Source organism: Harpia harpyja, chromosome 8 (assembly GCF_026419915.1).
Source record: "Harpia harpyja isolate bHarHar1 chromosome 8, bHarHar1 primary haplotype, whole genome shotgun sequence".
Lineage (NCBI taxonomy): Eukaryota > Metazoa > Chordata > Aves > Accipitriformes > Accipitridae > Harpia > Harpia harpyja.
The window spans coordinates 46,033,944-46,102,947 of NC_068947.1; the positions used below are offsets into that span (position 1 = coordinate 46,033,944).

Below are 69,004 nucleotides of genomic sequence, written 5' to 3' on the forward strand. Positions count from 1 at the left end.
TATGGGAGATTAAAAATGTGATCTGATCACCACATGCAAATATCTGCACAGGGGAAAAATGCAGGTGGTAAAGGACTTTTTCACTCAGTGAAAATGGTGCAACACCCACCAAGCTACAGCCAGTCAAATTCAAACTGTAAATCAGGCATGTATTTTTAACAGTGAGCATGACTAAGCATTGGAACAAACTACTGTAGGAAGTGATGATTCCCATGCCTTGTTTCCTTCAGGTAAAGACTAGCTGCTGCCTTAGAAAAAGCGCTCTACTGGAGCCTGGGTTATCTCACCACAGAGAATGAGTACTAGTAGTACCTCTACTGAGATGAAGAACAGGATACACATGAAATTTGAAACATCCTTTATTCATACCTATTCACTTCTCCCAGGATCAATCTTAAACACCTTAGTGAACTGTATAGCATTGATGAACCTCATCTGTAGGTGATTAAGGGAGGTTATGGGTTGTCAGCTTTAGGCTTTTACTCTGCACTACTCTTGATTTTTCCAGTGAAAGAAAGGTCAGCCATAAATTTCGGAGGTTTGGAAATATTCCATATTATTGAGGTAACTTCTGTGCTGCAATATGATCAACTCCTGTGCCACTAACTTTCAGAAAAAAGACAGAATTTATATTTAATAGAGGAAAATCCTGATCCAGTTGAAAAATATTTAGCATTTGAGGAGTCCCCCACAATGGGATTTTTCCTTAGATTTATGTGGCAAGGTTTGGTAGTGGGGTAGTGAACCCACTGTAGACACAGCTGAGCCCATCAGCAAAGCTGGTGCTGCCACTGTGAAAATATGTTTAAGAAAGGGCAGAGAACACCACAGAGGGAACAAAAAGAATGAGAGACAGCAGAGGAAACACCAAGGTCAGAAGAGGAAGAGGAGGGGTGTTGCATGGTGCCAGAGCAGGTATTTCACTACAGCCCATGGAGAACCTGCGTGGAGCAGAGAAAAGGTGTGAGGAGGAAGAAGTATCAGAGAGAAACTGCTTTGTACTGACTGTAACCCTGCCACCCCCCTGTGCCTCTAGGGAGCTGGGAATGAAGTTAAGCATAGAAAAGGGAAGAGGAAATTGTTTTAATGTTGTCTTCTTGTTTCCCACTACCCAAATCACTAATTAAATGCTTATTTTAATTGGCAATAAATTAATTTTCCCCAAGTCAAGTCTGCTTTGCCCAAGAGGGCAATAGATAAGCAATCTCCTTGTTTTCATCTTGACCCATGAGTTTTCTCATTCCTAGTCTTCCTATTTTCTCCTTCTCTGCTGCTGAGGGTGTGGGTGGTAAGTGAGCGGCTGGGTGTGCATTTGGTTGCTAGCCAAGTCTAGTCCATAACAGCTGTGTTAGGCATCAAATAGTTCAGTTATAAGTGGTTTAATTATGATGTGCAGAATCCAAAAGAATCTCTAGTATAGAGATTCTAGTATAGGTCAGAGAACTGACCACCAGAAAGGTCAGTTTATTCATGAAGCCTTGATTTTTCCTGATAGTCTCAATGTTTTTAATGTGTAGGATGGGATTTCCTTATTTCATGGTGCTGTTCTTGCCACTTTCTGAGGAAGGCAGGAGACTTGATCTGGGGGATTCAGGATAGGCCAGAGGTAAATATCTCTCTTCCTGTTTTGCTACTGGCTCATTCTGTCACCTTCACTTTTTATAAGTGAATTGCAAAAACTGCTTCTGTCACAGAGAAGCTCAACTCCAAGGCTACATATATTATATACATACAATGCTTATGTTATGATGGGGATGCATGTATTGGAAACTGAGAACAAATGGGCTTCTCCCATGTAAGCAGACTTACTAACCTAAACAGTTCATTTTTTCTGATACTAATATATGACTAGGAATCAACCCTGCTTGCTACACCAGAACAAACAAGGCCTATCTGGCACAGGGAAATGCCAGCCTACAGTTGTTAGCAATGTACGACTAAGAACAGCACGGGAGTGGTATGGCATCTATATGATCTGGAAAATAGAGCCTTGCCAGCCCTGAAGATTGAAAAATCATTTCTCAAGTTGCTGGCCACAAATCATATTACTGCAGAAAAAAAAAAACATTTGCTTGGGTGGTTTCACTCTGTAACAATGATGGCTAAAATATGAGATCTCAGAACCATATGACTGCAGCTGGGGCAGAAGAACTCTAAATATCACTTAATTTAGGAACTTGTCAATACTGAGAACATTTCAGGTGAAGAAAAGAACATAATGGTAAATTTCTGGTAGTTACAGAATTACAGAATCAATATATTTGACTTTTTATGTTTTAATCAGGTCAGAATTTCTAAACTAAGTATTGGTGAATGCAAGTGATGACATTTGAAATTTGCATCTCTCCAGTGCTTGGCAAGCTTGTCTGAACAGTAATAAGAAAGAGGCAGTGAATCAGAAGCTCAAAAATCGTAATTTGGGAACTAGCAATGACGTGTTGTCTCACACTGCTCTGTTCTTTCTTTAGAAACTGCTGTAGCTGCTCTTTGGGATGAAAATGCTGAAAGTAGAATGAAACAGCACTAAAATCCAGGAAATACTGCAACTTGAATTTTGATAAGACAAAAGGGTGGTATTGAGCAGAGCATTCTAATCTTCCCACTTTGGGATGGCTTTCTGAACCTTGTGCCCTTTGATTATGATGGCAACTTACAACTAGAGCTCTGTAAAGAGCAACTGTTTACTGTGATAAGCTATGAATACCAACAGCAGCTTACTAATGAGTTTGGCACTGTTGTCAGTGAGTGTGCAGCAGGAGTACGGCAGCTTTTCTTCTCCCAAAGTCACTTTGTCAATAGATTGTTGCGATCCAAATAACTGCCTAAACTGAGTACAGCTTCAAATTAAATCTTTTGTGATTAAATATTCTGCTTGCTTTCAAGGTAGGTTGGGATACATATATTGTTTATGTCATTATCTAGACCAGCTGAAGTTTCCCAACTTTTCTCTGCCAAGACTTGGTTCAGTAATACCATCTAGAAGATAGCATGACTGTATATGAAATGGCATAGACAGTTAATGCCTTGAAATCACAGAGGCTTTTTGGCACATATTAATGTTTGATTTCTGTGAGAATCAAAAAACTAAATCTAAGTCCAGAAGGATGAGAACAAACAGAAAAGGCAATGGAGAACACTTTGCAATGTGGAGTTCAGCGCAGGCTCTGCGGCCTACAGATACCCCAAATCTTTTCACAGATACGGTCTTGATGAGTAAAAATGATCTGAGAACTCAAATCATGACCTTAAAAATAACTGTCCTTCAGACAGCTGAAGTAACTAAGATTTCTTGCATTGCTATCCACATTCAGCATGGACTTTCTACCTGATAAAGTTGGCCACCCATACCATCTGTGAGAAATATTCGGCAAAGTTACTAGCCGCCTTTTCTCCCTGGTTGGGATTCTCTGCTGATAAATGTGTCACGAGGTCCTGTTTCACCAGAAATACTGAAAGACCAGAAATGACTTTAGAAGGAACGTGTCATCTATGTTGTGTGGTTCTCCCATTGTATCTACTTACATTCCACCCTACTTTTCAGCTATTCTAGCAGTAGGATCTAAGAGATGGGTGTTGTATTTCTTCTAGAGAAGAAAACTGTCCCTTTTTCTCCATTCAATCCCATGGGTTTTGCTAGAATTCACAGTGAACTGAAATGTTTTTTAATCTCTTTCCCAGCTGTTTCAAAACATGGTGTCTGATAGTCATTATTTTTCTCATTGTCCAGTGCATAAGACTAGGCAGTTGGGATAATATGCATTTGACTTGTGGGTGACTTCAGCAGATTAAAAAAACCCACTCTAGTTGCCCTTTCATCTCCACCTTGTGGTCAAAGCAGATGCTGCTACCCTCTTTCAGAAACACATTTTAGGATGGAATTAAATGCTTTATTCAACCCCAACCAAAAGATTTTATTTGTTCGAAGGAGTGGGATTTGGGGGGAGGGTTAAAGTATTTTTGAAGGTCTACTTTCTGTGAAACTTTAGGAGAAAGCACGTATGATTTTTACCTAATGTAATTGCTTGAATAGGTATGGCATAATGATTGGTCACCACTGTATGTAGGTTCATTTTAAAATACTTAAATCAAAAAGTTTTATTAAATTTTTTTATCCATCCTGACATTCACCTGCATTTAGACTCCTTGGAAGATTCATCTTTGTCTAAGAAAGGTAAATTCATTCTTCTGTACATTTGAGAATGAGAAAAATGAGAAAAAAAAATTTAATGAGATTTTCTCATTAAACCTAAAGATTTAAGAATATAAGCATCATAAGTGTTGCTGCTTGAACTCCATGGCATAAAACCTGAAATAAGCAGAACTGAATTTGCTGTGAGGAACATTGCCTCTGAGGTACTTGATAGCTGTGATTTAACTCATTGTTTTCAAATATAAGATTGAGTTTGTAGTTGCCTCTCAATGCAGTGTATATGAATGGGCCAATTCTACAGAATACAGGCATAGTTTTTACTGTGACATAGTACAAATAGGAAGGAGTTCCACAATTAAATATTTTTCCTGGTGGAATGGGCTACCCGCCAGCAAAAGCTGAGACTCACTGGTTTAGAAGGTTGTTTGTGCTTACCCTGTCTCATAACATGTTGTGTTTTGATGACACTATCAGGCAACATATGAAATGAATAAACTCTATTTGATGCAATGTAAGATTAACATCCTGATGTATACATGTTAAGCAAATTACTTAATAGGAAAAAGTTCATATGCGTGAGGGGGAATACCACATGCAGTAAAAATAAACAAGGGCCAACCAGTCTACTGATGGAAAGACAGATAGCAATAAGTGAAGATTAGGCAGGCATTACTTATTTTTGCATAGTTACGCTAGCTACATTGGGAGCATTTGCAATCTTATCCTGAAGATTTGGTGCTGGACAGTCCCCCATCACTGAGATCATCCCAGCTAGGAGATCCTTTTGCACTGTTGCTCAGACTAGAACTTGCAGATTTTGAATTCCTTTTGCACAGAGACAAGTAGGGCTCCCTCCAGGCTGATTATTATCCAAGGAATGAACAAACCAAAGCAAGAAACAATTTTGGTTGTGAATAAAAGTCTGGATGCTGACAAACCCTGTATGAAGCCCTAGCACTGTATTCAGTTTGAGCACAGCCCTCTGGACCAAGGCTTTGCTGCTCAGTGGTAGCTATGAGTGACACACAGCCTGTTTTACAATCCTGCAAGAAGCAATCCATTTTGTGGCTGCTACACTGATGCAGGACTCACAGTAGCTAGTCTCTCCCCTGTTCCTGTAGCTGTATCTACATTACAGTCCTCAAGAGTGACTGCACTCTGTGTAACTCTAGATGCAGCAGCAAAGGCCTTAGTAACCAGCAACTGAAACCCATTTCTGAGTAGACTTATAAATCTTATCCCTGTGGATCTAGTTTGCCCTTTATAGGGGTTAGGTTCCTACTGTCAGGGTGCACTAACAAGCCTTAATGGCCCTGACTGGCCTCACCTGGGCCTCCACCCAAGCTCTCTGCCCATAGACACAGGAGCGCCATTTAAGCCCAGGTGTGGGTCCCTGCTTCTTGCTTGAGCTGCCTTGCAGGAGTGTTGATCTCTGAGTTGGCCAAGGCCTATGCCTTGCTCTGGACTGATTTCACAGCTTGACCCCTGGCATGTCTTGTGTCTGTGAAGATGCTTGATGATTGCTGGCCTGTGTCTGACCCTGGTTACCTCCACTAGACCTGACCTTGACTTGTGGATTGACTTCCCAGCATGATCTTGGACAGCCTTGTCATTGCACCTGACACATGGGTATTCCTCAGCCCCAGACTACTGCCATTCTATCTATGGCCAGCGTGGAGTTTCTAACTTGTGCTAGATGAAAGATCAATAGGGCAGAGCTGTTGCTTTAGTTCAGCTTAAGTCTTAGACTGGCATAGGTGGGGGAGGATGATTTTTTTTTTTATTGGAATGTTATTAGCTATGTAAATGTCATCCTGAATTATGCTGGCAAGAATACTTAATTTGTTATTAACTCCTTGTTATTGCACATATTCCTGTAGTAGAAACTCTGCCCTTTTACTCTGTTGTAAGTAGGAATGAACTCTGCCGCCAGTAATGTTACTAGGTTTGCAATCTCACTACTGAGAGAAACCTGGATGAAGGCGTGTCTGCAAACCCTCATAGATATCTCATAGCCTTATGTCTATCTTGCTAAGCTGGGCACTATAAAAAATCTTTTTTAATGGTGCTAAAATAATCACTGATGATGGGATAAGAGTGATCTCAACTGCATTCTTGTGTCATGAGTTCTTTAGCATATCTTTTTAAATCTAAAAAAAAGTATCTAAATCACTGATAATAATAGGAGAAAAGTTTCCATCAGCACTTAGAATTACATGTCTGAATGAGATGTTAAAGCTCCCATACAACAGTGCTGTGAACAGAAACCATCAATGAGTGGTGACATTATTTGCCTTTAAATACCATGTTCAGAAAAACTTGTAATATTTTCAGCACTGAGCAGAAGAGACATTACAAAGGGATGCAGTCACTAGAACTACTTTTTAAGCACTTACAGAAAACCTGTGTGTATACACTGGGTCCTCAATGATATTTATTTGGCATTTAGTTTTCATAAGTTTAATATTTATTTCATAAGATAGGTTGTAAGTTTTGTAAGTTTGATACTTAGGTCTCATAAGGTTTTTTTCTTGTCCCTAAAGTCTTTTGTCCTAGTACCAGCGTGAGGATGGTTAAATTCCAGAGGACCTGGGTCTCTGGCCAGCTCTTTCTGTTGTATCATCTAATTATCCTGGAGAATGTTTATCTTTGGAAGAATGGTTCTGCATTGTGACTGCTACTGATGCATTGGGTTAATGCAGCACTTACTCCCTGGTCAGTTGGGATAGACATTTGGCCTACGTGGCATTTCAGGGAGCAGTGTAACCCTTCCTCAATTGGCCTCCACAAATTCAGCTTCCCATACCTCCTTTGAACACCTGGAATTCTGACCTGGTCTCTGATGTGATCTCAGTGTCTGGCTAGGACCGTGACAAAGTTAGAAAGAAACAGCCTGGGCACAGAGCTCTGGCCCTGGTGTGTAACAGTGCTGTGTTCCAAAGAACAGTCTGACTCGCCTATTGCACTTGTCTCCTCCTCACAAAAGGCACAAGCAGTTTTTGCACTCAATATTCAAGCCTGCTCTTGTCTCTGTCTCAGATGGGTCTTCCGTACAGTCTGGTTTGTGCCAGATTCCTGTTGTGCCAGTACATCTTCAGCAACCAGAGTCATTGCTCTCTTCGCTACTGTGCTGTGACTCCCCATTATTCTGGTGGATTGGGTCCTTGAAGCTGGAGAGCTTCCAGCCCCTGCCTTTTTGCAGAGCTGGGCTTCCTGTACCTTCTTTGCCTTGCCTCTCCTCACAGGGCTGATTTGTGGCTGATAAACCCCACAGCACAGCTCAAATGGGTAGGAGTCTCTTCTTGTCTGTGTTTCATATCAGAGAGAGTTTTCTTATTCTGAGCTAGTGGAAGAAACATATTCTTTCTTTAGCACTGAAAATTTTAAAATTACACAGTCCCTCCCCAACCCTTCTGCAAAGTGATAACAATATCTGTCTTTTTACATTTGTGGTGTTGATGCTTTTTCCAGTGAAGAGGTGCTCAGGCATTAGCAGGAGTAGAGTTCTGAGCCCATGTCCAAAGAGGCCTTCCAGGTACTTGGAGAGAACATGAGGAATGAGGCAGAGATGATGGACACCTGGTACATTCTTCTCAGGCTTGGGAACTAGTACCAATCCTGTTCCATATGCCTGTTCTAGTGCATACTGTCTATCTCTGGAAAATTTAGCATCACCAGAAGCAAAACCACATAGCCTAGGGGAGCTTTGAGCATGTATCAGACCTATTTGTCCATTGGATCCTTGCCTACATGAGAAGTTGTGCTGGGAAGAACCATGTACTTTTTAAGTTGCTACTGTCCCTTCTGTGACCTGGCAATTATTCCCAGGCTTCACAGGATATCTTATGCTTTTGTCCTTTGCTCCCCATCTCTGAAATACTAATGATATCACCTGCTTGACTCAGTGGTAGAGGGTGAGTTGCTTAGATACCAGATTAAACACAACTTCTGACTTATAAAGGCCCTGATCAGCAGAAAGTTTGCCTCTCTGAGGGCATTGTGCACATTAAGATGATGTGGGTGGGCTTCTGTGTAATCCTCCGGGACAGACTGGCAAGTAATAATGAATTAGAGTAGTAATAATGCATTGGAGTTTGCAGTCAGACTAGAACTGTTTGTGTTCACTTCAGTCTTGAAGCTTGTTGACTGGACACTTCTGGTAGGGGAAAACCGAAGGCAATTTCTGGACCTCTAGGGAAAAGTCTGCTATTTTTCCCTTACAGTTTGTCTAGACAGCATCTAACCAATTTGGAGAAAACTGTAAATAGTGAACAGAATAAATATAAAAGATAAAACAAGGCTACTTGTTTGTATTTGATACTGAAATCAAATACAGCAGGTACTCAGTGGATGTTGTTGGCAAAGTATTTCTCTGATAGTATCAGAAACCATGATAAGGCCCACGGTCTCATGAATCAGGACACTGAAGAATGATATCCACAAAATCTACAGTATACCCTTTGCCCAGAGTACTCTTGGCCAGTAAGTTCTTGGAGAGGCCTAAGTAGTTCTTGAAGTATAAACTTCTCTTGTGACCAGGGAATGGATTCTCTTGTGTGTGGGCAATGCAAGGTATAGAATAATTTAGGTTGGAAAGGACCTTCAAGATCATTGAGTCCAACCATCATCCATGCCCACTAAACCATGTTATGGAGTACCTTGTTTATGCACTTTTTGAATACCTCAATGGATGGTGACTCAACCACTTCCCTGGGCAGCCTATTCCAATGTCTGACAGCCCTCTCAGTAAAGAAATTTTTTCCTAATATCCAACCTAAATCTCCCTTGCTGCAACTTGAGGCCATTTCCTCTTGTCCTATCTCCAGCCACCTGACAGAAGAGACCAACACCCTCCTCACTACAACCCCCTTTCAGGTAGTTGTAGAGAGCGATAAGGTCTCCCCTCAGCCTCCTCTTCTCCAGACTAAACAGCCCCAGCTCTGTCAGCTGCTCCTCATAAGACTTATGCTCCAGGCCCCTCACCAACTTGGTTGCCCTTCTCTGGATGCTCCAGCAAGTCAATGTCTTTCCTGTAGTGAGGGGCCCAAAACTGAACACAGTACTCAAGGTGTGCATCCTCCGTGTGACTGCATGTGAACTCACAGGTTGTTCTGCTGCTGCAAAAAAGGATTTATAATAACCAAGTACCTTTCAGCTGCAGCAGGACCACTTTCACTGTGTGAACTTGAACTTCATATTAATTTAAAATACATATTCAGGCCAGTGTAGCTTTCTGCTGCTGAATTCTTTGTGGCTTTCAGTCATGCAGTTACATTACCACAAAGAACTAACAGCAACCCCAATTTAGTCCTGTGAAGTGCTTATTGCTTTGTACGGTTTCGACTGCTTAGAAAATGTACTGCCTACACAAGCACACACGTAAACCTGTATGGCTAGGTGGTACCTCAGTAGGTTTAACTTTTCTTCAAAATATTTCATAAAACATGGATGTGGCTGTGCAGAAACCTCTTTTAACTAACAGTCAAAATACTGACTGTATCGGGTGAGAATCTGGCTCATGCCTGTGTTCTCCAGCTATACTGCTGACGAGAGTGGCTGTGAGGGAAAGAATATGAGAAATGTTGGGGGGACAGGGAATATCAAGACCTTCAAAATCAGACTGTAACAGGTTTGTCTCTGCCTCTTGCTGTATCTAGTCATCCATGTGGTCATTCTCCTGCTCAGAAGAGCTCGGTGTGTCAGGGCATGTGACCATGCTGGGCAAAAAGAACAAAACAAAGAGGTTTTTATCCAACACAGCCATACTATAGCTTCTGTGGAAATTCCCAACACTGGTTGCAACTTCATGTGTCTTAGTGATACAGGACAGAATAAAAATGGAAAGAAACCTATACATAGCACCTGCTTGTTCCCAAAGAATAGTTTGATTTATTTATGTCGCAGAAGAAAGAATCCCTTCTGGAGGGGCTCAGTGTCTGGGACGCCTCAAACCTGTCAACGACTAAGGGAGATACTAAATACTTAATAAAATGGAGCCTTTTCTACTTTGGACACAGGTAATTGCAGTACTGAACCTGTGCAGCATTCTTCATCAATGGCTAGCTCTGTGCTGACAGGCTAGGATATGGGGCTAGCTAGAAGTAGTTGCCACTGGTAATGGTGTTGACACAGCTAGGGCCAAAAAGCAGGAAGGCTGGTGCATGACTTTCTGCTTCAGTTATAGGCTCTGCTGGTTTTGGCCCATTTTCTGAGGAAAGTGTCTCTACATGGATTACTTCTGTAAATGAAACCCAAGGATCTTGGTGCCACAGACCCCCAGGACAACAACTGACCCACACTGGGCAACCAAAAGTTAGACTTTGTTTTTCTAGTGCTTCACCCTTGTGATCTTTCTGGTACACAGTCTTATCTTTCAGGGTAACGTGACATACAAAGAAACAGTCTTTTCAGGCAAGCTGCTAAAGCAAGTTCTTTCTACTACACAGCATGGGGCATAAAGACTAAAATGGGAATACCTTTTGTCACTCTTCCTCGGTTTCCTTGCTGCTCTTCAGCAGTATTTGGATTGATGGTCATGGTTATAGGTTTCTTTAGATCACTTCTCTTCTGCTGGACTTTTCCTCTGAACCCTAGAGGCACATTGTGTTTTTCTGTCATGGCAAATCTATCAATCCTAAATTCCACTGCCTTAGGAAGTGGAACAAGTGTTCTTTTCTGTCCAGCTATACAAAGGGCTGTGTCGCTCTCATTCCATTTCCCTTTTCTGAAACAGCAGGCCTAGCCGTTTGTTTTTATATTTTTCCTACTTATAGGCTTAGAATTGGTTTGAACTTGAATTTATACAGATACCTTCCTGTCTGTAGAAAGCCTTGTTTCAAAATTATATAATTGCTCTTGCAAAGACTCTTAGGGTCTGGGTCTACACTCACATTTCTGCATATGAAGTCTTATAGCAACACTGGATTATACCTGTGCTTTCATTCGCTGGAACTCATGCGTGTTCCTTTGGGAAGAAAGATTCAGTAAGTAGTGCAGTGCATATATGAATTGTACATTTACAAAGTCTTGTCCCTTGATTAATTTTGGCCAGGCCTTTATGGGACTCAGCACAGCATATCACTAACAGAAAGGCAAACACTGCCAAACATTAACCACCTGATCTAAGATATGTCGCTACTACAGGTTTTCAAATGAAAGATTGTCCACACTTTCTGATATGAGTAAAATGTTATTGAATTATTGACCTAAGCTAATATGTAAAGGAAAAAAAATCAAATATCGGCTGAGGCAGACATCTACCACAGATAATTCCAGCCCAAACTCATTTGGCAATATTATAAACTGTAGAGAACAGACTCTTATAATGGAAACTGTTGCACACTCTGAAGAGCTGACTGTATCAGTCCCACCTACAAGCACCCACCCATGCTTCTGCACAGTAGTTGCATAAAGCCTACTTGTGAAAAAACAGAGTACAGTTTGGCCAGAGTAAAAGGCTTTTCTTCCTACTCATGTTTCAGGGAGTTCCTTTCTAGGTTAAAGCTTTCTTGCCTCTCTTTTTATCTAATCCCTTTCCAAAGTGACAAATTCCACTTAGCAGAAGGTCCTGAAGTCACTCCTATGACTTCCATTAGTCATACTGCATGAAAGAAAAGGTCTATGGATTAAGGTCCCACGCAGTCTGTAGCATAACTTCAACCTTATTCCAGATTTCAGACTTCCTGTTTGCTGTTGAGCAGGTAATTGCATGTAGTTTTCTCACTATAATCACATGTATATTAAAAGTGCTACTGTGTGACTAAACATACTGGAGATTAAGAGGTGCTTACCTAGCAAGGTATTGCTAGCTTGAGATAGGTAGAACGGAGGTCGTGGGGGAGCTCACATGCTGAGAGGATGTGGGTGGATTTTTCATAATCCTCTGATGGACAGGTACACTGAGTAAAAAATAAAGAACCTGTGGTCACAGATTTGCTGTCTTGCAAGTAAGCGTGTGTGGTAGGGGAAGACTTGAAACTTGCTGATCTTGGTTTGTTTTGGTAATGGAAAGTTAGAACTAGTGGCTGGCTTTCTCACAAGAAGCTCCACCTACTTCTTGCTCACTTTGCACTACTAGTGTAAATGTATTACATCAAGAAGATGATAGGGAAAAAAAAACCCAAAGAAAATAATATGTTAAATGCACATTATTAAAGGCTTGAAAGTGAAGCAGTCAGAAGAATTAAGGAAAGGCCCAAACATTGCATAGCATGTGTGCATTATTTTACAGTCTAATTAGTGACAATGTGACAGTGTGCACACACCACAGGGAAAGACTATCCAGAAAGAATTAATGAGGGGCTTTGTTATTTTGCCCAGCTGTGGCTGGGCATTTGCTGGAATGGCCTGCAGCTGAGGCAAACTGGATCTGTAGGAGAAATGAAACTGCAGGGGAAACAGCTTTGTTAGAAGTATGGATGATAGCTTACTAGGGTTGTTTTTCACTTGTTTGACACAGACACCGCAGTGGAACTCAGAGTAGTGTCTTCTGCTGGTTCTGCTCTCTTTCCTCCTCCAAGGGAGCTCAGGAATGGATTATCTGCAAATTGTGGAGAAGCTCCAGTTTGCCTGTGATCCTGCGGTGTCCAGAGTGTGATGCTGAGCCTTGTTGTCACCAAGAGAAGTGAAACCTGTGGCTGGGTATGTAGAAAGGCATTGTTAAAGATACCCACTCTTTCTTTTCTCTAATGCTCTGGCTGGATACCTCCAACTGTGCAATATGGTTACTGCTTCAATCTATGCCTGACAGGCACTAGTGGGGAATAACCAGTGCAACTTTTCTGTGGCACTTGTGAAATTTTGACCCAGCCTATTGGTGGCACCTGGCTGTAGCATGTTTCTTGGACTCAAAGTTGAATGAAATGTAAGTATGCTTGTTGGTGAGCTGTGTCCTGATAAGTGTGTGCAAAACTCTACTGATTCAAATCAGTTGAGTGCCTTCCATTGTGATAGGTTTGTTTTACTGTAGAAACTCACTCACCAGCGTATGAATGTGAGCTGGGCCAGTTTGGTTTGCTGTGCCTAGACTCGTGGCTTTCAATAATACAGACTGCTTATTGTATTGTTTTTTTGTGGTCAGAGTTTGGTAGCAGGGGGACTACAGGGGTGGCTTCTGTGAGAAGCTGCTGGAAACTTTCCATATGTCTGACAGCCAATGCCAGCTGGCTCCAAGACTGACCTGCCACTGGCCAAGGCCGAGCCCATCAGTGACAGTGGCAGTGCCTCTGGAATAACAGATTTAAGAAGTGGGGGGGAGAACCTGTGCAATTGCAGCTGGAGAGAGGAGTGAGAATATGTGAGAAAAAAAACTCTGCAGACACCAAGGTCAGTGAAGAAGGAGGGGAGGAGGTGCTCCAGGCGCCACAGCAGAGATTCCCCTGCAGCCCCTGGTGAAGACCATGGTGAGGCAGGCTGTCCCCCTGCAGCCCATGGCGGTCCATGGTGGAGCAGATATCCACCTGCAGACCGTGGAGGACCCCACGCCAGAGATGGGTGCCCGAAGGAGGCTGTGACCCTGTGGGAAGCCCGCACTGGAGCAGGCTCCTGGCAGGACCTGTGGCCCTGTGGAGAGAGGAGCCCAGGCTGGAGCAGGTTTGCTGGCAGGACTTGTGACCTTGTGGGGGACCCACACTGGAGCAGTCTGTTCCTGAGGGACTGCACCCAGTGAAAGGGACCCATGCTGGAGAAGTTTGTGAAGAACTGCAGCCCATGGAAAGGACTTGTGTTGGAGAAGTTCATGGAGCACTGTCTCCCGTTGGGGGAACCCCATGCTGGAGCAGTGGAAGAGTATGAGGAGTTCTCCCCCTGAGGAGGAAGGAGCAGCAGAAACAATGTGTGATGAACTGACTGCAATCCCCATTCCCCGTCCCCCTGTGCCACTCAGGGGTGGGGACGAGGTAGAGAAATCAGGACTAAAGTTAAGTCTGGGAAGAAGGGAGGGGTGGGGGGAAGGTGTTTTAAGAATTAGTTTTTATTTCTCCTTATCCTACACCGATTTGATTGGTGATAAATTAAATTTGTTTTGCCCGTGATTGTAATTGGTGAGTGATCTCCCTGTCCTTTTCTTGACCCATGAGCCTTTCATTATTTTTTCTCTCCCCTGTCCAGTTGAGGGAGTGATAGAGCAGCTTTGGTGGGCGCCTGGCATCCAGCCAGTGTCAATCCACCAACTTACAAAGCAATAACAGCAACCATAAAAGAGGAATTTGAAATTAAGTCCTTTCTCATGCCTATGATTTATTTGTGTATCATCCCTGCTCTGTAGGATTGAAATGACAAGGTGACTCCAACTAACTGTGTGCAAATATCATTGCACAGAAATCCATGCTTGTAGTCAGTCTTAAGTTGTATGAGTTTAACAAGATATTTTCTGGTGGTATATACAGCAAGCTTTTGTGGACACCGATAGATTTATGGGACATAGAACTTTTCTTTCCCTGATGACTGCTTTCAGCTCAACCCATCTCAGAAACTGAGCCACTTGTAGACAAATTTTCTGCTGGTGTGAATGAGAATGTGTTCACCCTAATGGAACAGTGACTTGTTAGAAAAACTTTGGTCCAGAAACCTTGAAGATCCATTTATGAATAAAAAGGTTTGTGTCTTCTCCAGTCTTCTAGGGAACAGAAGTTTGCCTCCCCACTTCATTGTGGCTGTGCACTAGTTCATTTCCTTAGATCTGTTGAAAAACTCTTGTTTGAAAACTAGTTCTTTTGACAAATAAATAACCTACCAAAGCCACCCAAGCAGAAACACCAGACGTTAAAGATCCTGTCTTCTCTGTGAAAGGTATACTGCCCATTAATGGCTGGAAGGCATAGCCAAACAAATTTGAACAGGAAAGCAGGCACACATTTGTTTTTCTCTCTAATTCTACAGTAAGGCTAAAGCTAGTTCTAGTATTAGTGTTTTCTAACAGTCGTGCTCTGATGGTGAGGACTGTTCCCATAGAATCACTGAAGAGGACAGGTTTGGTCTCTTCTGTCATGAAAGAAAATACCTACTATCCCTACTCCAGGAGGATCTGTGGCAAAATCCATACTTTTCTTTCAGGAAAATCTTTCTAAAAGACATGCTAAAAAAGAATTGTAGTTAAAATACATTGAACTAGTGGAAATGTACTTGCTTTCTAGAATATGAGCCACTGTTTCTTTTATTTCTGCAAATATGGGTGAGGTAAAACCTGGGTTCATATCTGAAGAAGAAATAAAAGCAAAAATTGGATTAAAATAAACTCCCAGATTCTAGAACTACATGGCAATTTCAGTTGCCTCAAATCTTAGGCTGTACCGTTCTTCAGAGCAGTATTGGGAATGACTGTAAACATAGAGCAGTAATTCACCCAGGACTGCATTCACCAGCATAATGCCAAATGCTATATTAAAACAATATTTTGCTGCTACGTCATGAGCAGATGTGCAGAATAATTAAGCATCTAGGTTAATGTTGGGGGGAGAGCCACTCTTCACTTCCAGCCTTTGCTCTGCTTCAAGTGTGGACTGAAAATGCTATTTCTCATATATTCCCATAGCAATATGTTTATTGATATGCCTCCAGATATTTTTTATCTGGTTATTCATATCTTGGTGCATGAGACTACATAGACATGCTAATGTTCTTTCTGACGTGTTTGTTGTGTGTAAAACCAAGGTTAACAGTTCTAAAATATACTATCTGCTCTTTAATCTCCATCTTATGTGTCAAGCAAGTAATAACACTTACCTTTTAGGGCGGAACAAGAGTTTTAACTGAGCCAAAATAGCACTTGATTAATTGTGGGGATTTTCTGTGCATCTTTTATTGTTATTACACTTCTGGGAAGACTTAAAGGTTTCTAGATTTTGAATCTGAATGTTTAATTCTAAGGCTTTTTTGGCTGAAGCAAACTGAGGCATTCAGAAATTCAACATCCATCATAAATATATTCCCAGCTCTGCCTTTGGTACAGGATTCTTGTCTCGTCTCCTCTGCGCTGTGTTTTCAGTAACCCTGAACATGTTTGAAGTGGATGAATATCTGCTTTATCTGGTGCCCTGAGTTTTTGTGCAAGGATGGAGCATTGCAACAGACATACGTATAAGTATCGCTGTGGAAACCACAGTGCACACAGCTTCTTTTTAGCCAGTTTCCTTAAAACACAGGAACAATCCAGCTCCTAAATATGTGGGGTTTGGTGGTGGACTCTTTTGCTTTGTTGTTGTTTGGAAATCATGGCAACAAGTAGTGTTTTAAGTGTTTCAAGGAAGGTAATGAGATACTTTTCTGGATCTTCGTGGTTAGCTGCTTCAAAGGTTGAAGGGGAATTATGGCAGAAGGCATATATTTAGTTGCTGTGAGCGGCAGTGGTGACTGGTGTCCTCAGCTGATCAAAGGTAAAAGGCAGCTTGTTTGCAGTGAACCAGAGAAGTGCTACGGAGATGAGCCATAAAGGCATTTCTTAGACGTGTTCCTTTTCCTAAATACTCTGTTCAGTGCTTTTCGGGAGCTGTTCTTATTCTGAAAACATGGAATGCTACTGTGCATCCTATTAGTAGTGCTATCAAAAATATCCAGTAGAATTTCTTCTCGTCCCTTGCCAGTTAAGCATAGTGCTTAGATTCAGGCTTCTCTGGGTGCACGATGTAAGGTGCTCACATCAGTAGTATCCAGAGCTCTTATGCTGTGTCAAACTTGACAAGACAAGGAAAACTGTCTATTTTCTTGATCTGCTGTTGCTGGCTTTTCTGTCTCCTTTTTATAACTCAGGGCTGGAAGGGCTCACTAACCTTGTCCCCACTGAGTCTTGTCTTCTCCAGGCTGATGAACAGTCCCAGCTCTCTCAGCCTCTCATTATATGAAAGATGCTCCAGTCCCTATATTGTCTTTGTGGCCCTCTGCTAGACTCCCTCCAGTAAGTCCATATCTTCCTTGTACTGGGGAGCCCAACACTGGACACAGCACTGCAGACATGGCCTCACCAAGGCAAAGTAAAGAGGAAGGATTACCTCCCTTGAACTTTTGGCAATGTTCTTCTAATGCAGCCCAGGATATTGTTGGCCTTCTTTGTCCTGGGGGTGCATTGCTGGCTCATGGCCAGCTTGGCATCCAGCAGGATCCCAAGCTCGTCTGTACAGCTGCTTTCCAGCTGGTGAGCTCCCAGCCTGTACTGGTGCCTGGGGTTATTCCTACCCAGACGCAGGACTTTGCATTTTCCTTTGTTGAACTTCATGAGATTCCCCTCATCCTAATTCTCCAGCCTATCCAAGTCCCCCTGAATGGCAGCACAATCCTCTACTACATCAGGCACTCCTCCCAGTTTTGCATTGCCTGCGAATTGCTGAGGGTGCACTCTGTCCCAGTGTCAAGGCCATTAATGAAGAGGTAACAACCACCAGGGCACACAGCTAGAGACTTGCCTCTAACTGGCCTTTGTGCCACTGATTGCTCCCCCTGGTAGCGGCTGTTCAGACAGTATTAAATCAATGTCACTGTGCACATACTTAGCCCATACTTTTTCAGCTTGTCTATAAGAATGTTGTAGGAGCCCATGCCAGAAATATTGAAGTCGAGGTACACAACATCCACTGCTCTCCCCACTGCACAGAGCAGGTCTAGTCACTACCTTGGTTACACGATTGCTGCTGAAGCCTGTGTTATCACTAGTGGATGTGCTGCAGTGACAGCATGAAACACCAAAAACCACTCATGGAAATAAACTCAGTTAAACTTCCGGAGTGCACAACTGTCCTCACTTAAAATGTGTTCCTTGTATTCCCCAGAAAATGCTTTTGTTCTTCTGGATGATGTCCAACTCTGGTATGCCTTGTTGAAAGCATGTGCCTTGATGACTGTGCCTTGGCCTATGTCTCAATGGGCAGAGACCCCAAGCAGCCACTGGGATCTGCAGTCTGTTCCAAAACAACCTCCTGTCCTCAGTCTTACATGTCAGTAAGAAGCAGTTTTATGCACATTCCTCTGAGTAGATTCAGTTGTGAGATTTTCATAAAAAGATTTTTCCCTAAAATCTTTTGGTTTAAAATCTTTTTTTTTTTCTTTTGCAAAATCTTTTGATGAGTGCCTGAACATAGGGAAAATACTGGTTTACATCAAACACCAAAAAGCCCCACAAAAGCAACTGACAAGTGTTGATGTGTAGTTAGAAACCCCTAGTTTGTGACTTGTCATTTTCCTAACAAAAGCTGAACATTTTCCTAAGCTGCTCCCTGCCACCTCCCTCCCACACACCTCCCCCCAAAAACCAAACCCGCACAACATTCACTCCTTTTTCCCTCTTTTTCCATCCAGCAGTGGAGCAGGAAAGGTCATTCTGATGCTTCCTCTGCTGTGAGTTTGCTGTGTGACCTCACGATAAGGAAATCTGGGGAGCAACCACCTGCCTGGTCCTGTTTTTCTGGAAGACTTCCAATATTTGGGGAACACAGGCTAATGCAATTATATTGTAGCTCCTGCAGTGAATTCTCTTCCTTCATTTTTCCATCCGTTAGCACCCTGTTCCTGATGCGAGCATGCTACCTAGCCAGGGGTACAGCAAAGCTAAGAAGCAATTGGTGTGCGTTGCCCTGACCTCGAGCTTCAACAGCTACTTGCTCCTAAACAGTAGTCTGCCTTGGCTGTTGCTCCAATAGCAAGCAGCATGAAGGCTCATGCAATCCTTCCAACAAAACTCTTGCCAACAACAACTGTTTTTACTGCTGAAGTGGCTGTCTTGCTCAGCTGAGTAGGAGGACCTTGTCGCTGTTCTCTCAGTAGTCAGCATTGCTATTTGCTCTGCTAGTTCACCCTGACCTGCCTGCTCCTGAATGATTAGCTTCTGGGAGCTAGAGATTCCTCTCCACAGCACCAAGCTTCCTGTGCTGTGAGTCTGGGAGAGCATTTGGAAAGAGGTATCATGACTATGCCTCCTGGTTTTTTACTTCTTACACAGCTGGGTGAAGATAAATTTTATGTTAGATGTTAGGGAACTGGAGGAAACATGTTCTACCTCTAGTACTGACAGGGTGTTAGCACTGTCCGGGCATGACCCTAGCTTTGCCCCCAAAACCCCCTAATAACCTGAGATCTTTTCTTTAAAGGGCAATGCCTGAACACGTCCTGGGACAGAAAAGTAACAACAGGGGCTCTAAACCTGCTTTTGCAGAAAGTTGCTGTGCCAGCATGGGGGAAACTGTGAATAGCAGGGTTAAGTAGAAATGTCTGTTGTTTATTCATCTTCAGATACAAGAGGAGCCCTTAAAATTGAGTATCTCTTTCTTTCCTTACAGTCTGCTCCACAGTTTGTCTCCCACCACAGATATTGCCTCTAATTGAAACACAATGCTACTCTCGCACTGGACCACCATCAGCACTTGAGAGGACTAAGGAGGCATCTTTAAGCAGATGTCCTCTGCTGGCCGTTCCTTTCCACCTCTGTGGTACCCCCCGCCGCCTTATAACAGTCTTATGGTAAATCAGACCACAAAGTTCTTATTTAGGGGTGGAGAGGAGGGGAGAAAAGATAGTGCAGTCTCTGAATTCATTAAAACTTTTTCACCCTATTAAGGGTTGGTAATTTTTTTTTCTTTGAGGAGGAGAACAATAGTTTAAAACTGGTATATTTAAAAACAAAAATCCTGTAAAAAGGCAAGCAATCTTTTCCTGCCGTCATGTTTTAACCCTGGCCAGCAACTAAGCCCCCCCAGCTGCTTGCTTGCTCCCCCCCCCCCCCCCCCCCGGTGGGATGGGGAGAGAATCAGAAGGGTAAAAGTGAGAAAATTCATGAGTTGAGATAAAGAGAGTTTAATAGGTAAAGCAAAAGATGCATGTATAAGCAAAGCAAAATAAGAAATTAATTTGTTAATTCCCATGGCAAGCAGGTGTTCAGCCATCTCCAGGAAAGCAGGGCTCCATCACACATAATGGTTGGCTGGGAAGTCAAATGCCATAACTCTGAACATCCCTCCCTTCCTTCTTCCCCAGCTCTTATTGCTGAGCATGACATCATATGGTATGGGATATCCCTTTGGTCAGTTGGGGTCAGCTGTCCCAGCTGTGTCTCCTCTCAACTTCTGATGCACCCCCAGCCTACTCATTGGTGGGGCAGGGTGAGAAACAAAAAAGGCCTTGGTGCTGTGTAAGCACTGCTCAACAATAACTAAAACATCACTGTGTTATCAACAGTGTTTTCAGCACAAATCGAAAACATAGCCCCATACCAGCTACTACAAAGAAAATTAACTCTACCCCAGCCTAAACCAGCACATTCTCCACCCCTTATTCTCTACCATTTATGTCATGCTCAGGTCACACACTATCTAATACATCCTCATTAACCACCACCCCTCTTCCCATCCTTTGATATATACACACACAGATGTCATTCCCTTAGCTTGTTGACCACCCCTCTGTAAAATGTCCATAAACGTCCATAAAATGGCCATTGAGTTCATTTAGTCCATGACTTTGGGCTCCATCTGTTATGGTGGTCAGTCAGGACAGGAGAGGTGATGTGTTGCATGGAGTTATTGGGCACCAAAGCCGGCTCAGGTCGGGTCACAGCTGCACTTGCTCTGCTTCTTGTAAGGCTTGTCCTCCATTGGTTTGGGTAGTTCCTGCTATAGTACTTCCTTAACATGCAACTCAAAACATTGATTAGAACAATTTAAAGGTAAATCCATTACAGTCTCCACCCCTGGTCTCTTTGGACCAGACCATAGGGTTTAACACTGTGATGAACTCTGTCCCATTACCCTGTTCTGGCTTGGACTTGTCCATGGACTGCAGTCCCTTGGGGTTGTACCTGCTCCAAGTGGAGGCTTATCTATGAGCCACAGCCTCTTCAGGGGTAAACCTGCTGTGGTGTGGACTTATCCACAACCACAGACACATCCAGGTTTTCCAGCATGGCCTCATGCACAGCCACTGATACTTCAAGATGTACCTGCTGCAGCATGGACTTATCCACAGCCACAGATGCTTCAAGGTGTACCTCCTCCAGCGTGGACTCATCCTTGGGCCACAGTCCCTTCAGAGGTATACCTGCTGTGGCATGGACATAACAGCCACAGATGCTTTGAGGTATACCTGCTCTGGCATGGACTTATGCACAGCCACGGACACTTCAGGGTGTGCTGCTCCCACGTGGACTCATCCACAGGTCACAGTCCCTTCAACTCAAGTTCACACCAGGGTTCCAGCCTGTCCATACAGCAGCACAGAAACAGCAGCGATGCCCTGGCCATCTGCCAGCCCAGGCACATGGTCGTTGCCGTTATCAAAATATTCCCAGGCACAGCAGTGCAAGATGATAAGCAGTACAGCAAGCAACAAAAGCAACCACTAATGAGCACTGGACTCTAATATACAGTAAGGCAAGCAAGCCTCATGGCAAACACAGAAGCCTGCCAATTAATACCTAAACAGCTCTGAGCTCAATCTAGCACATTGAAATCAAATCTGTTGTTATCATGTGGTGAACAGGCCAATAAGAAGAGTGTCCAGTGAGAGAAAGGAAGAAATGTTCTTAGTTGCTCCGGTAGTTGCCTAGGAGACTGGACTGAAACTCTGACTGTAGAAAGCTTAGGTTGCTTTATCCTCCCTCCTGCAGAAGGATTTGGGAGTAAATAGACCAAGGAGTAGGGGCAAGGCTGGTTACAGAACCCTGTGGACTCTGGTGTGTGAGTTTGATTTCTTTTATCCCTGATGGAGGGTAGAGAGACTGAGCCATTTGAATGGAAACTGCAACAAAGGATGTGAGATATTTTCCTCTCTCCTGGAGACCTGACCAATCTAGAGAAAAGACACGTAGCAAGTAGAGCTCAACAAGCACACGTCCTGAATACCACCGACACTGGTGGGCTGTTGCTAACCTACGGCATGACCTTGTTGGTATCTCTGAAATTTTCTTGCCCTGCAGTTTGTGAAGAGAGGAAAAGAAGATGAGTCTTCTCTGTGTACTTCCTTTGTCTGTAATATACTTAGTAAGAGCCAAGCAGATTCGCAGCTTTGCAGATGGTCTTAACACAAAATGAGACTGCTGGTGGAGAAGCTGTGTGTTTGCATGTAGGTTTGTATGTGTAGGTGCTCAACGCTTGCTTAGCTGCTGCAGAGATGAGATTTAGCTGAGTATAATCTGCGTGCGGTCAGGTGATGCGCACTGTGGAAATTCAGTTACTAGGATAGCTACAAATATCAACTAAAGTCAGTGTGGTTTTCTGCTTGCTGGCCTTTTGATAAAGCGGTTAGGTTACCACAAAGAATTAGCAGTAATTTTGTGAGCCTCTGAATTGTTTATTCCTCTAGCTCTTGTCTCTGAGTTCATTCGCATTGTGTGTCAGCTCTGCAGAGTTCAGATTCTGTTGCGACCAAACAGCCATATGTGACAACAGATGGATGGAATGGGCCTGTGTTTGTAAACGTGAAAGGAACAGTTTCATGGTGCTGTGCCAGCAGAATCATTGTCTGCATCCTGCAGGTGCCATTCTGCAGAAATGGCCCCAGGCAGTGATTTACACCAGTTTATCTGTTGCACCAGGAAAGGGTGACGGGCAGCAAAGTAGTGGTAGAAAAGCTGCACGGGGGAGTGCAGTGACACGGCATTTCCTTTTCTGTATAAAGCTAGGTAACTATTCTATATGTTAGTGTGCTGAGACTGAAAAGCTTAATTTTTTTATTACTGAAGTTTAGGTGAGGTTTGGCCCTGGCTCCTTCAGTAGCTGGTTCAGATGTGAAATAAGGCTCATAAAGCTTGAGATGTGGTCGGTCATGGGTAGAAGCAATGAACGAACAACAAAGATCAGGATCGTGTTCCGGCTTTGTGGAAGCTGTGGAGTTCCCTGTTCTCTACCCTCTCCTCTTCCCTGCACTTGTAATGCTATCTAACTGAGCCTTAGGTATTCTTTTGGCCTGGGGATCTGGGCAATTGCCCTATCTTATCAGTCTTAAACCTGGTCTGTGTGTGCAAGGCACTACAACAAAGCTAATAAATCTGGCTGAGATTCACTGATGCCTTCAGAACAGCTGAGATTTGTGGACACTTGTGCAGTCTTGCCCTTCTTAAAGAGTCCCCAAAGCCCAGAGGAGTTTAGTACCTTGCCTTCGGTGTTTTACCTTCTCTTTAACATATTAATGCCCCAATTCTAAGCCCAGCTTGCTGCCTGAGAGCTAGAGATCTGCAACTGATACACCCCAAAATTAAATGCTTGAATAGCTATGGCAAAAAAAGAAGAAGGAAAAATAAAAAGACTTAGTCTGGGATTGGAAGGGTTGTGAAGAGCATAGAAAGGCCTAAGAGCTCTGTAACCCGGGCACGTGAGATGCACAAACACAGGGTAGCATGCTTAGCAAAGATGCTCCTGCAGTACCTTCCCACTTCTGCCCTTAGGTAAGCTGACATCTCACAGGAATATCATTAACATCTCATTGCAGAGATTTAGGAAATTGAATGGCTGTAGCAAGTGGAAAAGGTCTCCAGACATATTATAGTTTGAAATAGAGTCTTCTGTACAGTAACAACAAGCCGTGGATTTCTGCTGAGCACGGAGGAGTGAGGCGGGTCTGAAATACCTGCATTTCCTTTGAAGTTTTGGCTGCATAGTAATATTCAGCTCTAGTCATGTCTATTCAGAATAGAAGTTAAGAAATAGTGAAGAGGCACAGCTATGTTTAGAGGCTTAGTAGTGGCAGTATGTCATCGAATGAAAGATTAAACTCAAGGGGTCCCTTGTGATAGGACCAGTAAGATGTTTTTAAAGATGTAATTTAAAGAAATTAATACTAGAGAGCTGTGTGTTCTGTGGGCTGCAGCTCTCTGGATTATGCAAAGAGGTAAATGAGTGTGAGGCTTAGATCTCAAGATTGTAAGAATTTCTGTGCTTCATGTAGCCATAACTACTCAAGCTCAAGCATTCTCTCTCTCTCCCTTTTTTCTAGCTGTTGGTGAAACACTTCAAAATTCTTATAGTGAAAATGAGAGTTGCTCAAATTTAGCTTCAGTCCTGTGTGATTATCCCGAGAAGGTTGCTGCTCATTAGTATGCAAGAAAATTTCTTCTGATTTATTTTATCCTATAAGACATGATACTTAAATACTAGAATACAATGTATTTGAAATGGAGTGACCTCATTTTATACAACATGAATTTCCTATTGCATATATGTTAGATGTGGTTTTATAAAAAAAAAATTGATGCTTGCATGAGTAGTAAGAGCATCTATAGTTGCACTAGAGAGATGATGGAAGACAGAGCTGACAAGGCTCAGGTAGGATCTGCCCTGCATGCCATGTTTCTGCACAGTTACACCAGCTGCATTGCAGGTATTTGCTTCTTTCTCCTGAACGCTTTGGTACTGGTAAGTCCCTGCTGCATGTCACATTGCTGACTGAGGCATACTGGGAGTTTCTTTCATCTCTGCTCAGGTGCTGAGTTAGAATTAGGCCCAGACAGCTCTGCAGATGGAAGATTCCTTGGCTTATACTGGCTTCTCATTGTTCTAGGAAACAAGACACCAATACTGTAAGTGCGAGGACAAGGCTGTTTGGGAATGCAATTTGGGGCTCTAGGAATGTAAGAACAGAATTCCTCCCCTTTATTTGGTAGAGAAACAAAAGAATGTAAGGCTTTATATCTGTGATCTCACATGAGCATGACCAGAGCTGGCCGTGCTCCAGGCGGCACCAAACAGAGAGCTGCCAACAGCCCCGGCAAAGCGTGGAGCTCAAGTGACTTGAACACAGTCGTTAGTTCTGCCTCTGTGGTGTTTGTACTGTAATTCTGGGCAGCAATTGCACCTTGTGACAGAGAGGCTAGCTCAGATAGAGTAATCGGCCAAGCTGCCAGACTGCCGCCAGAACTCCTGAGCAGTTACAACGGCAGACCTGTTCTGCTCTCATGCAATACTTCCTGCATTTCTACATTGGCCCTGCCTTCCCTGGCTTCCTTTGAGTAGGACAAAATGCACCAAAAGTCTGGCTCCAAGCTCAGAAAGATATTTTGCTGCCTCTTTAATCTTCATAGCCTGGCAATCTTTGTTCGTATCCCTCAACTGGGTGGAAAAAACTAACCATTCCCTTTGTAATTTTGCTTCTGAAAGAAGTATGGCAGCAGGAAGGTCTCTAACACTCATGTATGGACTCCCTCCCCCTCTGCCCCAGCTGTGGTGTTATAGACCTCGGACAAACCTCCATGAACATGTGCTGAACTGGTGTGTTCATGACAGACTGAGGTGACCACACATGACATGAATTAGTATCAGAAGCCCTTCCAAACTTCCCCAGGACTGGCCAAAGGGGTTTGTGTGTATCATGTCCCATACATACCTGCTATCACAGAAGGTGCAGAGATGAAGTACAGCAAGCAGGAAGAGGAGGCCCAGGAGACTAGCAAGGCTGATGACACAGTGGAGAAGCCATGTACTATCTAGAGAAACAGTTGTTCTTCTAGGTATCTCGCAGACTGTTTACCCTGTGCCTCTAGATGGCATCTTCTAGACAATGCTCTCTTTGTGCTGTACTTTGGAGGATGAGCTAAGTTAGCTGGAATACAGTGCCGGGCACAGAACTAGGACTAAACAACATCCCCCTGTGCCCTTGATGGAGGAACCTTGTCTTTTGCTGTATGGGCACTAATTAGATCCTCCTCCTCACCACTTGCCATAGTCCAGCTGCAGGCCTTGCACATGCATCCCATCAAATTTCAGCTCTGATTCTCTTCCAGCTGAGTACTTTGGTGAAGTACATACGGTTGCACACAACTTCCCAGTTATGTTTTCAACTTCACCACCTAAAGCCTTCACCTACCAGCCACTCTTTGGAAGCTATAAGTTGGCTTTCAGTCTTCCTGTCACAATATACCTGTAATCCCACAACGAGCAAGACGTAATGGTACCACTGGATTACAATACATAGATCTGAGTGATCATACAATTGACATCTTTGTGTGTCATGAACTTCTGAATAATCCTGCCTTTCCATTCCCCCCTGTTGTTGGAATGGAAGACCACTACATCCATCACCTTTCCTAGAATTTCACAAAGGGCTTTACAGTTCTGACAGCACTTTCGTTTATCCTTCCCCCTCCTGACAAATTTCCCACTGGAAACTTCAGCTCAGCTGCACAGTTCCTGCTGCAATCCTGCCAATGCTACTGATGTTTGTCTTAGTACATGAACAGAGGGCTGAATGGGGTTTTGAACACCGAACACACAAAGGGAAGCGTACCTGGGGGATGACAGGCTATGGTCATGCTCTGGTTCCCAGCTGGGTGGGACACAATGCAGGTTGTATTAGTCACGTTGTTGCTGTATGCTGTGAACGTGCTGAGAACAGTCACTGTCCCGTTGTCATGGCCTTCTTCCTTGGGGGTGGAGTTGCTCTCTAGGACCCACAAGATCTGGGCAGCCGGCTTCCCTGCCGTTGCCTTGCACACGGGGTTCCCGTGGTCATCACAGTACATGGTCAGCCTTGGGGGCACTGCAAAGCATCAGGAAGGGGAGGTGCATGGAGTTAGTTGGCCACCGTTGGGATAGGATGTTTTTGTTCTCTACCCAGAATGAACACAGTGAAAAGAGGAGAGTGAGGTTGGAGGTGCCGTCCCGTTACAGCGGCATGGGCGAGAGGCACAAGAGACAAAGATTGTGCCTCTTTTTTCCTTTTGGACAACTCTCCCCCATTCAGGTGAGTTACCACAGCCGTGTACCATTAGAGGAGGTTTCCCTGGAGATGGCAGTAGGGAATTATCCCAAATACAGGGCTGAATTAGACTTTTGTCCTAAGCAACCATCACACACATGGTTTAAAATGTATTGGAATGCCAGCGTAAGAGGAAATGGGTCCATTCCTACTGTCTGGATAAGAACATCCCATATTTGATAGAGTATCTCAGCACTTGGAAGTGTTACTCTCACATGCTTTAGTTCTCTTAAATTAGGGTATTAATGATTGATTCTACAGGATAACCGGAAGCATATGCAGAATCCTCTGTTGGTATATTGGAAATTGCTTCACACCTGTTGTTTCTAACTAGACAGTGGAAAAGGGGGCAGCAGAAGGGAGAAGAGTTTTGGGAAATAAGGAGAAGGGAGAAGGGAGAAATGGAGCTACTATCAATGAAATGCATGACAGTTTATCCCAGCAAGAAAGCTCCTCTTCTTTCTGCATACTTCCTCCGGTGCATGGGGTGAGGAGCTTTGTATGTCCAAGCCCACATGTGGTCCTTTGGAGAGCTGTAAAATGAGGAAGGAGTCCCTTACCTAGCACGGTCAGGTCGTACGTCTTGTGGAAATTCCCTTCTGTTGCTACTACTTCGCAGGCGTAGTTTCCCTCATGGTCTATTCCTACTAGCCATATCTCAAGGGCAGGGTCCCGATCTGGTCTGAATTTCCAGTTGATGCTGTCACTGCAGTTTGTTCTGTCTGTCTTGTTCTGATCAGCCCTGTAGCCCAAGGTGCAGAGGCCTCCAACCTTGGGGCTTATTTTCCATGTTACCGTAGTTATATTTGATTTGGGAGGGCAGGTGAGCACACAGCTGTTACCTACTGTCGCTGACACTCTGTTGTTCCCTGAAGGAGAGAAAGAAGAAGGATATGTCAGAAGGTGCCCAGGGATGTCACTCATAGCCTTGGAGTTCTGGTCTGTGCTTCACAGAGAAATGTCTGCACTGTTACATGCCAGCGTGAAGCCCTGTCTGTGGCAGCCCAAGAGCTGTGTCTCTCTTCTTAGGTGGGAACAGATCTCCAGATTCGTGGATGCATTTGCATACATTGGTCCTTGTTTTCACTCCCTCCCTCTGTGAGGTCCTCTCCCTAGGACACTGGATAAATAGCATGACTGGGAAGCAGAGTCTGAATGAGCTGCAGAGCCCATCTGTATGGGGAGATCTCTCAGGTTGCTTTTCCCTCAGTATCACTGCCCAGTACAGCAGAAAAATGAATGTTTGCAGACATTCGCCCCACTTTTGTGCTGGATATAAGCAGCCCTCCTAATCAGGTGGCAATTTCTGCCCTGCCACTCCAAAGCTTAGATGAACCAATTTCCCTGATTATAGTGGTGGCAGATGAAATAGTAGAGTACGACATTTATCTGGAAAGAAAACACATTCCTGTTTGCTGTTAGATGCAGAGATCCCTGGTAGATTCAAGATCACTACCTTGTGACCTGCCTCACCTGTCCTAACAAAAACAAACAAGAAAAACAAACAACAATTTGCATAATTAATGTAGAGTAGGGAAGAGAAGGATTATAGCTGCATTTTCAGATCCTGCATTTTTGGAATTAGCTTTTCTAAGTGTTTAACTGAGTTTGGAAAGGGGAAAGAACCTTCCCATTAAGTCTTATTAAAACTTCCAACTGAATCGAGTGTCGTAAAATCCCAGTATACTTTATATGTCAGGACAAGTCACTGACACCTGAGAGTACGGCTTGATGGGGTGCTCAGACTGATTAGAAAACCTCCCATCAAACATGTTTAATAAATCTGTTAATTATCACAAAAAGTATCATACTCCAAGAAAATCATTACCAGTTTTCATCAAGTCATTGAAAAGCCCAAGTTCAACATCTTATTGGTTGACAACGGAAAAGATACAGTTGCAGCTAGTAATGTTCTGATTTGCAGGTTATTAGTTTTCCATCAAAAAGTCCTTTCAGCAATTTGTAAAGATCCCTTCCCCTAGATTTTTTTCTGTCCCAAAGAAGAACCGAGTAAACGTCACTCTGATACATTGTCTTTTCCTTCTCTGCCCTTAACAAAGAGTTGGTACTCAGAAGTACCTGTAGCTCCTGTGACTGCAGTGATGTTGAGCAGAACGATGGTGTACATGGTCTTCCTGACAACTTTCAAAGTAGCTCTTGCATTTGTGGGTGATGTGGGTTTCTTGCACCATCCAGCTTGCTGTGAGCTCCGTGTCATCCCCTGCCAGTGATCCTCAGCAGCCAGAGTCACTGCTCTTTCTGTGCTCCTGGGAGCCCTGCAGTGCAGCTACAAAGAGGTCGTTGTTCTTCTTCTAGCACCTGTTCTCCTAGCACAAAGCTTCCTGTGCTGAGAATTGGTGAACAGAGAGGAAATGGTATTGGTATTTGGTTTCTGACCATTGGCCTTCTGCATAGTGTTACCGTGGGAAGACAAACTCTGCGGCAGAACTTGCACAAAGTCTAAGCAGTGTGATTTTTCATGTCTGGTTCTGATCTTGCAATAAGAATTTTATCATTGGGAATTGGGGGAAGGATATTCTTAGTTTACCACTTAAAGGATGCTCAACATATTCAAAAAAATCTCTTAAAATTCCTCTTCCTCCCCACTCTATCCTTCCCCACATAACTAACAGCCTAAGACCTTTTCTCTAAAAGGCACTGGCAATCACTTCTCCCCTACAGGGAGGGAAGGTAGATAGGTACATTGTACATTTATGTTACAGCTCTGTTTCTCTGATAATAGTACATCTACAGACAGTTAGGCGAAGGTGGCTTTTTTTTTTTGCACCACTTTTTTGTTTGTTTTTTAAACTCTTCTGGTACTATATGCCCCCCATATATACACAAGTGAAGACTGAAGGTTGTTCCAGTGGTGAGCTGCAGGATTTTGTTTAGAAACAGAAGAGTCCCTTAATTTTTACAAGGTCCTTAAAGACCTTTCCCCAAGCTACTACTGTCCGTCTTCTCATGTGATTAAGACTGCTGTCTTATACCAGCAAAGACAGCTTCCCTAGATATAAGATGAACCTCCCTGGAAATTAATGCACTGAATTTAATTTTATCAGAAAAATGTTAGCCTCCCCAAACTTTGAAGCCACCAAGCTGAAATGAATTGGTGACTATTTGCCTGTTCTAAGAACAGAACTCTCCCCCCACAACTACTGTCACAGCAGATTTATGTGTTTCCATGGCTGTGCCAAAAGGTGCCTGGAAGGGCTTCAGTTCTGTGGTCAAATAGATGCAAGGCATCCACAAATGGAGGGAATCACTGGTCCGCAGGCAACCGTGTCTCTTCCTCCTCCTGCCAAATAGTGGGTGCCATTTAACTGAGAAGAGGCATAGCACCCATTAGTGACTCAAAGGAAAAGCTGGGTAAGTTCAAAAAGAAAGTCAGGCAACCTGTGTTCACAGTTCGTATATTCAGAAAAGCCAACGGCAGCAATATAATGAATCTTCATCTCTGCTGGCTGTTGTTGCTGCAATTACACTTTCTGAAAGTCACTTTGTCAAACAATTTCAGACAGCTAGCTGCACCTTGGTCAATGCAGCTTCTGCTTCAGTGCTGTGTGGCTTGGCAGTTCAGTGCAACAACCATTTCTCATGTTTAGAGGCAGGTCCAAGATGCAAAGATCACATTTAGATCCCTGGAGCACGAGACATACCATAGTTTCAGCCATAGAATCTGTGGGTGACGTAGCTCAGCACTAAATGGCAGACGCAGCAAGAAATAATGGTCCAAGTAATGAAAATCAGAAGCTTTCAGGGTCCTAATTACTTGGGGTTTAATTGGCAGCAATGCAGCCAGGCACCTGGAAGAATCTAGGGTCATTTTAGAAACTAAGACAGGAAAACTCCTGATAAATGGAAAGGGATAATTCCCTACAGCATGTGATGCAACCTAGTCCAGTTATCTTTGGGGTGAGGCCTCATGTTTTGGGTTTGGTTTTTTTTTTTTGCTAAAGATTCCGCTTGCTCTCTGATAGTGAAATGATGTCTGAAAATCATGTTTGTATTTCTTTACTTAGCCTTTTGGGGTTTGAGTCTTTGGGTTATGGTCTGGCCACAGCATAGCAACTTACTGCAGGACTATGAAGAGTGGAAAGGCTGTATATGGGCGATTTGGCAGGGGGACGGTTGATGGGTGTTTTTATTTTTGGAAGCTCAAACTCTCAGTCTGATACTAGAGCTGGATCTGGACAGCATGGTGATATTGTGGCAAGAGCACCGCTGTTGTGCCCCAGGCAGCTGATCCAAACAGCTGAGCTGTTGGACCTGGATGTTCTGCGTCAACCTCCAGCACAGCCCTGGAGCTGTTTTTAAGTGTCCTTCAGTGTTAGATTTTTTCCTCCTCAGCTCAGAAGACTTCTGTGTTTTGAGACCCTGTTTTACTTGAAGCGGTAGAGTGCCATGAACGACTGCATGATATCCTGTTTCCTTTGTGTCATTTCTCACTTGCTACCTGCCTTTTTTTTAGCCATTCTGCAAGAGCCCTTGTAAAAGGCTCTGTATGTACATCATACCTCTAGCAGAGGGCCTTATCCTCCCCTCCCCCTTCCCCCCCAGTTACCGATGTACCAGACGCTGGTTTTAGCTACCCTCGTGGGTGTTTCAGAGCATGCTGCTAAGTAATTGCTCAATGGTTATTTATGGCTCAGCCCCCGGGAGAGCACGGCTTTGCAAACGTTGGCTTCATGCTGCTGCTGCTGTGCAGTCCCTGTGTGAGGGCTTTTGTCAGGGTCCAGGCTCCAGCTGCGCTTTCCTCTCCATCTCGTGGTCAAAGCAAGCAACAACGCTCACCCCCCCACCACCTTTTTTTTTTTTCTTTTCCCAATGATCACCTGTATCCCGTTCAAAAGAAAGCACTTCATTTTATTTTTAGGGATGTTCTTTGTTGCTTTCTAGTATTGATGTGGTAAGTTTTGGTTAACTTCTAAATGGAGCAGTTTTAATTCTTGAACTAGGGCATTTCCTTTTGGGAGTGGAGAGAAAGGCATTTGCTGACGCTATTGCTGGATTTATAAATGATCACACAAATACTTTGCCTGCATCAGAAATACTTTTGGGCCAGATCATTAGAGAATATTGTAATCTGAGCAAACATGTTGTAGATCTGCAAGGACAGAATGAGACCATCCCCACCAGCTCTTACAACATAAAACTCAGAACTGTGGGCTACGTGAGCCACCAGTACCCCTGAATTATGTCGCATGACAGCCTTTGGATGCTATGCCCACAAAAACTAAGGTATGCTAAAAGGGGGCAATCTCAAACTGGTGAGTTAATAAGATTACATTTCTTGATGATTATTATAAACAAAACAAAGATAATTTGTGGGATCTCAGCCATGCAACACTAGGTTCTTGCAGAAGCTGGTACTTTGCTTGGAAATTTTTAGCACGATTGATATAGTTTGAGGCTTTTTTTTCAAGCCACTGAACTGTTTTAGCACAGATATGAATTGTATGAAGGCAGGAGCTCTGCTGATAAACCTGGTTAAGGATGTGGAGTACACAAGTGTCCTCACATAGCTTTGTCTGATATTCTGAATGTCTCTGCAATAAAATCACTGTATGACATGAGGCACAGCAAGACTGGGAGGAAACACATGACATTGTCCTCCTTCTTCACCAATTCCTTTATTTCAAGATTTACCTGCTGCTACCATGGTCCTGGTCATGGCCATAGCAACCGGCATTAAGGAAACAAAAGTTTATCTCAAATCAGTTCTTGATTATGTGGTTCTCCATCCCACCTGGACCGATCACGGGGAGCCTTTCCATTTGTCAGCATGTTCACCAGTGTTATTGGCACTACTATTTTTTCAGCCCAGATTCAAGGGGTTTCTAACAGATTCAACACCCTTAAGACACAGAATTTCCTCCTCTTCTGCGTATTCACAGCACTGATTCTTGTGCTAATGACCAAGGCCAACTCTGAGAAAATGGATGGAGTGTCTTCTGCTCTTTGCCTCTCCTCAAAGGCCGAAGTCAAAACCAAACTCTGCAGCAGAGGTCAGACCAGGTACGAATGGAAGAGATTCATCAAATTTGAGATGAATATCAAAACGAGAATTTCAGTTCTGTGGAGCCAGTGGAAACTACTCTTCAGCTAGGACTAGAAGTGTTTGCTGTCACATGAACAATGATGCCTCTCTCTTCCATTACTTTACTCAAGAACTTTTCAAAAACTTTCCCACTAATTAGTATTATTTTTTTTTACTTTGAAATTTTTTTTTGTCTTTGAATGTCCAGCCCTTAAGAGGTTTCTGGCTTTGAATTCCTTCTGGAGGAAAGAGACACTTCTCCCCGCCCCCCGCTAAATAGAATAGTTTGCATAGAGGAAAATGCAGAGCTGCTTTGTGCTTTATACACGTAATTCTGCCTTTAAAACTGTCTATCCTACTAACTTTAGTTCCTAAACCACCTTCCAAGTGGAACGAACATAGGCTGTATTTTAGGAGAGAGCACAGATTTGGACACAGTCAGTAGTGCTGTGTCACAAAAAAGCAGAAAGGTTGGTGCATGTGCTCTGTCCTTTCTGGCATGCTTCCTGGTGACAATATTTGGTCTCAGTTCCTCTTCCTGGAAATGAAGCTCAAAAGCCCAGTTGGCTTTGGCTCATGGGACCCAAACTCACTGCCCCAAATGCACAAGGAGCTCTTACTGCTCTCCCAGAATTCCACCTCCAGCTGGTCTTGCAGCTACTCTTCTTTGAGAGGTATCTGAAATGAATGATGGTTTGGCCTGTTGCACGATGCTGTGAAAGACAAGATCTGACCAGACAAGACAACTGATGTCACTACTTCCTACTAGCTCCACACCATTCTTTGGGATTTAGGCCAGTGTCAATGGTTGTAGATCCCTCTTTCATACTCCAGAGGAATGACTGTCAGAGTTTTTAATGTGGACCAAATTACTTTTGTAGTCATTCCCTAATATCTGAGCTACATAACCTGCAACCAGAAAGAGACATCTGCTGCCACAGACATGAGCCATAGGCAATTTTAGTCCAAATGCCTAATGTTTGGCAATAAAATGTGGAATAGAAAGTAGAGTCTTTCAGGGGAGATACAAGGCAGTCTTAAATGCTGGTATTTCACCAGCTCTGTCCACAGTAACCTGCCTCGTCCAGTCTCCATATGGTCTGTCCACAGAGAACCTAGATTGCAGTTTAGTCCAGGAAAAAAAACCAAACCACCTTCCACTGAAATGCACAGGTCTGATCTCCAGGTTTTAGATGTGGGTCTACTGGATGCTCCTGTTGATCCAGCCCTTTGCTAAAATCAGAAGTATTCAGAAGGTTCTGTGCCATTTTAATTTGTTCCTGTTGCCTGTGTAGGCACATTAAAAAGGGAGACTTAATTAATGGTTAGGGCACTAGCCTGTGAGCTGGGCACCTCTGTTCACATCATCACACCTGCAGATATACTGTTAAACAGGCCAGTTGGTTTCTCTGCCACCTTCCCTCCTGTCTCTGGCCGGCTGTTCTGGGAGCAATGTGCTGGAGAACATGTGCTTGGTAAGGGTAACTAATGTAATTGCGAGCAGGCAAGTCTGCTGCCAGCAGCAGTGAGCTGCAAGGGATGCCGAGGTGAAAATACCTAAGAGCATTTGCTCTGTTTTGCGTGTCACGGTTTGGCATAAAAATGTGGAAACCGGCCAACTGGAGTGGTTACAAGCATAACCTCTGGCCAGTGTGGTTTTTCTGTTGCTAGATTCACCACAGAGTTCAATGAAATTAGGTTGCTGCATTACCACATAATAAAAAAAAAATTAGCAGTGTTCCTGAAGTAGTTCTTGAACGGTTTATTGTTCTGCTTTATTTCTCTGCAGGTACCTGTGGTTATTTGCACCTCTGGGGGTGACAGGAGAGGGGCCTGCTCTGTACATTTCAAACTGGTTTGGAACCAAATAAAGGTCATTTGTAGATTTATTTGGGAGCACTCTTCTAAGTATGCACCTAGCAGCCAGTGATTGTGGTCTGTCTTGAGCTATGTGCATTTGAGCTCTGTCTTGCTGTGAGCCAAAGCAGATTTTCAGAGGACTTAATTTGCAGGACTAAGGTAGAATGCAGGTTTTTTTCCCCTAGGTTTACACCATTAGCCTAACTCTCACCAGTAACTGCTTTCACTGATCATAAATTTGAGAAAAACTTATGGATTTCAGTAGAAGCTTGTCTTATTACAAAAGATTTGAAGGTATCTCTGAGAAATGTGTAGGTTGCTGGCTGGCCTTTTCTTAGGGGATAGAAGTTCCCTCCCCATAGCTTTGTAACTGAGCTCAAGACAGGGAAAGTAGGATATAGCCTGTGTTATCTTCTAACGGTCCTTCCTGGCCTTAAATCTATTCATCGTAATGATTAAACCGACCAGGCTTACAGACCTTTAAAGAGAGGACTGTGACTGCAGAAGAAAAATGGGTCCCTTGCCTCAAAGAGGAAGCAGCGTTCCCCAGGACCCTCGGGCTTGCCTGGGCGTAAGGTCTAACATCAGAACAGCCCCTGGAGAACCGACCGTCGCGGCAGGGAGACTGAGGGTGCTGAAGGCCGCTGCTGCTTTGCCCCAAACAGAGCCCGGAGCAGCTCGGCGATGTTCCTGGGTTTGGCTCGAGTCTATAAAGGACCCGAGATGAGCAAGAACGAAAAGCAAAGAGCCGAGGCTAGGGAAAACCCGCCGCTCTCCAGGGGGTCCCGTGAAGACCAATGAAAGCCTTCCAGCCCGCCCACCGGCCACGGGCACTCCCGGCCTTTGGCAAGCCCTGGCCGCGCGGGGGCAGCCGGGGCCGGGCCGCGCTCCGCCCTGCGCCCGCCGCCGGCCTTCCGGGGCCGGGCCGGGCCCCGCTCCGCCCGCCCGCCGCCTGCCTTCCGGGGCCGGGCCGCGCCGCGCCGTGCCGTGATGCTGCTGCTGCCGCGGGCGGGCGGCGCGGCGCGGGGCTGGGGCGGCGGGGCGGCGGGACGGTCCCCGCCGGCGCTGGCCGCCCTGTCCCAGGTGCTGCGGCTGGAGCGGAGCCGCCGCACCGGCGTCGTGTTCCCGCTGGAGAAGCTGGCGCGCTCCCTGGCTCCCGGCGCCGACACGGCGCGGTTCCGCCTCTTCCAGCCCGGCCTGGCCGCCCTGCAGCGCGCCGAGACGCTCTTCAGGTCCGGCCGCGACCACGCCATCGACTACGTGAGCTCCGCCGTCCGCATGGACCATGCCCCGCCGCCGGCCCTGCCCGAGGTCAGGGCGAGCCCGCCCCCCCCTCCGCCTCCCCGCCGTGCCCTTCAGCCCCGTGGCCGTGCTGGGAGAGCGGCTTCCCGGCGCCGGGGCCGGCCTGAGCCGCGGGAGATCAACGGGCCTTGGCGGCACCCGTGTAGCTCTGGGGGCGGTGGTGTCCGAGTGCTGCAGGACGCGCGGTGCATTTATTGCTGCTTTTAAAAAAAAAAAAAAAAAAAAAAAATCGTTTTATTGTTGTCGCGCCCCGCGTTGTACGGCTCGGCAGTCTGGTGCGTGCAGGACAGCAGGCCGTGGCTGTCCCGGGCGCTGGCCCCAAAGGCTGACGGCCGGCCAGGGCTGACGGCAGCGGGAGGGGAACCCCCTGCCCAGAGGCGGACGGCTGTAGAAAGGCTCTCTCTGCCTCTCCTGCCGCAGGTGTGCTTCATCGGCCGAAGCAACGTGGGGAAATCATCTTTAATCCGGGCCTTGTTTTCGCTGTCTCCAGAAGTGGAGGTCAGAGTGTCAAAAACTCCGGTAAGTGATGTTTTTAACTTCCCTCCCTCTTGGTCGGAAGCTGGTGCCAACCCAGAGGATAGGGCCGAGAAGGGCAGGAGGAAACCAGCTCTTGGGTAACTTGAAGCGGTAGGAGAGCATGCCGGCCATGGTGGCTGCCGGCTCACAGCTGGCGCAGGCCTTGCTCTGGCAAAGGAAGAGGTGGAAGGAGCCCACCTTAGCTCTTTGGCCAGGACTGGCACGTGTGCCAGACAGAAGAGCGGTACAAGCTGAGCAGACGTGATGCAAAGCCCTTTGAGAAGAACCAAGCACAGAGACCAGTGAAGGTATTTTTAGTCTATTTAAAGGACAGAGGCACATAGGATTGCTACAAGGGTGGGAGACTAGACAGCTTAAAGCAACAGTAGCATTTTTGCAGCCTTCTGGGGGTGGGAGGGTGGGGAGGCAGGGTATGATACAGAGATATTTTGTGGGCCATCTCCTAGTCCACTGCTTAAAGCAACTTTTTAACCCCCCCTTTCCTCCATCTCCGACCCCCCCTTTTTAAAAAAAAAAAAAAAAAAAAAATGCTCTCCCCAGGGCCACACCAAGAAGATGAATTTCTTCAAAGTAGGGAAGAAGTTTATTCTGGTGGATATGCCAGGATACGGCTACCGTGCCCCACAGGACTTTGTGGAGATGGTGGAGGCCTATCTGCAGGAACGGCACAAGTAAGGGACTCAACTGTACCTCCGTAAAGCAATGAAAGCCAGACACCTATATACAGTGTCATGTAATCAGGTGAAAAAAGGTAGGAGAGGTAGCTACTTCCAGTGGTAGTATTGATGAGTTCTGAAGTTGTTTTCCTGGGAAACTCTGTGGTGTCACCACACTTGGTCAGATCAAAAGAGCAGAACAGGTTGAGGTGCTGCTCCGGGCTGACCCTCAGCTCCATGTATAGCTTTTCTTGGCTCTTCCTATCCCCAGATCCCGTGTTACTTGTTCTTGCTTATGAATTTGGAAATAGCAGAGCAGGCATGAAATAACAATGGTGATTACTGTTGCTTGTATTTCTGACAGCTTGAAGAGGACTTTTCTGTTAGTTGATGGTGTAGTAGGACTCCAGAAAACAGATCATATTGCAGTAGATATGCTGGAAGAGTTTGGGATACCTTACGTGGTAGGTAATGCTTCATTCTTGTGTTGGTTATAAGCTACAGATAATCTATAAAGGTGTGTACCCTCTACCTGAGCTTACGCAAGTTGTCCTACCTAAGTTGTAAACCCCCCCCCTTTACTGTTAATAAAATAGGCCTAAAATGTGTTGAGGGGGGCAAAGGGGATTTCAGGGATTTTTTGCTTGATTTATTAAATGGACACTTTTTTCCCAGTGCTCAGCTTGAGGAGCTTGAAAAGGTCCACTCCTTATGCATGCTATACAAGTGTTTTGGTGAACTGTATTATACAATTTTTCCCTCTAGATATGACCCAGAGCTTTCAGCCTGCCTTGCAAGGTGGTTCAGGACTCTTACAGATGTTCCAGGCTAGCAGCAAAATAATCTTTTCCTTTTTTAATCCTCCCTTTCTGGATCCATGCAGATGGTGTTAACAAAAATTGACCGAGCTTCCAGGGGAGCGTTGTTGAAGAACGTACTGGAGATCCAGGAGTTTGTAAAGGAGAAAACTCAGGGATGCTTTCCTCAGCTATTCCTGGTCAGGTAAAGCTCTTCTCTGTTGCTGCCGTTTCCTTTCAAGTGATGATTTCAATAGGGCAAACTACCTGAAACGGTCCATCGGCTCTAGAGGTGGCACTTCTCTGTGCCCCAAGGATGGAGGGTGGGCTGCTGATGGGGAAATGCCCCTTTCCTTCTTCCCCTTCCTCTGCAAGTGAGTGGAGTTCAGTTTTCAACTTTGGCCTTTCTCTGAGGGGGGCAGCAGTCCCTATGCTAGTGGGCTTTGCCCTTCTGTTTGGAGTTGTGTTAACAGTAGCAAGCTGTAATTGCTTGATTATGTAGCTGAAGTGCTTAATGTATGATGGTTGTAGTGCACTGCAGGAGATGTTACTTAACACAGCCAGTGGCTGAATTTGCTTGTATTACTCCAAGACACAGCAGCATCTGGCACTGAACATCCACATGTTTGTTTCCACAGTTCTCTGGAGTTTTCAGGGGTTCACTTGCTAAGGTGTTTTGTAGCCCATGTTACTGGAAACCTGCCTACTGTAGATGCCAACTGAGAAGACTGACTCCTGATCTGCTCAGCTCATCCAGAACAAAAGGTACCAAAACCAGAGGTCTGGATTTTTGTTGTAAATAACCCAAGGTACTAGAATTTATTTAATTCAGGAAGCTTGCACTATGAATGAATCCAGGTTATTATAAAACTGTTTTATAAAACCTACATGATTGTGCTAAGGAGAAAAAAGCAAAGAGAACCTCCAAAGAGAAGCTAAGTCTTAATGCAGCATTTCCTCTCCAGCCAGAGAAATGTTCAAAAAGCTACCACTGCGTGCCTAAGCTCTGCTATATTTAGGATACTAGAGATAGTCTAGTAATTTCATTAATAAAAAGGCATTTAGTTTAGAAAAGAAAAACTATAGCCCTAACATTAAGCAAGCCATACTTGCCCAGTTGAATTGAATGATACACAGAGGTTTACTTCTCTCAGCTTATGTAGCAGGGACCAAAAACTAGCACCTGTGCAATCTGCCTGCTCTAAGGCGATCTGGAGTGGACATAGCCGACATGATGTCTGTGAAGGTGTTTGGGACTTCTTGTGTAGTTTCCTTTTGTAACTCTTCTGCATTGTGTGTCCAATAGGTGCAGCGTGATAGCATGCCTTGCATACCTCGAGTTGTCCCTGTTCCAGGTGGATGAAGGAAAGGACACATCTTTAATGGGATCTGCTTTTTGATTACTGTTGGCATGGAACAAAAGACTGGCATGTAGGGGAACTCTCTCCTTCTGCACTTTATCATCAGTCAGTGCTGCAGCTACCTCCTGTTTTAGATCCAGCATGAAGTTCTGCAGCTGCACTCAGATGAACTGCCAGAGATAGAGATGAGACACACTGTCTGTTATCTGCATCCTGTTCTACCCTGGCAGCTGAAGTACAATACTGATGTCCCATACTCGTCAGGGGCACTGTAACAACAGCTGGCAGAACTGTGTCCTGCAGCAGCTAAAGAGCACCTGAAGTTGGCTCATTACAAGGCACAGAATTAGAGGGGGGAAAAAAAAAAAAAAAGCCTGCCATCAATAGCAGTAGTTGTTAAAAGAGAATTTAGCCCAAAGCTGTTAAGTGCCTATGTCAAACTCTAGCACTCAGTCTTGTCATGTCTTAACATTGTCAAATGTGTGTATGCAGTTGTCAAAAGTTACTTAAATTAAGTGTTTAAACCTCAAGAAAAGGCAGGTCTTTTGTGAACCACTCTGAGGTATTTTTAGTGTTTTGTTTCATTATGGAATTTTTTGTAACTCTTAAGATTAAACATGAGGCGAGGTCTGTTTTCAGTATATATGGGGGGGGGGTGCAGTAGAAAGATGCAGATCTCTAGTTTCCACAGCTTAGCAGAGATCAAACCTGTAATTCTCTAGTATTTTACCCCTAATCCCTAAGTGCCCCTGAGCAAACCAGCCCATAGGATGCTTGATCCTAGGGGGAAGTGCAGTAATATCTAGACAGATGGAACAGGTGCAAGTGAACACTTCAGGAATCTTTTCTTGGTATCTTAAACCCAGGATCTTCCAAAAGCACTGATCTTGCCAAGTCTGTCATTTTCAAGGCCTCAGCCTTAACTGAAGAGCCTCTGAAAAGAAGTCTGTGTATGTAAAAGAAAGTGCAGTTCTGTTTTTAGTCCCTCTTCAGAACAAAACACCTTAACAGTGCTGGGAAGTCTTTTATTAACCACTTAAATACATTAAATATGTCTGGTAAATCCATTTATATAAAAAGTGCTTTGAAATAGCAGCAGACTGTGAATTGGACCCCATGATCCTTGGGGGTGTGTATAGTTGCCACGAGGTGTCCTTAGTGGAAGCCACATGGAGCTAGATCATAGTTTTTTACAGCTGTACTAGAAACAGCGGGTACAGTCTTACCCTGAAGAGCCAGTTTTACCTCTGGACACATGTGGGTTTTCTGCTTTATTGGTCAAAAGATTTTCATTCACAAATGCTTCCAACACTGGAATTACTCTTGGATTTTCCTCAGCCATCTGCAGGAGGGAACACGACAGTTTTGTTACATGCAAGAACCAGTGCCCCTATGACAGGTAAGGTAGTAAATAAAATCAAGTCCTCTCCTTCAATTAAACTTTAAACCTTACATTTCAGTGCCTTCATGGGAACATGCTTTGGTTAAACGGGCATCTGACACAGGAGCAGACTTTCTTGCCAAGTTCTTGAGGAACATGCTGTGTTGTGGAGTGAGGAACTGCACTTCCCCAGGCCAGGGACACAAAAGCTCTCCCTTTCCTTTTCCCCACTCATTGATCAAAGGAGGGACTGGCAGCATACTAAAGTAGTAGAGACCATTTCAGTTTTAAATGCTTTTGATGTCTTAAATTGTTTGCAGGGTATACACCACACTGCAAGCAGCCAGCATTACCTTGTAAAGCTTTGCCTCTTCTGCACCTGTCATGTACAGAAGTGATGTTGAGTACAGGCTTCTATGGAAAAAGAATTTACCTTGTGCATCTCTCTGGTCTTCCAGCAGTACTTTCTCCTTTTTCTTCCTCTACAGCATCTGGTCTAGTCTGTCACCATAACCCTGGCACTACACAGCCAGTATTTTGACTGTATTCTTGCAAGAGTCCCCTAATGTCACTGTAGTGTAGAATAATAGAATTTTAGTAGGGACCCTGACCAGATGCTACATCAATAATTCTATTAATATTAATGGAGTAACCTAAACAGGTTTCTTGGGTTATTTTAAAAAGCAGGGAGGGGGGCTCACAGACATTTTGGATTTTAGCTCTCCGAGGCATTTACACAGAGAGGCAATGTGCATGAAGGCAGAAAGAGCTCTGGTTGACTGTCACTTTGAAGGTTGTTTTGGTGTTGCCTTCTTTCACTCTTTTTCTTGTCTGGTCTTGCTCCTTGGGCTCAGCATTGTTTTCAGACTCTGCTCAGAACTAGGATGCACTGCAGTAGGAGCACTGGTAGGTGCGAAACAAATTTTGGATGCCAAAGAGAACACACCAAGTGTTGAATACAGACAATTCATTCTGCAGTAAGTGGGGTGGCTGCCCATGAGAAGCAAGATACTGCTACCTCAACTATCAATGTTCCTGGCAAGAGAGGAAACAGAAATTTTAGCAGCTGCTACTGTTTCCAGTCTGTATCACTGGCTAATCCTACTCACACTTGAGATTACTTCTAATACCTGTTTATCCCAGCTATAACATGATACTGTATTTTCTGGAGGAATTGTAGCTGTTTCTGTGCAAACAGGGACAAACCCAGGGAGACCTACAGCTTCTTAACATCACCCTCCTGCTTAAGTGTTTTGGAAACAGAGTAAAACCAGAACCCATTTACAGAAGAGGCAGAGGAGGGAGGAATAAGTTGTGGTTTTGTCCTGTGCTACAAACAGGACACAAGATGAGAGGAAAGGAATAGAACTAAGAAAAGGCAAACTGGTCTTGCATTACATCCCAAAATAAAGACGGTAAGTTAATAAATTGAGAGGCGTCACAGGTGAATTATTAAGAGAAGTCATTATTGTGGGATCAACCAAAAGGTTTTATGAAACTGATTAAATGAGGATTAAATGATGATCAGACAGTGGTCAAACACTCTACTACTTACTACACTTCTAATAATTAAGCTAGTTTGTATACAATATACTTTAGATCTAATACAGAATGTCATTTACCTCGCTGTAGCTATCGGATGTCGGGTAAGGAATCTCTAGACCTCAAGAACTAACCTTGAGAGGTGTCAAGGGGAGATCACCACCATGCAGCCCGCTGCTGTGCAAGGGAGCTCAACAGGCTGTGGTAGCTGCAGATATTTATAGCGTAAAGTGATTGACTTCTCGTCAAACTCCCCTTTGGTCTACATGCAACTGTGCAAGCCCAGCAGCTGTACTGTCCAGTCCCAGCTCAGGCTGGTACTGTTAGCTCCTGGTAAGACATGACCTAAATTCCTTAAGTTCCTGAGAAGATACAGCCTAGCACAGTTTCTCAAGGTTTGTACAACAGGGCTGACTTCACTCAGGCCTACTTGTAAGTGATGCCTGAACCAAAGTACTGTTAATTCAGAGTGGGTGCAGCACCCGTCACAGAGGCATGACTTACCTCTACAGCCCTCTATATAAGAAGCCACCCTCTCCACAATATGCTACAGCCAGTCCTTTAACTTCCTTTTCTTCTCATCTGATGCATTCACAGCCAGTTTGTATCTAAAAACACCACCAATAAAAAGTAAAGTAAGCAGCCCTTCCTTACCTACACAAGTGATTTTAATACTGGGTTTGGTAACTGCAATTTAATCTGCTCCTAAGAACCAGCTACAGCGTTAAGCCTGTATGCACAGATTTATTTTAACCCTAATTTAACACTGTCCAAGCACTTGTTAAATACTTGATCTCTAAGTACTTCAGCTATAACTAGTCTACTTACAAGCACCTCTTATAGAAGCACTGAAAACTGTTTTGCTCAATAAGGTAATTATTGAGCAGCTATCAACTGTTTAGGTAAATATACAGCAGATTTTTTCCAGGGAAGGTAGTTCACATTTTTGTATTCTAATAATCTACAATGGTATTTGCACACCGTGTGGCACGTTTACAAAGTTTATACAAGACAATAAATCTACCACTTGCACAGATATAGCTACTTAAAGCAGCATTTTCTTTGAAAAACATTGAGAACAATGGAAAACATACTATGCCAATAAGTAGTAAGGGGCAGGGGGGAATAAATCTTAGCACTATTCTTGCTAATGCTGTTCCCCAGTAAGTTACTCTCAACTGGTTCTTGTGTGATGAATACAGCACTGCTGGGCTGTTGCCCTCACCACTGGTGCAAGCGCAGAATGTGGTGTCTTGGGATGGCACCAGCCCCGAGCTCCGCCAGGGAAGGCTGTTTAGACTCAGACACCGAAAGGCGCTGTACTCACTTCTTTTGAATTCATTCCTTGGGATCCTTCCGTGCTTCATCTCTGGCTTCTACTCTCCAGTGTGTTTTTGTTTCTCCAGTGTCTGCACCTCAGCTGCACCTTCTCCTTCTTCCTCTTCAGTTTCCTAGAGAAAAACCCTCGTTCAAACTTCACTTTGCAAGGCATTTACTACACTAGAAGAGTGAGCCTCCTACTGGAGACTTAACAGATTTTTCTTCATAAGGAAAAAAAATTTTTTCTTAAGGCAAAACCTGACAAAGGCACAAGAAACTTGTATTTCTCAAGCATCAGCAAAACTAGCTAAACCACTCACAACGATTTATGAAGGATGTAAGCTATTGTACAATTCAGAAGTATTATTTAAGAGGGCAAAACAAATGCAGTCGGACCAAGGCCCATGTAGATTGAGTAGGACTTCAGAACCACAGCTGCCTTTGTGGTCAAAGACAATAAAAAACATTGCGGTAATAATTAGATTCTTTTTCTTCTAAAAAAACAGAAGGTGTGGGAAATCTAGTACTCAGCCCCCAGTTACAAGAGACATTTTAGAAACTCTAGAACTTGATGATGGGAAAAATAAAATAAGGAACAATACCAACAAAACTTGGGAAAGAGTTCGCAGGTAGATCTGTAAGCAAGCTGAGCATGACTACGGTTTGCATGCTGTCAGAAGGTACTGCTGACAGCTTTGGCCCACAGCAGCCAGGGTTCAGGTGGCCAAAGTATTTACAACGTTTGGGATAAAGGAATAGTTTTGGACAATTTTTAAAGAGCGTTCTAACAGAAAAATATTTCTTTTATTCCCTCCTTAGTGGCTCCCCAATGTGACTCCTAAGGCATACTTAAGAGACATTTGTTCTAAACCTAGTATTCTAAAGGAGTGCTTCTAAGAAATTCACCAGAAATATTAAGAGTACAATAATAGTACTGCAAGTATTGCAAAGTAATGCAATAAAAATAACAAGAAACATGTTTTTACAGTATAAAGCATTTCAAGGTTAAAGTTTAAGACATTAAGAAACACTAACAGATCTCCAAGTTGATGAGGATAAATCTTGTCCAAGCCTTAGATGTTAAGTAAGTTACAAAGAAACACAGATCTCCTTGCAGCTGCAGGTGGGAACTTAAGTAAAATACAAGTTAAACAGCATGGGGCATAGGCCCTTCTTTTATAACCTAGCTGAAAAACACATTACTTACTTAAGCAACTGATCTGTGTTCCATTTCCACGGGTCAGGGCAATCCCAAGCACAAATACAGGCTGGGTGGAGAATGGTTTGAGAGCAGCCCTGCAGAGAAAGACTTGGGGGTGTCAGCTGACAAGAAGCTCAACATGACCCAGCAACGTGCATTTGCAGCCCAGAAAGCCAACCGTATCCTGGGCTGCATCAAAAGAAGCGTGACTGGCAGGTTGAGGGAGGTGATTCTCCCCCTCTACTCTGCTCTCATGAGACCCCACCTGGAGAACTGTGTTCAGCTGTGGGGCCTCCAGCATAAGAGGGACATGGACCTGTTGGAGTGAGTCCAGAGGAGGGCCACAAAGATGATCAGAGGGCTGGAGCACCTCTCCTATGAAGACAGGCTGAGAGAGTTGGGGTTGTTCAGCCTGGAGAAGAGAAGGCTCCGGGGACACCTTATAGCAGCCTTCCAGCACCTAAAGGGGGCCTACAAGAAAGCTGGAGAGGGACTTTTTACAAGGGCAGGTAGCAGTAGGACAATGGGTAATGGCTTTAAACTGAAAGAGGGTAGATTTAGATTAGATACAAGGAAGAAGTTCTTCACTGCGAGAGTGGTGAGGCACTGGAATGGTTGCCCAGAGAAGCTGTGGGTGCCCCATCCCTGGAAGTGTTCCAAGGCCAGGCTGGATGGGGCTTTGAGCAGCCTGTAGCTTCCTAGTGGAAGGTGTCCCTGCCCATGGCACGGGGGTTGGATCTTTAAGGTCCCTTCCAGCCCAAACCATTCTATGATTCTATCACTGGGTGCCCCTCCTCTGACATTTTTGACCTAGTTTAGGCTAACAGCAAGGAACATATCTCACAAAAAAAAAAAAAAAAAATTGTTTATTTAGATGTTGACAGAAGTCAGGTGTTATTATATAGAACGGAAAAAAGCATCTACAAGTCACATTGTACTTGTTCTTTGGCTTAGGGGAAGTCATTCTGAGCCATGCTTGGCCCCCTGACAGCGAGGGACTGCCACAGTGAGAGACTTCTAGATACGAATGCAGGCTCGCAGACTGAACGCTCAGTTACAGCCAGAAGCAGGCAGCATACACAGAAGTTACCACAACACACTCACATTGACTTAAGTCCTGCTTTTGATGAAAGAGCGTACTCCACCCTCCGAATTAAACTCAGTTTCAAAGTTGCGGCCATGGGAAACTGCCATGCTTGTGGGGATTACCTTCAGTTTCCAAGTTGTTTGGCCATAGTCAGTCAATTGTTTGTCAATCTGAGAGAGCTAGAAAAAGGTGAAACTTAACTGAAAAGGCTACACATCCATTCCTGTTTCCTTAACTCCAGGGCTTATGAAGAACATATTTTCTTTTTGGATTTCCACCCTCACTGTCAAGAACAGCAAGAGCATCTAATGCCATCTCTTCACAACTGCCAATAGTTTCACTCACCAGCTGTTTGCCCTCCAGCTCTCAGAGCCATCAGTTACTTCACCGAAAAAAAAGACTAAGTCCATTCCCCTTCCTGTATGTTATTTATTATTAAAAGCAAAATCTCAAGTTTATTGATCTAAAATAATTTAGCATGTGTCATGGTTTAACCCCAGCCAGCAGCTAAGCACCACGCAGCTGCTCGCTCACTCCTCCCTCCTCCCAGCGGGATGGGGAGGAGAATCAAAAAAAGAAGTAAAACTCATGGGTTGAGATAAGAAAGGTTTAATAACTAAAGTAAAATAAAATATAGTAATAACAATAATGATAAAATATTATAATAATAATTGTAATGAAAGGGAATGTAACAAAAAAGAGAGAGAAATATAACCCAGGAAAATACAAGTGATGCACAATGCAATTGCTCACCACCTGCTGACCGATGCCTGAGCAGCGATCCGCCCCTCCTGGCCAACTCTCCCCGGTTTATATACTGAGCATGACGTCCTGTGGTATGGAATATCCCTTTGGCTAGTTCGGGTCACCTGTCCTGGCCACGCTCCCTCCCAGCTTCTTGTACACCTGCTTGCTGGCAGAGCATGGGAAACTGAAAAATCCTTAATTTAGGGTAAGTGCTACTTAGCAACAACTAAAACATTAGTGTGTTATCAACATTATTCTCACACTAAATCCAAAACACAGCACTGTACCAGCTACTAGGAAGAAAATTAACTCTATCCCAGCCAAAACCAGGGCACCATGTAGAAAGCAAATACTCTTCATTCACAGCGCTCAAATTCAAACCACCTACCAAGCAGGGATGCATGTTTATATGGATGCATATACAGCAGGAAGGAAGAACTTAACCAAAATCGTGCTAAAAGCAGACAAGAGTAAAGCCCAATCTTTTGCCTCAGCTAGGCCAAATTGGTTCTGCATGCAAGCAATGAAACAACCTGTCCTCTTCTCCCTTTCTACCTATACTTAGCCCATATTTAAAACCTTAGCATGTTGTAAGAGCATGTACCAGTGCCATCAGGAAACAAAGAAAAAACAAGTTTACTTTAACTTTTTTTTTTTTTAAATGGTCTAAGAGCTAGTAACGTCCTAAGTATTTAGAATCCATACAGATTACAAGGACATTTACTTCCACAAAGCCTTTTTCTGACAGGGCAAGGAACTCTGTGCTGTAACTGCACCAGGATCTTACCTTATATTGTTAAGTTTCATCTTCAGCTTCTCCTGACCAGAGCTGGGCATCAGCAAAAGTTTATGTGTTCTTTCCCGAGTCACAGATGATCTGAAAGGGAAATTCCAGAGTTCATTTGAGATCCCTTTTCCATAAAACCCTGTCACAAAGCAACCTGCAATCTTTCAATTTCTCATTACCGGGGGGGAGGGAGGAGGAGAAGCCCACAGACTTCTGTATGACACCCTAGCGCTATTTTTCCTAAAATGAGAGTCAGCAATGCAGAATACACAAATTCATACTCAACAGATTACAAGTGCACAGGAACTCAGCTTCAAGTCACAAACCAACTGCCAACCAAAGGCAAAGAGGAAGTTGCTCGCACATTAGCTGTTCCATAATTATCTGTTGCAAGGATAAATGTACCTTCTTTACAAGCTTCAGGACAAGAGCAGAGGCCAGTAAGGGTGACAGCATGGTGGGAGTCTGTTACAGACCACCCAGCCAGGGTAAGAAAGTGGATGAACATTTCTCCCCTCTTTAAGCAGCTCCAGGAAGCCTCTGTATCAGACCGGTTCTCATGGGCGACTTGAACCTCCCTGACATCTGCTGGAAGGGCAACACGAGACGCTAGCAGTCAAGATTTCCGTGGCATGTCAGGAACAGTTTCACGATACAGGTATTGGATGGGCCAGCCATGGGTGACACACAGCTGCATCTGCTGCTCACTAACAAAGGAAGAGCTCACTGGGGACATGGTAATCAACTTGGCCATAGTGGCAATGAAATAGGAGGGGAATGATGAAAGAGTAGCAGATCCTGGACTTCAGCTTACTCAGGGAACAACTACATGGGATCCCATTGAAGGTGGCTCTGATGGGTAAAGGAGCTCGGGAAAGCTGGCAGGTCTTTAACGAGGGCATCCTCCAAGCACAACAATGGGCCACCCTCATACTTGGGAAGACAAGTAGGCATACTGGGAGATCACTTTGGCTGAACTGGGAACCCATGATGGAGCCCCAACATAAAAAGGCAGCATATAGGAGGTGGAAACAGGGACAGGCTGCAAAGGAGGCATTTACAAACTTTCCCCAGGTGTGTAGGGATAGCGTAAGGAAAGCCAGAACTCAGCTGCAGCTGAGACTTGTCAAGGACATCAAGGGCAACCACAACTTCTGCAATTACACTGATAGTAAAAAGCTGAACACAGCAAACATAGGTCTATTGCTGAGTGGAGTGGGTCATACATCCTAATACCTCTGCTTGTCTTTACCAAAAAGGTCTCACAGGCCTTTGAAATATGTAAAAGTGTTCCCAGAGGAGAGCTGCCAGCAGTGGATGAGGATGAAGCTAGGAATTACTCAAAAGAGCCAGACCCCTACACGTCCATGAGACCTGACAGGCTACAGCTGAGGGTGCTGAGAGCGCTGGCCAATGTTCTTGCAAGGTGGAGGTCTCTGACAACTGGAAGAAAGCAAATGTTGCACCCATCTTCATAGATGGCAAAACAACAATCCAGGGAATTGCAGGTTTAGCCATCCTTACCTCTGTCCCTGGGAAAATCATGGAGTGAGTTATACTGGAGCCTATTTCTGAGCATGTGAAAGAGAAGAAAGAGTTTGGAGACAGCATTAATTTACCAAGGGTGAATCATGCCTGACCAACCCGACTACTTTCTATGATAAAATAACTGGATTTTTGTATGAGGGGAGAATAGCAGATGTCATATATCCCAAATTTAGCAAGTTTTTTCACACTGTCTCCTGCATTATTCTTGTATCCAAATTAGGACATTACAGTCTGGATAGGTGCACAACTAGATCAGTAAAAACTGGTTGGATAATTGGGCTCAAAAGGTAGTAGTTAGTGGGTCATACTCTACCTACATGGCAGTTACAAGTGGAACACTGTAAAGGTCTATCCTGGGATGTGTCCAGTTTAATATCTTTACAAGTGATCTGGAAGAGAGGTGCGTTCCTGCCAAACGTGCATATGGCACCAAACTGGGGGGAACAGTTGACACGCTCAAGGGCAGGGCGGCCACTCAGAATGACTTGGGAGAGCTGAAGGGAAAGGACTGACAGCAACCTAATGAAATTCAACAAGGGCAAGTGCAAGTCTTGCTCAAGGGAAGGAAGAGCTGCTGGCAACCACACAGACTAGGGACTGCCTGTTTGGGAAATGACCACCTTTCTGACCTCATGGCTGACCCTCTTTTAAGTAGGAGAATGGACCAGACACCTCCCAAGTTCCCTTTCAAACCAAATTATCCTGACCTGACAACCTAATAATGAGTGTAATATACAGATTTAGGAAGGGTCACCAAATCTATCCTGGAGTAATTCCTTTGTGCCACAGCTTCAATCTGAAAGAAGTACAACTTTTTTTTGCTGGGGTGAGAGGCAGCAGCCCAACCCCGTGTTTCCTTCCATTCATCAAACCATTTCTCAGGCAACGAGAGCAAGGGTTTGTCTACACTGGGAGGTGGTTACACAGCAAACTGGTTACTGTAGGCAGAGAACTGAAACAAAACCCCAGGTCTTCACCTACAAAGGAGAATTAGACTTTGCGATCTTTTCCCCCCCGAGGAAAATGCACCCTATTAAAAACCTACTGACATCAAAGTGAGACAGGGGGAGTCAAAAGAATCTCAGCAGATATAATAAAGGGGGATGAAAGATGATGTTTAGCGCTTACATTGTTGAAATTAGCCGAGGCAGAGACAGTCCTTGATAAGAAGAGCTGGCCCCAAGAGCCAGCCAAGACTGGTCTTGCGGCTTGGGTGAATACCAAGAAACCACTGAGCCTGTGCAAGAAAAGAGGTTACTAGCGGTGATGAAGAGGAGTCGTCTATCTTCGTCTCTGCGACCACCAGACGACCACCGTAAGGAGGCACTGTGCAAGCGCAGTTGAGAGGAGACTATGGAAATGACCTCTCGGATCTCATTTTAAGATGAAGCGGGGACAGGTCATGCGTATGTATAGGCGTATTGTGAAACTCTATGTACATGTAACACTTGATTGTATAAACTTAAAGCAAGCTGCCGAGTCAGGCGCGCACGACTTTGGTGGGACTACCCCCCCCGTGCTGCCCAGCGCTGAATGAACATACCTACTTTACAATCTCACTGACTGTGGAGTCTGTTTCCGCACGTCAAAAGCAGCTGAAAAGGACGCCGGCCTTGCAAGCAGCGCCTGCAGTCGGCGTTGTGCTCCAGCCGCCCGCCGCCCCCCCGGCCGAGCCCACACGGAACGCCCGCCGCCCCGGCCGAGCCCGCAGTACCTTCTCGCCGGCAGAGCAGCCGTCTTCCTCAGAGAGACCCGCGCGTTCCGGCACGCCCGGCCTGGCTCCGGGGCGATGGGTCTCCACAGGAGAGCGAGCGGTAAGGCGGGACGGCAGGGCCGCAGCCCTCCCCGCCGCCGCTCTGTGCGGGAGCGCCGGGCGGGACAGCGGGCCCAGCGAGGCGGGGAGGGCCGCGGGAGCGGAGCCGGTTCTCCCCGGAGCCGAGAACCCGCCGGGGAGCGCGGCCGCGGGCGGAGAGGAGCGGGACAAGGCCGGGCCGCTCCAGCCCTCCGCCGCACCACAACATGGCGGCCTCCGCGCGAGGGGCGGGGGGCTGAGGAAGCGGAAGCTCTTCCGCCCTCCCGGAAGCGCCCGGCGGGGTCGGGCGGCTATGGCTGACGAGGAGGAGGACGCGCCGGTGAGTGGCGGCGAGGGGGTCGGGGACGCTGGACGGGACGCTCCGGTCTGCATCCCAACCGCAGCCGGGCAGCCCTCGTGTGCGGCGGAGGGGCGGCGGGCGGCCCAGGCCTCGCCCCGGGCCGGGGGGTGGCGAGGAGGGAAGGGGTCGGGTCCCCCCGCCGCCCCGGGCGCTGACGGCGGCCTCTCCTCCGCTGTGCCCGTCTAGTTTGAAGAAGACGCGGAAGAAGCCGGCGGGGGCCTGGACGGCGGGCAAGGCAAGAGGAAGAGGCTGTTCTCCAAAGAGCGTGAGTCGAGCCGGGCCAGAAAGCCGTGCCCAGCGCTGGCGGGTTTTAAGGACGGTGACCTTCCCCCAAACATAGCTGAAATTCTTGAGGAGGCAGCTAGGAGTTCCAAAACTCAGTTTTCCTTAGCAAAACAACGGCTTTCATTCTGTACCCCAGCTGGAAGTGCAGAAAGCTGTCGTGTAGACCTCCCAAAAAATACTGCTAATGCATCCTCTGAACCTAACTGTGCCAAAAGTCATACGGTCAGTGTTCAGCACTTGGTAGGCTGAATGCATATTTAAAGAGTCTGTCATCAGACATGCTCTTCTATACATACAGCACCAGGCTTTTGTTGGAGTCTGTCTACCTGCTGCTTTCCTGTATGTTTGCTCAAGGATTGTCCTGCCAAACAGCCAAGAGTGCCATCCCGGTGCATCAGTGTGGAGGCTGGTAGCTAACTAGATGCATGCTGCTGACAGTGCTGAATGGATGAAAGCAGCCTCACACTGAGTGTTTCTTTCTGCAGTAAGATGCATGATGTATGGATTCGGGGATGACCAGAACCCTTACACAGAATCAGTGGACATTCTCGAGGACCTGGTAATAGAGTTTATCACAGAAATGGTAAGCCAGCTCTAGAGAGCATGGTCAAAACATCCTTGCTAAGACTTCCGTCTTCTGAAGGTTAATACTTCTGACTCAAATACTGCATTATCTCAGGCCCAAAACTCTGATGCTAGTAGGAAAATGCTAAACTTAGACTTCGCTCTTCTGAGATTAAGGCAAAATTCACACATCTTGCTCCCTGTGGATTTAGAACAGTGTCTGAAGTCCTTAAGTAGCAGTTAGATTAGTATTGGTGGTGGGAAAATACACGGCTGACTTTGGGGTTCACTGTGGCATCACTATATGTGCCACTGACAAAAGACAAGGCTCAGCTTTGAAAGTCTATTGACTTTTTGTGTACTCCCAGTATCTTTATGTGGATAGGAACATAGCTCTGTGCTACAAAAGAAATGCAAGCTTCTGGGGCCTGAAGCCATCACTCTTCCAGACATTTAGATACTGTTTGAAAGTTCGTTTTGTTTTTTGAAAGAAGTTATTCCTACTGTTTGTGGATCCCCTTTCTTTTGAAAGGTTGGCCTTGCCTTCCCTCATCAAAATGCCCTAAACTGTCCTGTGATACAGGTACTTCACACTGCTTTCAAGTTCTGCCTGATGCTGTTCATCTTCAAGCTCTCTGCAGGTTGGGTGTCCTATGTGTAATCTGCCTTTAGTTTTGATGCCATTACTGTTATGTGTATATAGTGGTATGTGCTGGGTTTAAGTGACAGGCAGCTGGGGACAGCAGAGCAACAGTAAGTCCATGGTTTACTTGTGACTAGGATGATGGTGCCCAGATCCTGCAATTGCTTACTTTTTGATTATAAAATGACAGGAAATAAAGTGGAATTGAGAGCTTAAAAAAAATTAAGGGGCAAAGGAACCCTGCTGACTTTCTTCTTTTTCTCTAACAGACACACAAGGCCATGTCAATTGGGCGGCAGGGTCGTGTACAGGTTGAAGACATTGTCTTTCTAATACGCAAGGACCCCCGGAAGTTTGCCAGAGTTAAAGACCTCCTAACTATGAATGAAGAACTGAAACGAGCCAGAAAGGCCTTTGATGAAGCAAACTATGGATCTTGATTTTATGCGCAAGCTGCACTGGGACATTACTTGGGCACCTGCTGCCCAAAAGGAAGGAACGTGATGTGTGGTGTTTGGAGGGGTTATTCAGGATGGAGGTCACTGCTGGGATGTATGCCCTCGCTCCCAGCCTCTTCTGAGAAGTATTCAAGCAGCTGAATGTTATCTGATTGTATGTGGTATACTTAGGTATTTTTATACTGTTTTATGAAATGAGAAAAGAGCTCTAAGGGTTCTTGTAGTGGCAGGAAGTCTGAAGTAGGACTGTGTTGAATCAGATATCTAGAGGGCTAATAATGGGTGATTCTCTACAACTGTTTCAGTTATCACTGGGTATTCCTGTGACAGGAAACCTAGAAAATGGATCTTGGTTAACTGGACAAAGTCTTCAAGCCCAAACTACTGTAGAAGTTCTGCTCTTTGCTCTGTATATGCTCTTTGAATAAAACATTTTAAGTTTGTGCCCACTCCTCATAACTAAAATTACATTGATCAATTCACACAAGGTGTGTAATACAGGGGTTTTAGCACTTAATTGGCTAGGAAGGTTATTTTTAATTCTGTCCCAGTAGGCACAGCTCTTTTGTTTTCTCTCAGTATTAAGCCTAGGAAATTGAAGTTAACCTATTCCTGATTTACTTGCACTTACAGCCTTTCCTTACCCCTGCTAGGCAGGTGCTCTACAATAAAGCAGATTCCTGTTCTTCATTGAGACAATTTTTTCTTTGTATTTGCTGGTGATCCTGATCTTGGGACTTAGTTACAAGCAAGAGCCTGGCAGAAAGCACTAACCCCAGTGCTTGTTCTAATATTATTTCATTAATACATGTTGGAGTAGCTGTGCCTTACATTGCCAAGCTGGCAGAAATTGCACTTACTTACATTAAAAAGATTTCAGGACAGTGAGAAACATGTTCACCAGTCAGGAGTTTACTATTGCAGGCCACAGCTGTGCTTTCCTCTGTTTCTGGAGCAGCTCAGAGGCCGTAGGTTCAGTTAACTCCTTATTTCAGGACAAGGATAACAACTGCTGAACAGTGATAATACTGCAAGTCAAGGCTGTCCACCTATACAAGCAGCACAGAAGGAAGGGTGTAAGACTGCTTCTTTGGAAAAGTGGCAGCAGGTCTTTTGTCCTAAGCAGCAGTAAGTGATCAGCTGCAGCCTTCCACTGTGGATGGTAACTATTTGCACTGTGGATTTGACAGCAGCACATAACATGGTTGAGCAATAGAGAAAGGACACTGAGTAAGGATAACTCAAAGTCACTGCTCCTGGAAAAGGCTAGGTAAAAGGATGAAGACTAGTCAGCTGTTTGGAACACCCTTCCATTAAAAAAAAAAAAAAAAAAAGGTGTTTTACAAAAACATAATAAAGTAGTTACACTCTGAATTCTAAGAAAGTAGCAAGTTACCAAGACACCATTAGGGTTCTGGGGGTTTTACTTAAAAAAAAAAAAAAAAAATTAATTACTTGACCCCTTTCCTTCTTGCAAGTCCAGGGTCAGACACCCATTGCTGCAAAAATAGAATCAATATCCATGTTCTCAGTAACTTCTTTCCACACAGGGCCAGGGCTTCCTTCCAGCAGCAGCTGCTTAGGGGTCCCTGGTGTGCTTAGTTTGACACAGCCTGCATCAGCATTGGAACATCCTTCCTGACTCAGAGGCCCATCCTGGTAAGCTGGGAGGATGAGTGATGCACTATTCTCGCAGACCCCCAAAATCTCAGGTTTTTGCCGAACAGTCTTCAGAGTTCTCTTCAAGCGTGTGGATGATTTGATCCTCCTTCGACAGAGCCGTGCCCTGAGGTACTGCTTTGGCCAGCGTGCATTTCGTGACCCGTATAGGAGGTATTTACAGACAGATGTTTTGACACAGCACAGTTTTTTCTTCAAGCTTAAGGGGAGGAAGGTGCACAAAACATAACTTTATCAGCTGCTAAAGTGTGATTTCATTTGAGGTTTGGAGAGATTTGGTTATTAGCCTTCTCTACCATTTTCCTTGTCATGCCAAGGAGATACAACACCACCTTGTACAATATAGTAGCCAGGGCATTCCAAAGACAGACGACACCCCTTGCATCATATAATCATTACCATTAAACATGCACATGATTTAAACTGCATTTTCATCCTCCCTCTTAAGTATTTGGCATTTGTTAGCCTTTTAAATCCTTTCACAAATGACTGAAGCTAAATAGAATGTTCATGTCAGAGCATCCCGTAACCTGAAGTAGTGATCCCATTTGAGTTTGAAAAGAAGAGATTAGACCACTGCATTTCTCTACACTGTAGCAAAATACATAATATTAAAACGTAAATTGTCAGATCCAGAAACCCCACACCCATGCAAAATTACCTGCATCCTTGAGCCTCCACATGGTGCAGCCGGTTGCTTTTCAACAACTTGTTACGCAGAAAATAAGCTTCTGATTTGAATTTGTTGCCTTTGCACCACAGAATAGCTTTTCTGAGTGCCTCTGACAGTTCCCCAAACGACGCAGCTGTTTGAACCATCTGTACAAGAGATCCAGTATGCTGCAATTTTGCTATATGGGAGGAAAGTGATGCTGACTTTGCTTTAAAAGATGTTGATGCAATGCTTATACCCTGAAACAAAAAATTACAGAAACACTTTCAAAAACATGACAGGCCTGATCCTCTCTGCTGAAGAGGAGCAGAGCACTGATGTTTTTTGTGATAACATTCCTTATTTCCTAAGGAGAAAGTGGAAGAGCAGTCTTGTTTTGTGGAATACAAAAAGAAGAGGCAGGCAATTAGAATTTGTATTCCTGTCTACTACTGACTTGCTCGCTGATCATTTCATTTGACATACCAACAAAAGCTCAAATTCCTAAGCAGAAATTATAAGCAATTTTCAGTGTAAAGCTTCCATGCTAACTTAGGTTGTTAGACAAGCAAAAATAAGGCAGGGAAAGGGGACATTTTCAATCAGGGATACCATGTTTTGAGTGTTAGGAAAAAAAAAAGAAGTGTGAAACAGTACCGTACAAACCTCTTGTGTTGGAGGTCTGGATGGCCTAAGTAAGCTCTTCACATCAAACCCCAGGTGCTTCCCTACAAAGTGAGAGGAGAGTTCCCATTATGAAGTAAAGACAGTTTTAAGTCTTTGCACAGAGACACCACAATGCTTTGCCCTGCTGAGCTCTCAGATCATCTGCCATCTCAGCAGGCTCACACTTGTACTCAACATTTCCAGGCAAACTCAAGAGGACTACACTCATTTCACATGGCAGCTGGCAAGGTATGAAGAGGATGCAGAGATTCACAGATGGCTGCAAAGGACAACTTAATGGGTAAAAGCTTCACATAAACACACGGATGCCTGCAGTCACTGGCCATAGCCCTGACTGCAGGGGGAGACTTGGGCACACCCCAGAACCAGCAAGCACGGTATGGACTGCAGACAGTGCTCTTAGCTTTCCTCACTGTCCTTGGTCCCCATCTATGCAGAAGCAGGAAAATACAAAGAAACTGTTCACAGGACCTGTATACTGCATTCATTACCTGCTTCTCTCCATGCTGTATCACATTTAAAAAAAAATAACAACAAAAAAAACCCCCCAAACCTCACAATACTGACATTATCCACAGCTATATAAAGGCAAGGGTATGTGCAGCATTCTCCTCTTCCAAGGACAGGAAAGGGGAGTTTGTACTAGAACCACACTCTGTTGGACAGAAGTTGCGATCAGTCTCAGATGTCAGAAACCAGTAGCACTGTGGCACAAGGCTTTACCTTTCCTGGCTCTGGTCACCAGAACTGGCTCTCCGATGTCCATGGGGCATGGGACACTACAGTTGTTCACAGCACTCATGCAGGTCACAGAATTTCTTGTTTTCCCAACCTCTGACACTGCCTCTGGCATTGTTGGGAAGAGCTTCTTCAGCCAGCTGGTAGGTTTTTTTGTTGTAAGCATTCTAGCCTTTTGCTTCTTCACCTCATAAGAAATGTTAACTCCAAGGAAGTTACTGATATCAGAAGGGAAGGTAAACCCCTTGATATAAGGCATCTGTTGGGTCTCAGATACCAGATGAAGTGATGTCAACAACATGCCATACAAAGACATGAGGCTCTGCAATACACACCTGTACTGAATCCTAAAGAGAGAAGACAGAAAAGTCAGGAGTCTCCTCCTGCAAAACCTTGTGCTCACTGAAGAACTACCTTCAGCTCAAGCAGAAAAGCTGATAGAAGAGATTCCAAGCTGTCCTTTCCCTATTCCCCCTCAATAGAAGCTTATCTTTTTACACTCCATCACCACGCGTTCCTTAATATTAGTCTGAGCTTTAAGTAACTGTTCAAGATCAGATTGTAGGAGGGACTTGACTAGTAAATCCCTCATCAGAAGCCCCTCTGCTTCCCTAGAGCTTTGCCAAGTGCCACACCTGGGACTCATCAGGTTCTCAGGTCACATCCAAATCATTTGACATAAGTTCTTCCCTTAAAAGCAACCTGTACCAACTCAGGACAACAGTGCTAGCACGGATGCCATACAATCGCCTGCTCTACGTTTATTGGGGAGACAGATTTCTTGTGCCAAAGAACATTTTACTGAGTTGTTCTACACAATGCTGTTACTTCTTCAGCTATACTGTAGCTGTTACTTTCTCATACTGAGAGAGACCACAACACTGATTTCCCTGGAAAGCTCAGCAGTTACCATGGAACAACTTTATCCCAGCCCTTCCTTTTCAGCATGAGGCGGGACTTACTGCTCACTGCAAAGAGCGCCAGATGGTGGTGTTTGCAGCAGGCTGGCATTAACACCATGATTTTATTAGTGCTGCATAAAGTTTGCTATGAACCAAGAACAAAGCCTTCCATAACAGCACGTAAGAAGTCTCTCTCCACTTGGATAACTCTTCACGTGCTAGAATCAAATCCAAAAGGATGGAAGGACCCCCCCTCCTCCTCCCAACTGAATAAAGCTCACTCAGCAGCAAGGCCTAATTACAAGCCCTTCTCCCTGACAGGCACGTCAAACAGACAGACAACAAACAAGACAGACTTTTGAATACACAAACCATAGCCGGCTCAACAACCCTGAAGCCACAGTGTTCAAAAGTATGAATTCTTCCGAGCAGAGATGTTTAACGGACAAGCTGAAGATTACACCAGTTAAGGATAAAAAATAAACAGCATGTAATGAGACCTGCTGAACACACCAACCAGAGGCAATTCACAAGGCAATATCCTGGATAATTTGTGAGATGAGTATCCAAACTTTGGGTTGCTCAAGGCCGGAACAGTAGCCAGCCAACAGCCTGAGGTCCCTACATAATAACTTGAAAATAAGATGTTTGGCTATCAAAGAAACTTCAAGTTGCACGTATGAATTACACAGTTGAATCCATCAGCAATACAGGGCCTACAGCAGACCTAGTTTTGGTCTCATGAGGTGCTGCTGGTGAACTGTAAGAATGTTTTCATGGTGAAAAAAGGATACAGAAAAGCTTTACAGCAACAGTCCAGTAGACGCAGTATAAGCTTGCAACCTCCCAATACTTTCAGAGCCACTGTTTCCAGCATAGGCTGGCTGGGAACTAAGCACTCTGCATGGGCTTGGGATGTACTTTTCCTGCATTGATACAATCATGAGGAGATGGTTATGATGTAGCATTCCCCCCCCTTTAGCTCTGCAGAGTCAGTTAACGGATAGTATAACATACGGGATCATGATACATACTTGGGAATCAGTTCTGCCAGAGCTTCAATGCAGCCCAGCAAGTTCATTTTCCATAGGCGCTTCAAGCATTGTTCTACCTAGAAAAAAAGAAAACTCCTTTGATTAGTATTTTGAGAGATGGGAATGCCTTGGTCTAAGAACTGTCACTATATTAAGTGACACCTTCCGCTTATCAGTTTAACAGCATAAATTGCAGGTTTGCATGATGGAACGTTCTAGTACGTTCCTATATCTGCACTACGATGAAAAAGATCCCTTTATCACACTATTGTGGATATGGAATTAAGTGAAGGGCTGGAGTAGGCCATTGTTAATTGGTGCTGCATGGTTTCCCCTGCCGTATATGTTTCCCCTGCCTTTGGTACTGGCCTTCAAGAATGAAAATGTATAAACAAATCAAGAAGGCAAGAACAATTCCTATTCTATTTCAAAACAGTTATTTGAAGATACTGACAATCTCTTTACCAGAAAACTGGTAAGGAGTTCACTTTTCATCTTAAGACAGAAAGTGCCTAATAGCGTAGCCTAGGATTATTCTTCCCCCTTCCCATTATTTCAATTAATTGAAAAAGAAAACCCCGTATTACTCATACCTACTATTCAAAGGTATGGAATTGTACCTACTTCAGGTCTCAGCATGCGTATGAGAGACCGAGTATTGGTTCCCCAGGGCTGGAAAGCACAAAGTGCCCTGGCTGCACAGTGCCAGGAAACCCACTGAACTGAACTGTGAGGAGGCTTAAAGCCGACGAAAAGGCACATGCTCCAAACCGCTTTTTGCACGATGCTCCAGGCATCGAGCGCTACTCCAAAGGCCTTTCGGGGACTGCTGACTGGGGGCCGGGGCGCAGCGACCAGCTGCCGGCTACCTGCCGGCCAGCCGGGGCTGCTCCTCACCTGCTGCAGGGCCAGGTAGGACCGGTGCCGGAGCAGCCTGTGGTGGTAGACGTAGAGCACGGCCCGCAGGACGCGTCCCTCGGCGGCCAGGCCTGTCCCCGACAGCCGCTTGCCGGCGATGTCGCACCGCCGCCGCAGCGCCGGCAGCCACCTCACTGCGGGCGGGAGACGGGCACCGCCTCAGCGCCCGCCCCACGCGTCCCCCAACGGTCCCGCCTCCCGCGGCCGGCGAGCACCGACCGACCGACCGACCCACCCGCCGCAAACGCCGGCGTCCCGCACGGCGCCCGGGAGCGGCTTAAAACGCCTCCCGGCCCCCCTCGGGCCCGCGCCCCAGCTCAGCTCAGCCCAGCCCGGCCCGGCCCGGCCCCCGCGCCGGGGACCTGCAGGGTGTTTGGCCGCCAGTGCCACCGTCGCGCTGCTCGCGGGCCACGGCACGTCCAGCCGGTTCCACGCCGCCTCCGGCGCCGCCATCTTCCCCGGTGTGGGGCGGCGCTGCGCAGGGCAGGAGGGAGGCCGAACGCGGGCGGGACCATGTTGGCGGGGGTGGGCAGGCCGGACCAAGTCACCCCGGGGCGGGTGGGGTTGCTGCTCACCGGGGCAGGCCCTCCAGCCGGGCGGCCCGGCGGAGGCTGCTCGCCCTGGGCTTCGCTGCTGGGTCCCCCGTGCCTGGCGTGCCTTCACCCCTTCCCCGCACGGCACAGCTCGGGCGCTGCTGGGTGCCTGGCACCGCGGAGGAGAAGCTCCCGGGCTTCCCCAGCCACCCGTGGCCGCGGGGAGCTCCAGGCCGCTCGCTGCAGGCGGGAGCGGGAAAGCCCCTCTCGGGGTCCCGGCCAAGCACCGTGGCACGGCTGATGCCTGGGGCAGCCCAGAAAACACGGGCCGGCCGTGAGCCCCCCGGCCGTGTTGCCTGTGAGCACCCACCACATGGCCCGGCGATGCCGGGGCACGCTGGCCTGGACACCTCTCCAAGGCCCGGGGCCTGCCTGGCGCACTGCATTCTCAAAATGTCAGAAGTGGGAAGGGAAAGAAATACGGGTGTTATTCAAACTTTTTAAACCTCGCGGTTCTTCAGCGTCTGCCTCAGGAGTTCGGGCCGTTCAGAGCCAGCGGGGCAGCAGCTGAGGTCCCCCGCGATGCACTGCAAGCACTGCGGCAGCAACAGAATTGTTCAGGGGGTGACCCCCGTCACAAGCCATGCAACTGTCCCCTCCCATCACATCACACACATACAGAGCCCAAAGTGCAAAAAAAAGCTGGGTAACTGTCCTGGTTAAGCCACAGCAGTAACTTACTTCACACCAGTAGCAATTTGTATCGCATTTTGAACAAGGAAGGGTGTCACGGTTTAACCCCAGCTGGCAACTAAGCCCCACACAGCCACTTGCTCACTCCCCCCGCAGCGGGATAGAGGACACAATCAGAAGGGTAGAAGTGAGAAAACTGGTGGGCTGAGATAAAAGACAGTTCAATAGGTAAAGCAAAAGCCGCACATGCAAGCAAAGCAAAGCAAGGAATTCATTCACCACTTCCCATCAGCAGGCAGGTGTTCAGCCATCTCCAGGAAGGCAGGGCTCCATCACACATAATGGTTACTGGGGAAGACAAAACACCGTAAGTCTGAACATACCCCACGTTCCTTTTTCTTCCCCCAGCTTTATATGCTGGGCATGACATCATACGGTATGGAATATCCCTTTGGCCAGTTTGGGTCAGCTGCCCTGGCTGTGTCCCCTCCCAACTTCTTGTGCCCCTCCAGCCTTCTTGCTGGCTGGGCATGAGAAGCTGAAAAATCCTTGACTTAGTCTACACATTACTTGGCAAAAACTGAAAACATCAGTGTGTTATCAACAGTCTGCTCATACCGAATCCAAGACATAACACTATACCAGCTACTAGAAAGAAAATTAACTCTATCCCAGCTGAAACCAGGACACACGGGCCTTGCTGCCCTTGCCCTGGGTGCCCACCTGGCCTACCTCCTTCGTCCCTGCACGTGTTGCTCCCAGGCCCAGCTGTTGCGATTTGCTGTGGGAGAGCCAAAGTGTCAAGGCCAGGCAGGAGTGGGGCCTGTGGTGGATGCAGGTGCCCTGTGGAGTTGATTGCTGTAATGTATTAGTACTCCCAGAATAATTTCCCATCAAATGGATTGCATTTTTGTGGTCTTCTGTGAGTTCTCCTCTGAGTATAAGACATTATTTCCTGTCTCCTTCCCTCTCTGCCTGAAGTTCAATGTACTCTTTTCTTACCTGCCAACATTGGTATTCCAATTAATACATTTGTTAGAAACAATAGAGTTAAATTGAGCATAATTTTTGTACAGTCTTATCTTCTCTTTAGATTCCATTTCGTTGTACGCTTTCTGTTTTCTTTCAAGGAGTGTCATACAAATACAGATTAAAGTGGTGTCCCTTTAAAAATATAGAGCATTGGCATTAATGATCGCACCTGTGGGGAAGAGAGGTGAGAGCAAACCAAGAGGCAGAACTGATAAAAGGCTGCGAAGAGCACTTGCTTGTTGTGGAAAGGGGGGAGTGTTAAACTTCCTAGGCTAAGAGTGGAGATGAGTGGTAAAGGTGAAAATGGAGCCTCCACGGTGTGAGCAGAGGATCACAAAGGTCTCTCTAGCTGAGATTCTGAGGTGTTTTGAACATCCTATAAGTGAGGAGCAAGCCTGGGCTGTCTGCTTTCAGTGTTGCCGTAAAATGGAGCAGTTGGCGCAGGGGCTGTGCTCACCGCTCCATTCTGTATTCATAAAAGGTCCTGGAAGCATCTTTATCCATGCTGATGGTACTGCTTCCTTCAAGGTGTACCACAAGTCCGGTAAGAGCATAGGTAGCTGTGGATGCCAAGGGCTGTTCCTGTAACAGGCTGAAATGTGGGGACAAAGTGGGGAGTTGTTTTTTTTTTTCCCCCCCCTCTCCTCTCTCTGTATGTTGTCATGAAGCTATTCTGCTGGCTATACTTAATTTCAAAGGACTGTAGATGAGTGGTAATACAGATGTATGGCCTAGTAATTTTTCCAATAGTGCTCTAGTGAGTCATTTGGTTCTAGGGAATAGCTGGGATGAAAGTTTGTTACCACTTATGTTATTTGAAATAAATAGTCTGAGGCTTTATTATATGTCCTGCTCTGTTCATCTTCCAATGTATAGTTAGTTCCTTTGTTACAGTAACTCTCATGACAGATCTATGATTGACAGTTTCCCTCTTTTGTCACTATGTGTAGCCAGCAAGTGGCAGCAAGTTTGTCTTATGCACCGCTTGGTTGCACTGCTGTAAAGGTCAATGCTAGGCTAACTCTTCAGGGACAAGAGCGGGTAATAAAGAATGAAGACAAAGATCCAGTGCCTTCCTTGCAGTTAGATATCTATTAGCAAACGAAAGAAGTACCCAGTAGCAGCTAGTTTGGGGCTAATGCTCACAATAAGAGTATCCCGTGTTGCTTTCCAGGAGTTCCCAAATATAGGCCTACTTTCCCCAGGTGGGACTGACATTAGTAAGAGGGGTTTGTTTACTTACTACCAAGAATTCTTCCTGTTTCTCTCTCTTGACAGGAATTCTAAAAGGTCTTTATCAATGCCTATGCAGTTGTCTTTCTCCCCCTCCCCTCTTTTTTCCGTTTCAGATGTTGGCAGTGTTCAGCAGTCAGAGGACAAGGTAAGCCTGCATCTTTACCTTCGTTATGTGTGCAGGTATAATTCTGCTGTAGCAGAAAACCAGCTAAGGAGATGCAGATGTCTTTGGAAACTATCAAGGTGCTTAAATTTGCTGTGCCCTGTGAAAGTGACCCTGTCCCCTGCAATCTGGAAAATGAAACAAAATGCTAGGATTGAACTCAAATAAGACAATGGGACTAGGAAACAATGTGCGCAGATGCTGCCTACTGTGGAATAGCCCACAGTCTTTTTGTCTTAAGAAGAGATAACTTAGAGGTGCTAGATAAGGCCATTTAAAAATCTTAAAACAGCTTATTTAGGGAGTATCTCGGGCTACCTGATGAGTATCTAGCTGCCTTTTGGGCCCTTCTCATCCTGAGATGTGCTGAGCCCTGAGGGGCAGGGGAGGGTATGCACATGGCTGACAAAGTGAGAGCTGTGAAGTTCTCCACAATGCTTTGTGCTGCACTGCTTTCTTGGTCTCTGTCTGCAGCTGTTGGAGTACTTGGGAATGGTGATCTATGAAGCCCTGGACTGGGGAATCGACAGCCAAGTGGAGCGAGAACTGAGCGATCCTTTGGAGAAACTGCTGTGCCTCGTGTTGAAACTGGATGATGAGGCAATGAAACCAGCAGTCACTCTGCAGGGTGTTATCAAGGTTTCCTTCTTCCCACTTAGTAAATATAGCAGCTTAGAGGAGTTGATGGAACAATGCTGTTAACCAAGGGGCAAGACCATTTCCAGGAAAAAGCTGGGTAGCTTGTTGGAGGACATAGAGGGAGCACGTGGCCTTCCCATCAGAGGGAAAAGGCAAAACCATATTAGGTGTGTGCAGGTGCCTATGGAAAAGAATGAAGAAGGAAGACTGAGCATGGCTTTCACACAGCCGTGTGTACAAAGTCCATCTGTACATAGTCTCCAAATTTGATACTTAGAAGACCATGGATATTAAAAAAAGTCACTTGTCCATAGTATTCAGTTCCACGCTTCCCATCCCTCTGTCTGATCAGGGCAGGGGAAAAGAACAGGGCAAGTGACTCCACCTGCTGTGGTTTTTTGTGCTTTGTCTGCACTGGAGACTTCCCCTGCCAGGTAGTTATTTCAAAGCACACCTTATGGAGAAGAAGATATATAAATTACATAGCTGCTTACATTATTGTACATATAATAAGATTAGACATCTTGCTTTGTTTCTCTGCATATGCAATAGAAAAAAAGATACCAAGGGGCTGTGAGGAAGATGTTTTTTAACCGTGGATTGAGAAAATTGAATCTTGCTTTATTCCATCCTACCACGTTTTTTCATTTCAAGATCTCTTTTAAATAGCTGTACTTCTTTCAGGCCTGCGAGGAGCACTTGTCCAGGCCTTCTGAGGCTATCAGCCATTATGAAAAGACCTGTAGGAGTCTGTTTACTGAATACATGGAACTTCAGAAGCTTGTGACCATTATCCAGACCTCCAAAGAGGTACATTTGGATCACCCCTTAGCTTGCTATTCCCTTCACACACTCACCTAGTTCTAAAGTAACCTTCCCATTGCACTAGAAATGGAGTGCCTAGCTGAAGGTTTATTTTCACGATGTGAAATGCTGCTGTCTCCACGCCATATTAGTAATTTATGGTAGCTTTTGAAAGTTTGGGTGTTTGGGGCTTTTCAGATTAACATTATTAATTCATACTGGACAGACAGGAAATCACTGAAGAGTGCAAGGTAATGACCTCATGTGCTTGCTTCTCAGAGTCTGAGGAAAATGGATGTGGAAGCTTTGGTGGAAAATCCCCTTCAGAAGAAGGAAAAACACTGGGTAAGGGATTTAATTTCTTCATTATGGGAGGTTGGGGCTTTTGTCTACCTTGGGTCTCTGAGTCTTTCCATTGACTTCTATGAAAAGTAGAGCTTGAACACAAATGAAATTTCTTAGGTTGTTCAAGAGCTTAAGTAGTTAAAGACTTGTCTGCAAAACAAGCTGGGGAGTGAACCTGAAGTTAAACTATTTTGTGTGTTAACCTCATGCAGACATTTATTCTACACAAAGATTGTCTTTGTGGTTCAACTTAAACCACTTCTAAAAATGAAGTTGGAGGCGGTCTTTGGAGTAAGTGTCTACAAGTAGTTACTCAGGCTGTTTCTTCCTGCAAATGAGCCCCAAACTCCAGCTCTTGGCAGAAACTGACACCTGCCAAAAGCAATCTGTTCCTTTCTGGTACCTGCACTGAAAACTCCCAGAAAACTGTTTTGTTGGTGGTGGTACTGGGGTGGACTAGTTCACTCTTATGTGGGGTCTGTGCTGGTTCAGGGCTGGAGGGGACTGATGGCCAGTAGCCCTGTCCATCTTTGTGGTTGTGCAGCTCCAGCAGCTCAAACAAAGAGGTGAAGGAGGGTGAGGTTGATGATGTAGCTCCTACCTTCTGCTCACTGCCTTTCTTGTCTTTCCATTCTGTCCTTCCATAGATCTTGGACTGTGTGTTTGGGGCAGAGAAAGCAACTTATTCTGTTCTTTTCAAGGCCCTACACAGTCAGGGCTTAATCAGAAACAAATAGCTCTTCTGGCTGGAGCTCTGCCCAGCATAAACAAATGCACTGTAGTCTGGAGTCTGTGGAGACAAACAGCAAGCCCCGAGAGACTTGTGGGCTTGCTCCCTTTGTCTAAATAGCACTTGCTTTGAAGCATGCTCAAACTATTCGTATGAAAATGTTTGTGAAATGTGTGTTTGGGCATATTCTCAATTTTGTGATCTATTAAAATAAACTGGCAAGCTGTCTCAAACCACAAACTCATCAACTGCTATAGCTCTTTTCTGCAGGGAATACATGAATAAATACATGGGCTTTGCCGTGTGGCCTGAAGGCCAGTGTATTTGGCCTCTGCTCCTTCAGGAGACATGAATTCCAAAAGCAGGATGTCTGTTGCAAATCCTCTGCCTCTAGTTTCCAAGTCCCTAAGCACCAATTGATTGCATCGCTCTGACAAACTCTTGAGTTTAAAATAACTGGGATGCCAACTTCACTGGGATCCCACAGATTAGAGCTGATGCCTTGAGTGGTGCCAAGCAGCTAATGCTCTCTATGGACCGCACTTTTGCATGTTGACTGCTACAAAACAGGCCTTCTGAAACATAGACCACAGCCTGATAGTGTGCAGGGTTGTACAGTTTCAGCAGAGCTTATCCATACATGTCACAAGACAATCTTCACCTTGAAATCTAAGCAGTGAGACCTCTTAAGAACACAACTGTCTTACCACTCATCTGTTGAACTGAATGCAATATGTTTGGAGTGTTGCAGCATTTTGTGTTGTATTGCCAAGGTGTGGGAAGTTTATGTGGAGTTTGACAATACCTGGGATTGCCCAAGTAGAATAATTGCAGTGATCCAGTAGGGAAAGAAAAGTATGACTGACCTATATCTGAAAAATGTTTTGGGTGTACAAGTTGCTCTGAAATGGCCAGCTGAAGGCAACTCTTGTCCTGAAACTAATGTGGCAATACTACAGTATAGAAGTCTCTCTTCAGGTCATATCTTTCAGTCAAGTTCTGTCACTGTGTGAAATACAACTCTAGGAAGTGCAAATAGCTCAGGATAATCTATTTCAAAGGCCTCTAATACTGATCAGTTTGCCCAGAGACTTTTGTGTGTTCTCCTATACAATAATAAATATAGCCTAGGAGATATGGCTAGTATATGGTCACTCTTTGACAGTTCTAGTTCTCTGGAGTTGAGGTATGACTGTACCAAAGCCAGGCTAAAAACATCCAAGAAAAAAATCCATCTCCTTGAAGGCAGCCATCAGTCAGAGCTTGCATAAGACTCTTCTGATATTATACCAAGATAACCGAAGGGATAAGTTGAGGGAAGATGTTTCAGACTGTAAGTGGAAAAGGGAGAGGAGTCTAAGTCAGAAACTTTGTTCTGAGGCAGTTTTCTAAAATGTTTTGCTTCCCTTTCACTGTTTATAATACAATCACTTGTTCTTACTCAATTTGCCGTTGGGATCCAGATAAGCTGTTGACTTAGCACTTCCATTACAATGTTGTCTAAACATGCTATCAAGTTGATTATTTTTTTCCTGTCTTTAACTTTTGGTGGGTTATACTGCATGCCTGAGCATCCTCAGATATTAATACAGGATCAGGATGAGCAAATGTCAGTTACCAGCTTGTACCTCCAGGCTGAAACTGCTAATATATGCTGCTGTGAAGGTTTAAGTAGGAGATCCCTGTCCCCTTATCCTCCTCTTCTGTCTGTGGGCCCTTCAACCCTTGGTTGGTTGGTTTCTGAAAGTTCCGAGGCTTTTAGTGGTAAGATTTGGGATTTCATTCCCAGTGTTTCCTAGGATCCAATAATATGAAAAAACTCTGGCACCTGGAGCACTTGCAGGAAGTAGGTACTCAAGAAAATGGGTCTAGCTACCTGGCAGCAGAAGTTGTGTTTTGCTGAAGTACGTTCATAAAGTTAATGACAAAATTTGGGAATGAACCTGGCAAGCCAGCTCCCAGATCCATCACTGTAAATTAACTTCTGCAAAGAGAAGCAATTCTCTGTGCTGGTACTGTGCTCTGATCTAGAAGTGAGTTGAAGGGGGTGTTAAGGACACAGTTCCCTGTTTCTGAATTAGTTCAGTTGCTAAGTGTGCCCTATTACATGGAGGGAGAGGATGCTGCTCTGTGCGTTCTAGCCAGCTGTTGACTTGGCCCTCTCTGGTTCCTCCAAGGCATCCCTGTGGCCCAGCGTCATCTGTGAACTACAGAATGGTGTGAGGCTGCACAAGGCCACTGAGCGACCACAGTGTCACGTGCCTCCAAAAGAATGTATCCGCTCTCCCTATGAATTGCTTTTGGATGATATTCAGCACAAGAGGTACACCCTTCGGAAGGTGAGTGACTAGAGTGAACAGACAACTTTGAAAGCACCTGTTGTACCTCATTTCTAAGCAGTATTTGTTGAGACCTCTTCTCCAAAAGCCTGTCTTTCTCAAAGGTACTTCCAAGTCCAGAAGTGCCTGGGTCTCCCTCTCAGCTGCAGCTCAACATTAGATCACCCTGTTTGTCCACCCAAGTGCTTCATATCCAGTAACTTTTTAAGTCAGGGGTAGGCATGCTTTCATGAAGTTGGATGGTAAACTTTTTCTCCCTCCAGGGGTCAGCCACTCCCTTCCCTGCAGCAATTATGCTGCCTTGCACACAACAGTCTCATGAAACAGACCCTTGCCTGCTTATGCTTTCCACCTTGGACGCTTGTGTCCTCCCAGGCTCCTTGAGCTGGGTTATGCCTGGCATCTATTACTAGTTTCCTTGCCTTCTTGGATGTTGTTGGATGTGTGCAAGTGCAAAAGCACTTCTGAGCGAGTCCTTTGCTCAGCCTGAGGCAGAGGCCTCTAGGCAGTGTACATGAGCTATTGCAGGAGTTTAGTCAGGGTCAAAAAAGCTGACCCCGTTCCAGGGGCATCTGCTGTGCTGACCTAAGTGGTAGGGGCTACCAGCAATGTGGATGGTTGGTGAAGATGACCAGATACAAAAATGTCTGGGGTGTCTCTAAAAGCTTGTGATTCTGTTAGCTTGCTGCAGCTTGAGCTGGGAATGATGAGCAGATCTAAAACATTGGCATAAGGCTTTGTGGCATTGGCGTGCTTTGCAAACAGACGTCTTGGCAGAAGATGAGACACAACTCT

The 69,004-nt window shown here is 45.1% G+C and overlaps 5 protein-coding genes across 14 annotated transcripts in view; 3 read left to right on the forward strand and 2 right to left on the reverse strand.

Moving 5' to 3' along the window:
* Window positions 1-21,426: 21,426 nt before the first annotated feature.
* Window positions 21,427-29,274, reverse strand: LOC128145023 (cell surface glycoprotein CD200 receptor 1-B-like). Its single transcript, XM_052794595.1, has 4 exons — window positions 28,892-29,274; window positions 27,373-27,681; window positions 26,342-26,593; window positions 21,427-25,541 (listed from the first exon to the last, which is right to left on the reverse strand). Exons 1-4 carry the CDS (start codon window positions 29,028-29,030, stop codon window positions 25,333-25,335), a joined length of 909 nt encoding a protein of 302 aa, XP_052650555.1. The 5' UTR covers window positions 29,031-29,274; the 3' UTR covers window positions 21,427-25,332.
* A 6,406-nt stretch (window positions 29,275-35,680) lies between these two features.
* Window positions 35,681-39,998, forward strand: GTPBP8 (GTP binding protein 8 (putative)). Its single transcript, XM_052793981.1, has 7 exons — window positions 35,681-36,026; window positions 36,438-36,536; window positions 37,095-37,225; window positions 37,575-37,674; window positions 38,094-38,212; window positions 38,646-38,772; window positions 39,314-39,998. The coding sequence occupies exons 1-6, from the start codon at window positions 35,706-35,708 to the stop codon at window positions 38,728-38,730; spliced, it is 855 nt and encodes a 284-aa protein (XP_052649941.1). The 5' UTR covers window positions 35,681-35,705; the 3' UTR covers window positions 38,731-38,772; window positions 39,314-39,998.
* Window positions 39,999-40,372: 374 nt separating this feature from the next.
* NEPRO (nucleolus and neural progenitor protein) lies at window positions 40,373-60,168 on the reverse strand. Of its 10 annotated transcripts, none has more exons than XR_008236190.1 (14): window positions 60,058-60,168; window positions 59,675-59,829; window positions 58,778-58,854; window positions 58,538-58,669; window positions 58,116-58,193; window positions 56,827-57,188; window positions 56,074-56,144; window positions 55,426-55,676; window positions 47,434-47,523; window positions 46,653-46,812; window positions 46,022-46,078; window positions 43,619-43,742; window positions 42,796-42,899; window positions 40,373-41,320 (listed from the first exon to the last, which is right to left on the reverse strand). XR_008236190.1 is itself a non-coding variant. In XM_052793980.1 (11 exons), the coding sequence occupies exons 1-10, from the start codon at window positions 60,146-60,148 to the stop codon at window positions 43,655-43,657; spliced, it is 1,395 nt and encodes a 464-aa protein (XP_052649940.1). In that variant the 5' UTR covers window positions 60,149-60,168; the 3' UTR covers window positions 40,373-40,710; window positions 43,619-43,654. The 10 variants fall into 10 exon arrangements, 4 of the variants coding, with proteins under 4 accessions (XP_052649940.1, XP_052649938.1, XP_052649936.1 ...); XR_008236188.1 differs by having other exon boundaries at window positions 46,653-46,830; XR_008236185.1 differs by lacking the exons at window positions 46,022-46,078; window positions 46,653-46,812 and having other exon boundaries at window positions 40,373-40,710; window positions 41,183-41,320.
* TAF13 (TATA-box binding protein associated factor 13) lies at window positions 51,025-53,774 on the forward strand. Its single transcript, XM_052793982.1, has 4 exons — window positions 51,025-51,113; window positions 51,321-51,399; window positions 51,905-52,002; window positions 52,896-53,774. Exons 1-4 carry the CDS (start codon window positions 51,087-51,089, stop codon window positions 53,064-53,066), a joined length of 375 nt encoding a protein of 124 aa, XP_052649942.1. The 5' UTR covers window positions 51,025-51,086; the 3' UTR covers window positions 53,067-53,774.
* A 3,085-nt stretch (window positions 60,169-63,253) lies between the features above and the next one.
* The window catches only part of LOC128145189 (protein spire homolog 1-like), a 16,049-nt gene continuing 10,298 nt past the window's right edge, over window positions 63,254-69,004 (forward strand). The window contains exons 1-5 of the mRNA XM_052794949.1: window positions 63,254-63,334; window positions 63,827-63,991; window positions 64,676-64,801; window positions 65,075-65,140; window positions 68,048-68,209. Coding sequence (XP_052650909.1) covers window positions 63,254-63,334; window positions 63,827-63,991; window positions 64,676-64,801; window positions 65,075-65,140; window positions 68,048-68,209 — 600 coding nt within the window. The remainder of the gene's footprint in view (window positions 63,335-63,826; window positions 63,992-64,675; window positions 64,802-65,074; window positions 65,141-68,047; window positions 68,210-69,004) is intronic.

Excerpts from the sequence above, each read along its gene's own strand:
- LOC128145023 (XM_052794595.1), bottom strand. The coding sequence starts at position 29,030 with ATGACACGGAGCTCACAGCAAGCTGGATGGTGCAAGAAACCCACATCA. Across the intron at positions 26,594-27,372 it reads GTACGACCTGACCGTGCTAG|TGCCCCCAAGGCTGACCATG; the intron begins GTAAGGGACTCC and ends GATGCTTTGCAG. Across the intron at positions 25,542-26,341 it reads CATAGCCTGTCATCCCCCAG|ATAGTACATGGCTTCTCCAC; the intron begins GTACGCTTCCCT and ends CTGTTTCTCTAG.
- GTPBP8 (XM_052793981.1), top strand. The coding sequence starts at position 35,706 with ATGCTGCTGCTGCCGCGGGCGGGCGGCGCGGCGCGGGGCTGGGGCGGC. Across the intron at positions 36,027-36,437 it reads CGCCGCCGGCCCTGCCCGAG|GTGTGCTTCATCGGCCGAAG; the intron begins GTCAGGGCGAGC and ends CTCCTGCCGCAG. Across the intron at positions 37,226-37,574 it reads TATCTGCAGGAACGGCACAA|CTTGAAGAGGACTTTTCTGT; the intron begins GTAAGGGACTCA and ends TATTTCTGACAG.
- TAF13 (XM_052793982.1), top strand. The coding sequence starts at position 51,087 with ATGGCTGACGAGGAGGAGGACGCGCCG. Across the intron at positions 51,114-51,320 it reads ACGAGGAGGAGGACGCGCCG|TTTGAAGAAGACGCGGAAGA; the intron begins GTGAGTGGCGGC and ends GTGCCCGTCTAG. Across the intron at positions 51,400-51,904 it reads GAGGCTGTTCTCCAAAGAGC|TAAGATGCATGATGTATGGA; the intron begins GTGAGTCGAGCC and ends TTCTTTCTGCAG.
- NEPRO (XM_052793976.1), bottom strand. The coding sequence starts at position 60,148 with ATGGCGGCGCCGGAGGCGGCGTGGAACCGGCTGGACGTGCCGTGGCCC. Across the intron at positions 58,194-58,537 it reads TGTTGCTGTAAAGCTTTTCT|CTTGTCCGTTAAACATCTCT; the intron begins GTATCCTTTTTT and ends TGTAATCTTCAG. Across the intron at positions 56,145-56,826 it reads GGTGACCAGAGCCAGGAAAG|GGAAGCACCTGGGGTTTGAT; the intron begins GTAAAGCCTTGT and ends CTCACTTTGTAG.